Source organism: Diabrotica undecimpunctata, chromosome 5 (assembly GCF_040954645.1).
Source record: "Diabrotica undecimpunctata isolate CICGRU chromosome 5, icDiaUnde3, whole genome shotgun sequence".
Taxonomy (NCBI): Eukaryota; Metazoa; Arthropoda; class Insecta; order Coleoptera; family Chrysomelidae; genus Diabrotica; species Diabrotica undecimpunctata.
The window spans coordinates 131845093-131917181 of NC_092807.1; positions in this window are offsets into that span (position 1 = coordinate 131845093).

Here is a 72089-nt window from a genome sequence, read left to right on the forward strand (position 1 = left end):
TCCTGAATGACTTGTGTCCGTTCTGGATCCATTTCGATTCCCTTAGTGTTAAGTTTATAACCTAGATATATGACTTCTTTTTGAAAAAATGTACATTTTTCTTGATTTATTTTTAGTCCAACTTTGTCTAATCTATTTATTATAATTTTTAGGTGTTTCTCATGATCTTCAGCCGTTTTAGAAAAAATTAAGATATCATCAATGTAGTGAATTACAAAATGTTCATATTGATCCAAAATATCATGAAGACATCTACATAGAGCACTGCAAGATGATTGAAGTCCAAATGGTACTACTTTGAATTGATATACTACTCCATCTATCTGAAATCCTGTATACTGTCTACTTTTTCTTTCTAGAGGTATTAACCAGAAACTATGCTGTAAATCGATTTTAGTGAAAAATGACATTCCTGTAATTCTTCCTAATATTCCATCTATACTCATTGGTGCTTCAAATTGCTTTTCAGTAATCTTGTTAATATTCCTTGCATCCAAACATAACCTGATTTCACCTGATCTTTTTCGTACTACTACTATGGGGTTAATAAAACGTGTGTCTGCCTTCTCAATGATCCCATCTTCTATCATATTATTAATTGTTTTGTTTACTTCTTCTCTGTATTTATATGGTATTGGGTATGATTTTGTTTTAAAATCTTTTTCTTCTTTAACTTTTATACTATGGATATAATTTTGTGCAATTCTATTTTCTTTATTGACAAGTCCCTTGTGTTGCTGCAATATGGAAATGACTATTGATTTATATTCTTCAGGGCAATTTAAAACTTTCATTATATCTTCTTCTTTACAAATAAAATTATTCTTCATTATGTACTCATTATTCCTTGCTTCCAATTTTACGCACTCCGCCTCGTAGGCATCCATCTGCTTAAAATTTCCATTCCTTAAATATTCACTACAATAATTATTCTTTACATTCTTTTGGGACATTTCCCTATCATCAAAATACATTTCTTCTTCATAAACATCATTATTTTCTTTTAATAATATCCTATCAACTCTTATTCCTTCTTCCACCTCATCTTTCTGCATAAATTTAATTATTTGCCCTTCCAAAGTTACCATTTTTTTTTTTTAAAATCTATCTTTACTTTCTTCTTTTCCAATTCATCATTTCCCATTAATATATCAACACATAAATCCTTGACAATAAATCCTTGCATATTAATTTCTTTATTAAGAATATTAATTTTAAAATTTGCTAGTTTATCAATTTCACCCAACTTCTTATTATTTGCACCAACAATTTTAATTTTTGGAATCTTTATTATATCTGATAGTTTTAATGTATTAAAAATAAAATTCTCCGAGACTAATGTACTTTCTGAACCAGTATCTATCATAATTTTAATCATTTTATTTTTGGCCAAAGCATTTATATAAATTAAATTAATAGATTCAATAATTTTATCTTCATCTAAAGAAATAAATTCAAAAGGTTTTTCATAATAGCAATGGCCTAACTTGTAATTCAGAAAGTTTACTGCACAAAATTTTGATTATTAGAATTGTCAGATTGTATCTGACCACTTGGATCTGATGTCCTATGTCTTTCCCTACTATGACTTCTACTCACATTTTCTTGCCTTGTACTATTTCGTTCCCTGTCTTCGCAGCTTCTATTCCTTCGAATACAATTTACCTGTCTGTTATAGTTAGGTCGCTCTGTATTTCTTCTATTGTTAAAATCTTGTCTATTATTATTAGTACTGTTATTAAAATGTTGTCTATTATAATTAGTATTATTAAAATTTTGTCTATTATAACTAGTATTATTATTAAAGTTCTGTCTATTTGGATTACTGTTATTATTATTAAAATTTTGTAAACTATCACCATATCTATTATATGATTGTCTATATTGTTGATTATCATTATTATATTGAAAGTTATTATTGTTTTTTCTGTTGTTATTATTACTTGTCATATTGCCTCTTTGTATTCTTTGAATAAAATTAATAAAACTATCTATTGTTTGAATATTTTGTACAGTTACGGTTTGCACAACATCAGCATCAAAATGTCTAGATACATTTAAGACTGTTTCATCCTCTCTAAGTGGTGGTTCTAAATATTTTGCAACTGTTATCAATTTCAATGCATAATCTACCATATTTGATTTTAAATTTTGATTATACTTTCCAAAATATAGAATTTCTCTAAACTTGGCTTGCTCTAATTCACCCCAATAATAATTTAAAAATTTATTTTCAAATGTTTGAAAATTATCTAAATCATTCTCAATACTAGCAAACCAAGTTGCTGCATTGTCATTTAATGTCATTCTAATATAATCTTTAATATCATTAATATTATTCACAAATCTTAATTTATGTTTTAAACTATTTATGTATACTCTAGGATGCAAATTTTTTATATTACCAGAGAATTTAATCCCAGTCTCATTTGTTAAATTTAAGTAAGGTCTCCCTATGTCTCTCATTTGTGAAATATCATCTATTCTCTGTTCCACATTTCTTATTTGATTACAATTTATTTGGATATTTTGTTGTATATCGTCTAATTTTTCTTCTGTGTTTCTCCTGTCTTCGTTAATTTTTACTTCTAAGTTACATTTCTGTAACTCTATTTTCTGTTCTATATCTATCTTATTATCTTGAATAATCCTCTTTACTTCTGTCCTCTCATTGTCTATCCTTTTCTTGTAGTCATTCCGTATACTTTTTATTTCATTTGCTACTTTTTTCTCTGCAGCTTCAAGTTTTTTATCCATTTGTTTTACAATTTTATTATTATTATCTTCTATTTTCTTTTCTAATTTTCTATAATTCTCTTCCAATTTCTGTTCCAATTTTTTTATGTCTTCTTTGATTTCTTTTGAATTCTCTTCCATTTTTTTCGTATTCTCTTCCATTTTCTGTTCCATTTTTTTCATGTCTTCTTTGATTTCTTTTGAATTCTCTTCCATTGTCTTGTTCATCTGCATCATTAATGACATCAAAGCTGCCATATTGACATTTTCCTCTCTTTCTGGATTCATTTCTGCAGTATCTTGTGGAACTTGAACTAAACTCTCCTCTTGTATAGGTTGTGTTTCTACTTCCACATCTTCTTCATTCTTTTTGCTTCTTGTACCTTTCTTTCCTTGAGACATTTTGAGACTTTACTTGTTCAAATATAATTAAAATCTATACTTTTTTCTTTCTACTGATAATTAATTTAATTATATGAGAGCACTTATCTTCCCAAACTAATTCTTTTAAATAGAGAGCCACCGCGTTGGGTGCCAAATTTGTTATGATGTGTTTTTTGTTTGAATGATGAGCAATGAGTATTTTTAATAATATAGGGTTTTTATCGCGGTTCTCAAAGAATTAGCTTGTAAGTACTTTTTTAAATTATCTTTATTATAACTATTATGAAACACACATATATATCTAACCTAGTCAATGTAAATTTAAAATAAACTATCTTTAAACTGATATTCTTATAAAACTAATTAAATTCTATAGACAATCTAAAATTTAAACAAACTATCTTCAAAATTGAAATTGTTATGACACTAACTAAATTATATTAACAAAATTTTGTACCTTTCTTTCACTGAATGCCTAAATGAACTATTTTCCACTAAGTATATAGATTCTAATCACCACTGAATGTCTTCGTACTTCAGTTATCCTTGTTTTTTTTGTGAAATTACTTTTTTCAATTATCAGCTTCTACCAATTTAAGATATATTTTTCTTCACCAGCATCTATACACCACCAACCAAACCAGCAAACAGCATTTATATTTATTCTTCTTTTCAATATACCAATATCCAATTATTATAAGTTGATTTATACTAATCTCCAACCATAATATAATTTAATTTCTTCCAATATACCTTTTTTATCTTCAATAATTATTTGTGTATAATTATAAATGTGCATTAAATATATGCATAATTTTTAATCTTCATTTAACTCACTATATTAAACAATTTGACTATTTGTAACTGATTCACTGACTGTCTTGAAAATTCTGAACAATTTACTTCACTCTACTAACTTTCATAATAAACTGGCCTGACTTCTGACTAAAAACTTCCAAAAAACTCTGAACAATTGACTTCACTAAGTAAATGTATCTATCTTCTAACTAACTTTCATGATAAAACTGCTAAAAACTGCCATCTTGAATCCAAATCACGGGTATTTATATGTTTTGGATTTCTAGAACCATCTGGTAATAGATCATGTTCCAATTTGTTCTATCAAATACTTGTCTGAATTTTCTGGAACAAACCATTTCGCAAACATGGCCATCTCCGGAGATCCAGAGAATTCCATTCTTTTCTATTAATAATTTTGTTTACATTTAGGCTTTTCAGATCAGAATATATAATTAAATTAGTAACTAACACTCTAATTTAATAAAATACACATTTCAAACAATATATTATTATAATAACCCCACTTATATTCGTATTATGATTCTTAATTTGACACTTGGAGTATGTATAGTTGGTTGCCTAGGCACATGGCTCACTTAAATCTATTTACAAAATTAAAATTACTAAATAAAACTTTTTACAATTATTATATGCTAATTTATTAAAAATGCCCTCACATAAATATATTTTTATTAAATTCTCTAGTATATAACTTATTTAAAACAACCAAATATCTAATATTATGTAGTATATAACTTATAAATTATTTTCTATAAACCGTAATCGTATCAATACCCCAAAATAATATTTAAAATAAATAATTTACTTATTATTCTTTTAAATATTAATTTTCTCATACCTTATTAAATTTAATAAATCAATTTTTTTTTTTATTTAAAATGTGTTAAATACATCCCTGTTCGCTGTCTATGTCAAAACAGAGAACAACGGAGCACAGTTCGGCTATTCTATGGTCAAACTGTCATGTCAAATGGAGCAATGGATGCGATATCAGAGAATAAAATATAACCTTAATTAAAATATAATCGATATGGTGTTCTGTTTGTTTATAGACAAAATCTAGGAATTATTTCCATTCAAAATAACTTTCATCGGACTCCAGAACAACGGTTAATATATATATATATATATATATATATATATATATATATATATATATATATATATATATATATATATATATATCCCATTGCTCGTTAGCTATTAAATTCTCATCTATTGTGTTTTCATTTTCTATTTATTTCATTCTCTTCATTTATGGATTTTTGATAATTTTGATAATAAGTAAGAAACTTTATAACTTAGACACCCCTTATTTTAAGAAAATACCATTCAACCCTAAGTGGATTAAGAATTTATCTAATACTGAAGTTCCTCAGGACATTCTCAAGTTGTTATCCTTGGGTCCGAAATTGGCCTACAACCAACTCTCAAAGATTATTCTATTAGTAGAACATTGGCAGCTGTTGAGAATATTTTGTCTCATGCAGACAACTCTGACCTTCTATCTCTTAGGTCTTCTTCCAACAATATTCTGTTGAATTTTACTAATCGCCCTAGACAACCCATATCGGAGTTAGATAAGATTTACAGGGAGACGGTATCTGCTTCCTTTGCCCTATCCGTTTCGGACGTTGGCTATTAACAAGGCTATTTTGACTTTGTTTACGGCACCTCTGAACAGTTCGGTCGATGTTAGTCCGAACCATTGTCGCAGGTTATGCATCCGTGAGTGTCGTCTTCTTCCCGGTCCCCCCTCCTGTCGATTCTTCCTTGGACTATTAACTGTAGCAGCCGGTACTTAGTATGCCTCATGACATGTCCGAAGTACTCAAGCTTCCGTTTCTTTACGGTGAATATTATTTATTTGCTTTTGCCTATTCTCTGCATTACTTCCACGTTAGTGATGTGGTCTGTCCAGGATATCCGAAGAATACGGAGGTATATCCACAGCTCAAAGGATTCTAGTTTCTTCAGGGTGGCTTCCGTTGTGGTCCATGCCTCTGCTCCATAGAACAAGACCGGGAAGACATAACACTTGACCAGTCTTAATTTTAGTTCCATTGAGATTTTGCTTGTGAACCACTTTTTCATATTGTTGAACGCGTTTCGCGCTTTTTCAATTCGTGATCTTATTTCTGTTGACTGGTCCCATTTTGTGTTGACTGTGGTTCCAAGGTATGTGTATGTCTCCACTTGTTTTTATTTTTCGGTTGTTTAATGTCAATTGCATCGGAGGTTGTTGTGTTCTGCTGATGAGCATGCATTTAGTTTTGGTTGTATTGAGTTCTAAACCATAGTAGTAGGAGACGGTATAGTTTTTAAAAACTCACCCTAATCTTCTCGTTCTTACCAGTGACAAAGGTAATTCCACTGTACTTATAGATAGAGATCAATATCTCAGTCTTAGTCAATCGTTGTTAGATGATGATAGGTATTATCAACCTCTCTCTACCAACCCTTTTTCTAAATTCACTAATAAAATCAAAAAATTCATTATTTACCTGAAAAACTTAAAGATCGTAGATCAACCTCTTGCTAAATCTATATAATTATGATGGGTATGCTCCTAGATTTTATTTTCTACCGAAAATACATAAGCCTTCATTCAGCATGAGGCTCATGGTTTCTTCAATCAATTCACCTAATATAAATATTGCAACATTTTTGAGTGACATCTTGTCAAAATCTTACAACTATAATAATGATTATACTATTATAGATTCTTTTCATTTTAGTGAATTTATTAATAAGTTCAAACTTCCACAAGGTTACATTTTAGTGAGCTTTCATGTGGTATCTCTTTTCACCAATTTACCTCTATCTAGTGTCGTTACCTCCCTAAGAAATCACTGGAACTCCATCTCCAACCTAACTATCCTGTATCCTGGGATGTATTTGCAGAACTGTTGCAATTATTATTTGACACCAATTTCTTAGTCTTTGATGACAAATATTATTTACAAATATTTGGGACACCTATGGGTTCCTCAATCTCTCCCATCCTAGTTAATTATGTACTGGATGATAAACGTTTGAGTCTTTTGGATTTCCAAATCCCTTTTATTAAGCGGTATGTTGATGACCCATTAGTTCACTGTTGAACTTGAGGACCCAACCACTAATAGCATTCCCTCCTTAGACATGCGTGTCATCAGAATAGGAGACAATACTTTAACCACAAGTTGGTATAGGAAACTAATGGTCTCCAATAGGTTTCTCAACTACCGCTCCTGTCATCCTTTTAAATATAAATTAAACCTTATCAAAGCTTTAAGCTGTAGGCTGGATAGGCTGACACATCCGGTTAATCGAAGGGAATCTCTTCTACTGCTCAGAAACATATTGATTGAGAATTCCTACCCATCTTCCCTTATTAACAAATGCCTATATTCGCAGAGTTAGGGTTCCTCTTTAAATGACATACCTAATGGTGACCAACTCAGAGAAATATCAAACAATACCATCAATAACACTGTTTTGCCTACTACTGTACTTGGGACTCCAACTACCCATTACTCCTCTTTACCCTATTTTCCTCATGTTACTGAAAAACTTATTAATTAATCTGTATAAACACAATAACGTTCTTGTTAAAATTGCTGTTAAGAATGCCAAGACGGTCAAAAATTTGTTTTCTAAAACCAAAACACCCTTGTCCCTTTTGGAACAAGTTAATGTCATCTATCACATACCTTGTGCTGAGTGTGACTCGTGCTACATCGGTCAGACAGGGAGATCACTGAGGGGGCGTCTTACGTCTCACCGCAGTGATATTAACCTATCCAAGCATACTTGTGCTCTTGCTCAGCATGCTATTAATACAAATCACAAAGTGGACTTTAACGAAGTTAAGATTCTTGGCAACGAACGCAATCTCGTGAAAAGGCACTTTTTGGAAATGTGTTCGATACTGAAACACCCCAACGCTTTGAATAAGAGAACGGAAATTAGTAACCTGACCCAAATTTATCATGCATTAATATTGCAGAACTAGGTTTTATCAGTTCTTTACTTTAATATTGTCTCCTATGGTGTGTTTTTGTATACATTTTCACTTTTAAATAAATTCAAATAAATTTTTCTTTTTTTTTTTTAAATCATGATTACTATTCAACTAATAATTTATTGACTCATTTATCAATGTTATAAAATATAAAAAAAAATTAATGAAATAGTTTAATAAAATTTTTAAATTAATTTGATTCATGTAATTACTCAGTTCTAAAATATTATGAACCTTGGACTGTGGAAGTTGAATTAAATCTGTACCTGGGGCTGGTTAACCAGCTACAACTTAGTCACTTGTATTATGATATGGAAGGATCGACCTCGCTTGTTTGTTTTTCTTCGAACCATTCCTTGAAAGTAAAATGGTGTTTCCAAGCATATGTTGCTTTCTTTTTAATGGTTCGTACAGGCAGGAATTTCTCCTTACTATATCATATCTTTAAATTTACCGCTCTAATGCATTAGCGGTTGGTAATTTGCCTTGTGTTGAAGTCATGTTTGGACTTCAGGTACACTGTCTCTCATGGGATGGTTCGTTGACTATAAAATAGGTCCCATTTGCCGAGTGTTTTCGAGAAGTGTAGAAGCTCTTTGTGGTAACTTTCATTACATTTTTTACAAGCAACTTTTGCAATCATTTTAATAATGTTACCTAAAGTAAAAATTAAACTAAATTAATTTTCTACTATTCGAAGGGTGATCTTGTGATCTTGTTAGTTTCTCCGCGAATACTAGTTCTTTACATCAGCTTTTTAGATATTTTTTTACATTACATGTATAATAACCACATTATTCTTTTGATGTTCTAAGTCTATGTTAAATTGTAAACTGTACTTAGTTTCAATTGATTATTTATACAACTTAGCTATTCAATGGTTTAATGTCTCAAGCTTTTTTACATTTTATACCTTTGACTGCTACATGTCTTTTTGAGGTAACACTTTTGTATTAACCTCTCTATGAATGTTTGGTTTTTTCATATTATTCTTTTTAGATGAACTGATGATGCTTTCTGATTAGAGAGCGAAACGTCTTCGAATAAATAGATGAAGTAGCCACCTACTTTGTCTTTTTTTCTTCACCTTTTTACCGAAAAACCCACCACTCTTCGAGTGATCCTTAATTTATTAATGTTATTGTATTAATATTAATAAATTTGTCATTGGAGGAGGCAGTGCGAGCATCGACTCTCCTAGATGAAGGATATTCAATGCACTACGTTGCAGGTTTGTTAGGAAGACATCATTCCGGCATCAGTCCCAAGGTAAGGCGATATAATGAAACAGGGTCGTACCATCGAAGACCAGAGCAAGTACGAAAACGTTGCACTAATCAAATTGATGATCGTTTTTTGAGACAACGTGCTCTCAGAGATAGGCGAGTCACCAGCAATTTGCTAAAAAATGAACTAGCAGATGTTCGAAATGTCGCGATATCGTCTCAAACAGTTAGAAGACGTTTACATCAAGCAGAATTGAGCAACAGGAAACCGGACAAAAAACCCTTGCTTACCAGAGAACATAGGATTGAGAGATTGAATTTTGCAAGATTGCATCAAAATTGGACCATCGATGTTTGGAAACGAGTTCTTTTCTCCGATGAGACTAGAGTAATCCTAAAACCTCCAGGTGGTCGTGAGCGTGTCTGGCGAAGGTGAGGAGAAAGGTTTGCCAGCTGCAATATCTCTCCTAAAGTACCTTTTGGTGGTGGCTCTAAAATATTTTGGGGGGGGGGGGGGGCGAATTATTACTTAGACAACATTATTGTCGAACATGTAATGCCTTTTGCTCCGTTTCTTGGACCAAATTTTTTATTCATGCAAGACAACGCTCGTCCTCATGTGGCTCGACAGGTTATTAGCTACCTAAATGATGTTGATATTTCATTATTAGAGTGGCCACCTAACAGTCCGGACATGAATCCTATAGAGCATCTATGGGACTATCTCAAAAAAAAAGATTCGAAGTCATAGACCCCATATTGCTAATCACAACCAACTCATTGAGGCCGTTATTGAAGAATGGGAGAATATTCCGCAAGCTTTTGTTGAACATTTGATATTAAGAATGCCTCGACCATAAATGCAGTCATAAGAAGCAGAGGAGGGCCTACACGGTATTAGTGTTGACCCAGATGCATTTTATTGTGTTACTTTACTGATTTTTTTATTTTTGCAATTTGGAGTTATTATGCTTATTTACGCATTTCCGGCAAAAACCAATTTTTAAAGCAACAATAAGGCAAATTAAGGTCAAGATAAAGTCATGTTGGACTTATTTGTAGGTGTTTATTCTTATTTCAATGTAACTTAGTTTATGTTTATATTGTAAATATTTAGATTAATTAAAGTGATGCATTAATTTTGTCCAGGAGTTTACATTTGTTTAAAATCGAAGAAAACATATTAATTTTACATCACAGTTTGTAGAACTACATTTCATAAATGTCGACGAGGTAAGCGACTGACGTTCTAAGTGGTTTTATTTGCTACAAAATGCACTCTCAGACACACCTGCTAATCCATCGAAATTCCTTTAATAACATTGTGCACAGTAGACCATAGAAGAAAATAAGTATTCGACGTACACGAGTTGATATCGCTTCTTCTTTTTCCATGTCCCCTACACAACGTTTATTACACATTCTATGTTCCGTAATATACAGACGAGACTAGGACCGTAAAACCAAAATCGTTTCTGACCGTCTCAAGTTCTACTATTCTGGGACGTAAGCAGGAATTTTTTATGAGGGATACAAGATTATTTTAGGTATCAGTCGGCAGAGATACATTTTATTAACAAACGACGGAACAAAAAAAGCACTACGATCTTAATGATGTAATTTCTTATTTATTAGAAACAGGAGAAATCTTGGACGTTTTGTTAGCACGGTAAATATTTTCACTATTGTATCTCGTTTTTAGATGGAAGACATGTTTTACAAACGTAAAAACTAGACCAAGAGCTGAATGTGGATCCGATCATAAACTATTATGGGCTTGCTGCAAGATGAAGTTAACAAGAACAATGCCACACCAAAATCAAAACAGGGCGGAGATTTCAAATCCGAAAACATTAAGAGATGTATTAAAGGAAACTAGTATGTTGAATACACAAGACAGCCTAGAAGAAATGTGAAAAGGTTTTAGAAATGCCATAGAAACCTCTGTAGAAAGAACAAGAAGAAAAAGACAGAAAATCCATGTAAGTATTAAATAAAACGTAGATTGAGACTAGTATGATAATAGTTATGATAAAATTTCAGCTCTTAAAGAACACATCATAAACAGTCAACCAGAAATGTATGTTGCTAAAGATAAAACTCAGTGGTTATCACAACCTTTCCCGACTGGACGGACACGAGTTTAAAATTTAGTAAAAGAACCACTACACAGAGTTAAACTTTCACCTGAAACACGCATTGAAGAACCAATAGATACATTTCGCTTATATTTGTTTGAAAATATTTTGGATGATATTATGCGTTGCACCAATCTAGAGACTCATCGTGTATTGCAAACTAAACCATGAAAGTCCTGTGATAGAATTAAAATGTATGCTTTCTTTGGTCTCTCCTTCACCTCCGGGCATCTAAAATTAAACTATGCAAGTTATAAAGCTTTGTGGAATTCAGTTTATGGACCACAGATGTTTCAAGCCACTATGGGTATAAATCGGTTCAAAGAGCTTTTGCGTTTTATTCGTTTTGACGAAAAAACGACAAGATCCGAGAGACGTAAAAAGGATAAACTGGCTGCTATACGGATATATGGGATCATGTACTAGGAAATTTAAAAAAGTATTATTTGCCACGACGAAATATAACAATCGACGAGCAGTTGATTACTTATCGTGGAAAATGTCCGTTCAAACAATATATTTCCTCAAAACCCGCCAAGTATGGAATGAAAATATGGTGGGCATGTGAGTCAGAAACTTTTTATCCTCTAAATGCGATTCCATATCTCGGCAAAGAAGGTAACCGAGTAGCTACTGGTTTGGGACGTAAAGTGGTAGAATCACTAAGCGAATCTTATTACCGAACCAACAGGAACGTAACATTTGATAAATATTTTACGGACTTAGATATAACTTATAATATACTATCTAATGGTTTAACAATTGTTGGCATAGTTAAAAAAAAATAAAAAGTTTACTCCTCCTGAGTTTCAACCATGTGAGAACAAGGAGTCATTGTCTTCTATATTTGGTTTTATCAAAAAGGCAACATTGGTATCATACGTGCCTAAGCCTATGACAAGTGTCATAGTGTTGTCAACAATGCATTACTCGAATGAGATTAGTGAGGAGATGAACCATAAACCAGAGATTATTTTCGACTATAATAAAACAAAAGGTGGAGTTGACTCGCTTAACCAGATGGTGCATCAATATATGTGCAAACGTAGAACAAATCGTTGGACTTTTGCATATTTTATGAATATGTTAGATGTATACTGTCTAGCATCTTACGTTATTTGGATTAACCTGCATCCAAATTGAAACATAAAAAGACACAAAAAAAGACATTTATTCATAATTGAAATTTCAGAACAACTTATAAAGTCCCATATTATCCGCAGATCGAACGTAATAACGTGTAAATCAACCAGGTCCCTTATGGCTAACTTTGCAGGAGAAGTAACTGCCACAAGTGCCATACCTCAGTCAACACAGAAAAGATGTTACTTATGTCCATCAAAAAAATCAAGACCATAAAAAGAAACTTCTAATAGTTGCAGCAAGAACGTTTACGACGAGTAGAGCAGTGTAAAACGTGAGTGTATAAGTTGTCTAAGAAAGTAATAAAATGCCATATCATTGTAGATACTTTTGAATTTTATAGGTTAAGATTTGCATTATTTTTTAATTTTTATAGACCGAGCACTTACTAATTATTACTTACTATTAGCTAAAAATAAAATTTCAAAAAAATTGATACCTATTTTATTAATTAAAACATGAAATACCATAATAAGCTGAGCAGGAGTTACATGATTAAAACCATGCGACTCTACAATTGTACCTTCTTTTTCAACACTTTTCCTCACCCTTAAAACTTAACTCTTTATAGTATTCTAATAGAGTATCACAAACTCAATCCTTTAAACTAGAGAGATTGATCTAAAAACACTTCTTACTTCCAAGTCATGGTTTCATGGCCATGTGTGGCTGGCTAATTCTGTGTTTAAATGGCCCCAGTCATATATTAACACTTCTACTTCTGATTTATCAAAATTAAAACCTGTTAAAACTTCTTTTGTATCATTTTCCGAAGATTTTGACCTCATCCGGTTTTCGAGTTTTTCCAAACTTCAACGAATTTTTACTTATATACTCAGATTTTACTCTACTACTACTGCCCTCTTACTGTACAAGAATGTACTGAATCGACAAACAACATAATTCGTATTGTGCAACGTCAATACTTTTATGACGAATATAAACTATTACATTTCAAACCTGCAAACAAAGATAGTAAATTATTGGGCTGAAATCCTTTCTTTGATACTTTCACTAAGACCATACGAGTTAAATGTCGTCTAACCAACTCAAATTATGAATTTACTCAGAGATACCCTGTCCGACTTTTGCACGCAGAGCGCTTTGGCGTCTCTCAGAGAGAGAGTATGGCCTTTGTCAGGCCAAACTCTTATCAGAAAAATTATACTTGACTACACACGTAGCATCCAATTCAATTCAAGAAACAAATCTCCTCTCATGCGAAAACTTCCTCTTTCACGGTTAACTTCTTCTAGGCTAGGCCTTTCTCTACTTCTGGCGTTGACTATGCTGGACCTTTCTTTCTTTGTGACAGGACGGGAAGAAATTTCAAAATCGTCATGCATCTAAGGCAATCCATTTCCAAGTTGTAAGCATTAAGTACTAATTGTTTCTTAAGAACCTCACGTCAATTTATGTCTAAGTTTATGTCTTGACACAGTTCATTATTGGAGACACCCTTACGCCAACCTGACCAATAAACTACAACTGCAACATCCAGGAAAACAGACTTTCTCGTTATAAACGAATTCAGAAACTACGCCGATATTTTTAGACCAGGTAGTCCAAAGAGTACATCTCAACAACAACGAATAAAGTGGAAAGAGAACTTTAAACAACACTTGGAGAACGAAACTTTGCTACTGGTCAAAGAAAATGGTCTACCACCTTTGAAATGGAAACTTGTACGTGTTGCCATCTTAAAACCAATCTTAGTGAACATTGATTATGAACATTCCATTTTTACTGACTTCCTTTTTAGCTATTTTATCTTCTTGTTTTACAACTAGTTAACAAGGATTGACTATTTTTGGTAACCTTTCCTGTAACTTACCAATTAAAAGCCGATGGTTTCAAGGGCGGACTTATGATTACACTAATTGTATCTGAAAATGCGAATGCACCAGTGTGGCTCATACGTTTTTTAACTACCACCGCCTTTTTCAGGGACTATATTGAAACAGTTACCAAAAGTAGACATTCGAGTTCAAACTTTCAAACGTAATACACATACATATAATCTTTTTATTTTCTTTCAACCGCTGTTAATTTATAAAAAATACAAAACGTTTAATTTTAAAAACATTTACGAGTGTGTAATACAAAACGTTTAATTTTAAAAACATTTACGAGTGTGTAGTGATTTAGATAAAATCCATCTGTTCTAACAAATCTAGCGCTACACAACACAAACAGTATACTTAGTTAATTTCTACTTTTGCCATTACATTGCATTTGTTAGTAAGTATATATAACATAAATTTATTCTTTTCTGTTCAATTTTCAGTTTTATTTTTCACTCAAAATATTTCTATTAGCCTAAAGATCGTGGCCAAATAAATCAACTGTCAAAGTTGGTTTACAGGTTAAATTTAAATTTTCTTAATTAAAAAAAAACGATTGAAACGTCAAAACGTAAGTAATTTTCATTCCTAATAATAATATAAATACAATATTAAAGTGTATATTTATTTTGACAAATTTATTTTATTTCACTTCAACCTCCCTTTCATCCAGCACTGTAAGATTGTCCTCAATGTATAGCGTACAGACTTCTGCTGGTAAAATGGACTATACGACGAACAATGGGTCTTTTTCGAAACGACGAATTTTATATAAGAAGAGAACGACAAATTCCAGAACACACCGCGAACAAATGGCCTGGTCACTTTTCAAATTGGTCAAGGGATGTGTACCGTATGTTTCTTTTCTATTGGTAATTGAAAAAGTAAGTAAAGCTAAGATGATCATTCAGCGTAAAAAGAAAAGACGACCTTAACATTCTAGATCTTCTATTATTGTTACAATGATTAGTTTGATGCAATGAACATAACCAAACATATTTTTGGCATCTGAATATTATGTTTTCGCGTCACAATGTTGCCATATTTTCTTTTTGTATACAAAAAAATATAAAACAGCATCCTTAAATATTTTTATTTTACTTCAAATACAGCTGAACATTGTAAATTATACGTCGGAATTTAGTTTTGATAAATAAGTACAATGTAGATATGTAGATATATTTGGCAATGGAGCCAGAAACCTTAAAATGGGAGTTGCAAGACTTCTACAGATGGTCCACAGATGACAATTTCTATATTTTTTTCGAACAAATGTACCTGTATTTATTTATATGGGTATATACAGTGTGGCGCACCGAAAACGAAACAGAGGCATTTACTGGCAGATGATTCCTTTTTTGAAAAAACGCTCGGACCCTCGATTTTGTTTTCGAGGGGGACACTAAATTGGCATAAAATCACTTTAATATTTGCAGCCCCTTAAGCGGGGGTGGCATCATCCCTAAAATCTTAACTGAAAAGGGGGGTCGAATGATCCATTATTTGAAAGGTCTTTCAACTCCCTTTATAATGATGTAAAATTCATGTATTCAATTCAGTAGTTTTGGAGATTTATTGATTTAAAGTTTAAAGTAGACTTTAATAGGTACATCAAATTAGTTTGTACTTCTTTCAGAAGAAATTTGAGTAAAAGCATTTTCTTGATAAGTAAATGCTTTTATTTACTACGCCCATGGTTTATTAATAATAAAAATAGCAATTGAAGTGTCCTTTGTGACAAAAAAGTTGTTTCTTGAAGAAAGATAAGTAGAGAATGCCAAGTACTTATTTTAAATAGGAAATAGTACATTAGTTTGCGATTGATTTGACCAATCTTTGTTGTTAAAATATCATTTATTGCTTTATACATAGATTAACCATGGTATATTCCACGGCAGAAAGGGTTGAAATTATTGAAATATTTTTCGAAAATAATCAGTGCGCTAATAGAACAGCACAAATTTTTAATGAGCGACATGAGAACAATAATGAGCACCGAAAATATGTTCTAGAACTTGTAGCTAAATTTCGGGAAACTGGATCGGTCGCCAATAAAAAACGTAATATTGAAAATCCTATAAGGAACGAAGCAACAGAAGTGGGGGTTTTAGGGCAAGTTATTGTAGATCCTACATTAAGTACCCGCAAATTGCAAACTTCGTGTGGTGTTAGTCGACGTACTATCCAACGGATTCTAAAGGCCCATAATTTTCATCCGAATAAAATTCACCTTGTACATGAAGACGATTTTGATAAGCGATTAGAATTTTGTGAAGTTATGAGTGAACGAATTACAAACGATGAACAATTTTTATTTAACATTTGCTTTTCCGACGAATGTTCCTTTTTTTTAAATGGCGAAGTAAATCGTCATAATTGTCGATATTGGTCGGACTCTAATCCCAGAATTTACCATGAGGTACACACACAGCAGCCACAAAAATTAAATGTTTGGGCTGGCATTTTTGGCGATCATTTGGTTGGTCCTTTTTTCTTACCTGGAAATTTGACTTGTGAAATGTATTTGGAATTACTGCAAAATGCCATAGATCCTGCGCTAACAGATATAATTGAAAATCAGAATGATGGTCGATACGTTGAGAATATGTTGATGTTCCAACAGGATGGTGCCCCACCACATTACGCATTAAGAGTTCGGCATTATTTAGATCAGACCTTTCCAGGTCAATGGATTGGTAGAAGAGGTGCCGTTGAATGGCCCCCAAGATCGCCAGATTTATCACCTTTGGATTTCTTTTTGTGGGGTTACTTAAAAAGCAAAATCTATGCTACTCAGCCAACATCCTTAGAAGATTTACGACAAAGAATTGTGAATGGGTGCCATCAAATTACTCCTCAAATATTGCAAAATGTCCGGCAACGTTTTCAGCAAAATCTTTATTATTGCATGGAAAGTAATGGTGGTCATTTTCAACATTTACTCGGCTGACAGGTCAGTTCATTCTTTATTTTTTAACAACTTTGCTGCTATGTATTGATCTCCTCTTACGATGATGTATTTAAAGTTTAAATCAAGAAATCTCCAAAACTAGTTAATTAAAGTACATGAATTTTACATCATTGTAAAGGGAGTTGAAAGACCTTTTAAATGATGGATCATTCGACCTCCCTTTCCATTTAAGATTTTAGGGATGGTGCCACCCCCGCTTAGGGGGCTGCTAATGTTAATGTGATTTTATGACAATTTTGTTTCCCCCTCGATAACAAAATCGACGGGTCCAAGCGTTTTTTTTTTTAAAGGAATCATCTGCCAGTAGATGCATCTGTTTCGTTTTCGGTGCGCCACCCTGTATGTAATATATATGTATTTATTAATCCTTTCAGAGTACTTTATAAGTGCAGCGGAAGTGTGTGATAACAAAATAATTATCATGGCTACTTATATTGTTTTGTCGGGGAGCCAATTATTTTGCAGATATTTGGAGCAGCATCCTGTGGAACTAGGAGGATTTGATGAGAATGGAGAACCCCTTTGCGAGAAGACGAGAAGTAAAGAGACTTTATTGCCATTATATCAAGGTATGTTATTATTACAAATATTTAGTCGTAGAATAAAGTAATATTCTTTGTAGAACAATTCTACCGGGCACGGTAAATGTTACTGATGGATGGGGAGCACATAGAAACATTGCTCTCTTGGGTGGAGAAGTGTATGAGCACCTAACTGTTATTCATCAGAATCAGTTCGTTAATCCAGATGATAAAAAAGCTCATATACAAGCTATAGGAAGTGTTCGGATGCGTGTCAAGAAGAAGCTCCGTCGACAATGTGGAAAATACATAGGTTTATTTCCATCATACCTCCAAGAATTTATGTGGAGAGAGCTTATGAAACATAAGGATCAATTTGTGGAGTTCTTAGTTTGTGTTTCAGAACAATATTAAGGTTAGTTAAATTAAAGTTTGGTTTAATGTATTAATTCATTTTTTATCTTTAATATAATTAAAATCTATTAATTTTTATATAATTTCAATGCATTCCTATTATATATGTCATTTCAATGCATTCCATTTTGAAAAGGCACAACAGAATTGGATAAATTTCTGTAAGAAATGTATCCAGATGTTGCTACGCCACTGGTAGTAATTAACTTACATGTCTTAAATTCCACCTAGGTAAATTCTTCAGCAAATTCTCATGAAAGCCGAAAAAAATATTTTTACCCTTTTTACCCACAGAATAACTTTCTCTGACCAATTCCCAAAATTTCCCTGTCTAAAAGAATTCAAAAGGTAAGTTTTACATACTTTTGTATAGAAATATCGAAGTTGTCCCCCGTCCCCTGCAAATACCTTGCAATAGTCAGGCATTACAATAAGAATTTTAAGTATTTCAGTATAAAATTGTCTCCCAGCTGAGCTGGTCGCTTCTTGTTTAGAGTTTAACTCTCGCATTTTAGTTATTGTCGTCCTTAGTGTCGCGGACTAGTGTATGGATAGTGATCGCCGGTTTCAATAAAAGAACTTGCGCTAAATATTTGGCTAGCTATTAACTTAGTTGTAGTAACATTCAGTTATAAAATTACGTATTATTTGAACTGCTTGTGTTCATATTTCCCACGCAAGTGGGTGGTCCTTCAATTTGGAAGTAATTACATGACTTACATGAGGGTACATTAGTACCCTCTAAATGGTAGGAAGATCGCCATCCTAATTTGTTGGATAAATGTCCGTTTAATTCTACCAAGAATTACGCAAAAATCTAGAAACGTACTAACTAAAACATGTGCTTCCTAATGATATGTTATATACCATATACTGTTACTGTAAATTGGAAATATTTTTAAATTAGTAATAAAAATAAGCTATATTAACTTTTATGTACTTTCGTGTTTCTGAAACTAATATTTATCTTATTTAGCTTATTAAAATTACTTACCATATGGTTCAGTAAAGTTGAACAAAATACTCGGTAAACATACCTGCAACAAAATAGTTATTATTTAATGTATAGTGGATTTTGGAAATATGTTAAAAAATATGTCATGTATAAAATAATACATTAATTGAAGTTATAAATACATTTTTCTACAATAATTATTATTGGTTTTGCAATTATTATCTGTTTCGATTTGCAAAATTTGTTTTGGTATATCTTAATTATACCTTACATAGGCTACCAGACTGTCTACGTTTCGTTCTTCTGCTACGAACTTATCCTCTTATCCTATGACCATTTGTTCAACTGAAGAACCACAACACTAAAGAATATAAATATCATAAAACAGAAAGATTAATGAGCCGTACGGTGACCCTAGCTTCCAAAAGGATACGTTTGGTTTCACAGTCTAACTTCCGCCTGGAGAACAGAGCAATCTAAAATCCACGCTATATACCACGCAACTAACATGTCATTTTGGGCTTTTAGTAGTGAAATAATACGCACACTTTTTTGACAAAACGCCTAAGCGGCAATGGACATGGATAAGCCCAGATGGCAGTGTCAAAAATAAAATAGATTATATCATAACAAACAGAAAAGAAATAATCAAAGACATCGAAGTACTCAACAAATTTTCAATAAGAAGTGACCATAGATTAATCCGAGCTAAGATGCTATTAAATGTCAAATTGAAAAGAACAAAGATAATCATAAAAACAAGAAAAAAGAAATAGATTCCCCAGAAAACAACGACCTGTATGAAGATACACTAACCAGACTTATACAAGACTTCCAAGACGAATTAGAAGATGCAGATCAAGCAAATGATAGCATAATGAAGGCTTTAAAAGAAACGGAAAGGGAGTACTGAACGATCGATCTGCCCTATAAAGAAAAACGAAGCCCAAATACCAAAGAGTTAATAGGTAAAAGAAGACAGCTGACGGAAAAAGCTACACAACAATGAAGAAATTAAATAAAGATATCCACCGGTCAATACGAAAAGACGTAAGAGAAAACAATAAAAGAGAAATAACTAAAATAATTAAACAAAACAAAAGTTTAGAAGTTTTGAGGCGAAATACGAACAACATAGGCAACAAAAATATATACAAAATAAAAAACAAAGATGGAAACATTACTGCTGATAAAACGAAAATCCTTGAGACTGCCGAATGCTTTTATCGCGAAATGTATGAGAGCATCGATGAAAGACAAGATCCTGCCCAAAATTACAAACCAGCGATCAGAATTAATTCCAGAAATAGCTCCATATGAAATCAAAACGGCACTTATGAAAAATAACAAATCCCCTGGTGATGACGAAGTAGTGATCAAAACTAGGTGGAAATAAAATTATCCAGGCTTTGGCCAAGGTTTTCACCGAATACATCTACCAAGGAAAAACTCCTCAATGGAATAATGCAGTCATTACTTTATTATACAAGCAAGGAGACATGACAGATTTAAAAAACTACCGTTCTATCAGTTTGCTTTCACACATATATAAACTTTTCACAAAAATTATCAAAAAAAGACTGGACGCTAAATAAGACTTCTATTAGCTAGTGATAAAGAACCTGACAGAGAGGTCTCAAGAATACAACAAACCATTGACACTGATATTTGTCGACTACGAGAAAGCATTCGATACCATAAGCCATCAGAAAATGTTATCATTGACAGAATGCCGAATAGACCATCGCTACACTAACATAATCAAATATATATACCAAAATGCCACAGCTAGCGTAAGACTATCTGAACAAAAAACAAATAAATTCTGTATACAGCGAGGAGTACGCCAAGGAGACACAGTCTTTATAAAGTTATTCACGACGCTTTTAGAGAACATACTTGGAAGAAGGCACATCTAAACGAGCATGATATGTATCCACATAAATGGGAAGAAGCTCAGTCATTTGAGATTTGCAGATAACATCGTCCATATAGCCGATCGTATGGATGATGCAATAATATTGTTTAAAAATTTATATCACGCTTCTGACTAAAGATTAATTTGAACAAGACGCAAATAATGACTAATCTGGTGCTAAATCGAAATATTGCTGTTGATGGAAGGGATATTCTGCAGACTACCATCGTATAAGTACCTAGGACATGAAATTTGTTTGGGCAGAGATAACCAGACATGTGAGCTCCAGGTCGCATAGGATTAGCCTGGGCAGCGTTTGGTAAATTAAACTATGTATTTAAATCGAATCTACTCATATACCTCAAAAGGAAAATCTTTGACCAATGTGTGTTACCTGTACTCACTTATAGATCGAAAACAACAAAAAATAAGATTCGCGAGAGCTATAGAGCGCCAGATATTGGATGTTTCTCTAAGAGATCGAATCCCAAATGAAGAAATACGTCGTAGAACAAAAACAACAGACGCTATTGAAAAAATCGCGTCGTTTAAATGGAATTGGGCAGGACATGTCGCCAGATTATCAGACAACCGATGGACAAAACGTATGTTAGAGTGGGTACTAAAGCAAGAAGCAATACGGAGCAGAGGACGCCCACTAACTAGATGGACTGACGACCTGAATAGTGTTAGCAATAACTGGATACAAGCCGCACAAGACAGACAGATGAAAAGAGCTGAGGGAGACCTATGTCCAGCAGTGGACGCATACAGGTTGATGATGATGATGATGATGATGATGATGAATACGCACCTTGATACACATCGCCAACTGAATTGGAAATACTTATATCGAGACACGAGAAAATGTATAAATGTGGGCCATTTTCAGGCCAGATGTGGCAGTCTAGCTCAGGCTCCTATATTAGGTCCCCTGTACTTTTCTTCAGCTAAAATTGTGTTTCCATTCCAAGTAACCCAGAGGATACTTCTATTGGGCTGGTCGCAGTCCTCTGCAATGTACGCAGGAGGTATATATGGGTTTAATTAGTAATAAGGCCTTTCTCTCAATAACGTGAGAGGGTACCCAACGCGCCCAAAATTTGCATCATAACGCACGCAATGTAAACGTAATTAATAATAGTCTACCGTTTTATACCGCTTCGCGGCTTTGGGAGTATAGCAGGGTAGTCTGCTATATCTAGGGCCTACGGTATACAAGGAAGGTAACATGGCCAGTGCTACGCTTCAACCGCCTATTATTACCCCTGGTTTTACCCAAAGTACTCATTTTATTCAGGCTGAGTCGACCTGGGGCCTATAGACATTTTTTAAAAATGTCTAGTTGTTCTTGCCGGCGGTAGGATTCGAACTCCAGACCACCAGGCCCGCAATGTAAACGTATCAAAACGTAAAAAAAATTAGGAAAAGAGCTATATATTTATAAAAAATGTGTAATACAAATATTTCGTGCCTCATGGTAGGCAGAGAAATTTTTCGCAAAAGATTAAAATCCAAGGTGGATCTGTGGCTATAAATTGGAATTACAAAATAAGTCAATTCCCATTCATTGATCCCTAGCGAAAAGTGTAAAAAAACACTTTACATACCAACCTTCGAAAGAAGGCAAGGCGGCTACAGACAAACATGCAAGCTTGTCCAGCACGCTTGTTCAATCTTTTTGTACAAGCACGCTTGAGTGTCTGTAGGGAAATGTGGTGCAAGCTTTGTGATTGTACAAGCGGCTTGATGATTGAAAGGATCTTAATTATGCATGCTTAAATTAAGCGCGCTTGCGCAAGCAAAACGGTACGTGTGTACCCAAGATTTTCAAGCTTGAACAAGTTGGCGCCCGTTGTGTTGCTTTGTAAGATAATATTTAAATAAATTTTCGTCATGACTAATGATCGCAAAAAAGTTAACCATTGGAAGAGTTTATTCAAGAATACCAAAATCAGCCATGTCTTTTTCACGTTAAATCCAAAGATTATCATCATAACAAAGCAAAGAGGGATGCAGCGTACAAAATATTATTAAAAAAATATAGGTTAATGCCGACAAGGATGAAGTTAAAAAAATAAACTCCTATAGGTGAATACTTCAGGTCTTCATAACTCCCTTCAGTCACAAGAAATCTTTCAAGTGGTGTTATGGCTTCTTTCATGATCGTATCCTGCTTTTGAATCCTAGGATATACAAGAGACAAAAGGTTTAAATACATCTGTTCATCTATTCTAAGATAATTGTGCCAGTCACGCTGATATATTTTCAGTTTACTTAGTAAGCTAATGTGGGAATAGGTTTTCCTTTTCATCAACCATTCTTTACACCAAACCGCACGCTTTTTTATTTGTGATTTTCTTTTTTTCACAAGAACAAAAGCTGCCAAAGCGAGCGTATCGTCGTTCTAGCTCGACATATTTTATTAAACTACCTCTATTTTTATCAAGCATGCTTGTACGTGTGGTGCCAAAGTCAAATAATTGTGTATACTTGTACAAAAATATTGAACAAGTATGCTGGACAGGCTTGCAGTTTTGTCTGTAGCCGCCTTTACGAAGAAAAACATTCAAATCTGTATAGTTATACAAATGAGAATTGTGAATATGTTGACGATACCACACTGTATAATACTATGTATGTAATTACATATATGTGCAAAAAGTTTTAAAATTGCAGCATAACCACTTGTTTATTTTTGAACTATCAATACAAGATTATTCATAATAGAAAAACATGATCTATCTTTTCATTGAGTAAAAATGCTGTGAAAAGTAGGTAACCACGAACATAATAAATTACATTGACATTTATTTCAATTAATTAAATCACTAGCTTCGTGTTTCAATGACATGTTTTACTGCGAACATTTTGCAACACATAAGATTTATTTACAAGTCTGCGGTCACACTTGATCAGTGACTCAGAAAGAATAATATTTATAAGTAGCAGAAAGCTATACTTAGATATGATGCAAAAAGAATATATTATTCATTTTTTTTTAAATTCAATCATGAGACGAAATATTAAATTTCATAATTTACCATTGGAAGTTATAATTATATATTATTGAATAAAATGCTAACATCACTATTTTCTTTATCTTTATCCCTGTGTGTTATTATACTGTGTCGGCTTCCCTAATTGCTTCTCATATTTCTTCTTCTACTTCTTAGAGATCTTTCAATCTGTTTAATTATGAAGCTGCCTCTCGTTAATTTCATGGGAGGTAGATTGTCAACTATTCCTTCATCTTTTAGGTGGTCTTTAGGTTAGTCAAAACAGTAAAGTTATTAGTGACAAAACACATAATACCTTAATTGTGTAGCAGTATATGATTTTACTATAAAACTTTTAAACAAATATGAAAACTTAAAATTTGGTGGCTGATCATAACAATTTGATCACCTACTGTAGTACCACGAACGCTTAAAAGTTAAAAACAAAAAAGTTACGTGTTAAAATAACCGTTCACCTACCCAAAACGGATGCCTATGGCCGGTACTAGAAATTAGCGGAATCTAATGTTTTTCTAAATAAAAGTGTTATGAAGGTTTTTAAAAAAACTAATTACAAGCAGCCATCTTCAAAGAACTCTACCTCTCTTAAGAAGCATTTTCGGACTAGGTGAATTGGGTTAAATTGTCTTAAAATTATCTGAGGAATCTCTGGTCTTCGTTAGTCGGGAGAGTTTCTGGACACCCTTTATAAAGCAGACAGATCGATGAATTCATCGACAAGGTAAATCTACAATTTGCATTTCACTTGTCGTCCACCACAGCAAATATCCTTCGTAAATTGTTTCTAATACTCCAAAAATTGGTAAATAAAGAAAGCAGACATACTTTTGAAATCTGATTTCAATACAGGCCATTTGAAATCCGCTTATACGTATTACGACCTTCTTAGGTCTCCTCAGAGCGACATATGCAGAAGCTCTGGATTAAAAACAAATCTCTGCCGTCATAAAAGTATAACCATAAAAATATTTATATAGGACGGTTCAACGCTATCTAATAACAAAATTGGTAGAAAGAAATCCAAAGATTTCTTACTTGGCGAAAATAATTCAAATATTTGTCTACTGCGCTTTTTACAATATTTAATGCAGACATACTGAGGAACATTTTCGACATTTTTTCAGAGAATCCATTAATGTAGAATAGGAATATACATATGATAATGTAAGATGTAAACTGCTCATGTATTTTTCGGAAAAAGCATTGTCCTAACATTGTCGTGTTTTCGACAAGATTAGATTCACAGTTTACTTGAATCGTCATCGATGAGAAGTCTCCTGACTTCATATTTATTTATGTAGAGGTCGCTACTAACGCAAAGTGCCATACTGGACATAGATTTTCCTCATAATTTTCCATCTGTTTCAATCTTGTGCATCTTGCATCTAATTCCTATGACAACTTTTTATATTGTCAGTACAACGTGTTTGTGGACGAACTCTGCTTTTGTAGGCATCATCTCTTGGTATCCATTTCAGTATCTGCTTGGTATATCTCATTCGAGCCACGTGACCTGCCTAGTTCCAGTTCAGTGTTGCTACTCTCTCTACAGCATCAGACACTACTGATCTTCGTCGTAGTTACCAGTTTGGAATCTTGTCTCTCGATTAAACGACCGATACAGTACGCTCCATCGCCCTTTGAGCCACACTTTGCACTGTTCTCTTTATCATGATCAACGTTTCAGTTCTGTACGTCAACACTGGCAAAACACACTGATTAAAGGTTTTAGCTTTAAGACATATTGGTATGGCGGACAATTTGAAAAGGTGGTTCAACTTACCGATGGCTGCTCAAGTCAGTCTTATACAACGGAGAAGCTTAACGGTTTGGTTATCTTTTCTTATGCGATTCTCGTGACCTTGGTATGTATAGGCTATTACCGGGTCTATAGATCTTAATCCTACGCATATGTCTTCGCTGACTATAAGATTTGTGGTCTAAGTTTTAGATATATTTATCTTTAATGTTCTTTTCGCGAGAAAAGGAAAAGCTGATTTAAAAGTTATTTGCCTCATCTATCCTATCTATTAGCACAATATCATCTGCAAACTTCAGGTGGCTAAGCGTTTCTCCGTTTATGATCGTTTGTATGATAGTTTGTTTAGTCGCCTTTTTTACAACCTTCCTGTTTTGTGGGCTAATAAAATTCCAGTTTATTTTCTAATATTTTCGTAATTATTTTTGTAAATAGTTTATAAATATGGGAAGGTAGACTTATGGACCTGTACTTGCTGAGGTCGATAGCATTGCCTATTTTATGAAGTAGGATAATTTCTTCGATATACCACTGAGTTGGTGTCACTGCTTCCTGCAGACATCTAGTGAATAGTTTGTCAAGGACATGCCATAATCATTTTTCAGCCACTTTAAAGGCATCTGTCACTATTTCATCGCCTCTGGGGGACTTTATTTTTCATTTCTTGCACTGATCTTCGAACTTCATTGGGTGGTATGTCCGGTAAAATTTCAGATTTCTGAATAATTATCTTTATCAATGATTCACTCCAAATACATTGCTGTTCTTTGTATAATTGGCTATAAAAACTCTATAGTGTTTATAATTTGAAATCGATCCTTAATGATTTGCCCCTTTTCATTTTTTAATTTGTGGATGTTTTTTCTTCCAATGTTCTGTCTAACTTTAAGTACTTTCAAGCTTTTGTTTTCTTCTATTACTCTATTTTCATCGTATCTTCTTAGATCATTTCTAACCTCATTTTTAATTTTTTTATTCAAGATTCTTAGTTTATTTTTGTTATGATCCTGATTTTCTCAGTGTTCTTCTTTCCTCTAGAAGATTTTTTGTGCTGTGGTTTAATTTTTTTTGGTTTTTGGGACGAGGACAGTTTTTCTTTTTAGCATTGTTTATTTCATTCATGCTGATATTCTCTAAGTCATGTGTAGCCAAACTAGTCTTAATGTTTTCGTCATAAAGTATTACATCTCCTGGGAGCATCCATCTTCCACTCTTCCTTTTGAGGATCATTTTTGTATTTTCGACTTCAATGTTAAAAGTAGTTTTTGATCTAATTAATCTATGGTCACTTCTTGTAGAAAATTTATTCAATACTGTTACGTTCTGAACTATATCTTTCCGATTTGATATTATAAAATCACTTTCATTTTTTGGTTAGTGGGTTCGGACTTTTCCATGTTTACTTACGTTGGGGTTTCTTTCTGAATAAGTTCATCAGAAAGAAATTTCCCCGATTTAAGAAGTCAAGAAGCCTGTTGCCTCTCTCATTTTTTCACCAAATCCAAAGTTTCCCATAGCGGATTCTGCCCCTCTTACCATGTTCTCTTATTTTGGTTTCAATTGGTAGTTCCCCTAGAATTTCACATAGTTATATACTTTTATAATTTTATCCGTTTTTTTTACTTTACTCATCCAACTAAGCTTTCTTTTCTACATGTATTAGTTGTTTTTACTTAGGTTTAACTAATTTTATAGATATTACCTAGATAGAATAGGATTAAGTTAAATAACTTGATTTATAAGCAACAAATCAGGTAGTAATCTTACCAGACGGATATTATATTTTTACGATCTTACCTAGAAGCAAAGTAAAGAGGGAAACCCTGTATTATTGTATGTAAACATTGTCATGAAATACGAGACTTAATGTCACTTTTACGATGTTGATTCGTTTATCGGATAGTTTACTTAGCTGAGTGAAATTATAGGAAAAACAGGGCAAGGCAGTCAGCCAATTGTATGTACAAAATTAACTAATTTATGTACGACGACACATCACCGGCATCGTTACTTGAACCACTATTGTGGAGTTGTTTATTTTAAGCGACCGGTGGGTAATTTGCGAACATAAACCACCGCTAAGTTTACAGAGTAATTTTCTTCAAGGCGGGACCCCGATAGACCAGTTCCGGCAAATTCAAACATAGCCGCTACCAACACATTCACCTTGTTGACTTACATTTATTTGGTTGGTACGTTACAGTTTAGTTGGAACAGTTTACCACCATCCATCCTTTAAAGTTTACTCACAAAACATACCTCAAACACTCCTTATATAAGCTAGAAAGAGAATTTTTAAAATTCTTTTGGGACTGTCCCAGGATATTAGTAAGTAAAAAAATATAAAATATGTGTATTTTACAACGCTACTTGGAAAAATAATAGTACTTACAAGTAAAAAATGCATACAAACTTTGTAAGATCCACAAAAATTACATTAATTATTTTAAAACTGTTGCATCTTACGTATAATAAATTTTACCATCTTTAATCTTTACTATTGAGTTGTACGTCAATTAAATCTCTTTTAAAAATTACCAGTAGCAGCCCAATCTAGACAGGTTTCAGCATACTGTAACTTCACAATTTCCTAGTGTAAGCTTCATATAAAAAGGTGAAAGAAGCATCTCGTGGGAGACGCAAGGGGGCAAATTTTATGTTCGAATTACCATGTTACGTAAATTTACATTTAATTTACAAAACAGATGCTTTAAAAACATATAAAAGTAATTCTAGTTTCGCTAATTATAAACGATGTCAGGAAGTATTGGTTAAAAAAAAAGTTGAGTGTGTGTGCGTGCGCGCGCGCGTGTGTGTGTAGAGAGAGAGTGAGATGGTATTAGACGTAGAATCTTGTAGCCACATAAAATACCAACAAAAATTCTAAATCCAAAACTCAAAGAAAGTTGAAAAATCTGTGTTCCCCCCTGAATAAAAATATGAAAAATATGCCTAATAAAAAATGTTTGAAATGAAGCAAGCAAAATGCAAAGACAGTATACTCAAAGTATTAATCATCTTCTAACTAATAGGTCTAATACCGTTCCGGTTATGATGCTATTAAATATCCTATGATATTCTTTTTAAAGATGTAGAAATTGATATATTAAAAACTTTTATTGTCATAACAATCCTTAAACCAAATAAAAATCCCAACTTGGTACAATTATATAGGCTAATCTATTTGATGCCGTGTGTTTTGAAGACTTTAGAAGACTAGAATGGTGAATAACCCATAATAAGTTAGACTGTCAAAATCAATTCTCTTTTAAATAAGAGGTTGGTTCTCTAGATGCTTCTAGTACTGTTGTAGTAGACTTAAACAATAATTTTGCCAGAAACAATTACCTTTCTGTGCTTTTTGTAGACGTAGTAAGTGCGTATGATAAGCATATTTATAAGCCACCTCATTTTTAGAGAAAAGATGATAAAATTAGTTCATATTCCAAATCAGGTAGTTAACATGATTATTAATTATATGATGCTCCCCATGTTGTATTACGTAGCTTTTGTATGATGCTGTTATCCGTAGGATTTCCGTTATTTTCCTCAGGTGTTCTTTGAAGGATAGGGTTTTGTGGACAGTTATCCCTAGGTACTTTTGACATTTTATTGTAGGCTAGTGTTGTGTTTTCGAATTCTATAGTAATTATTCTGCATACAATATTATTTATTTAGAAACTGGAAACCTCTGTTTCCGTGGCGTTTGGTTGGAGCATTCATTTACTCAAGTACTTTTTTACTCTAAAAGTCCATTGTAAGAATTTCCTCTGTTTCTTTAAATGACCTACTACTTTTTGTAAGAACATAGTCATAAAGGTAGGCAATCCTGAGTCCTCTGGTTCCTGGCATATCCACGATATACAGGCTAAAGAGCAAACGAGCTGGGACAAATCAATGAGGCAAGTCATTCTTCGGTTTTCTTAGTGTGCTTTAGCATACTATCGAGCTAACATTCGAGTGTTGGATTTACACAAATTTACTTGGAGGAGCTTGCATATACTTTCTCTACAAACTGTATCATAAACCGCTTTTAGATCTATGAGTGCAGCTAAAGTTTTAAGTTTTCTCTAAAACCTTATGTCAATATCTCTTAGTGCATTTTATTTGATTTGAATTGTTTGCTTTTGTATTACCAGTCAATCTTCTCTATCTAGGGCAACGAAAGACAAAGGGTAATTTGTACAAGACAGACTAAAAATTGTAAAACATGGACTTTCCCACGTTTAGAACATAATGTAAAAAAAGAGAAAAAGAGAAAAGTAGAAAAAATAATATAAACCGAGGAAACATAAGGAAATATAATAGTTAGAATATATAACAAAAATGATGTGAAGGAAAAGATCCGATAATATATACATACTGCGCAGTTTTTGCACACACTCGGGGTAACAGATTTTAATTTTTACATTGTCTCAAACAGACAGGACAGACTACTTCAGGGCTTGACAACCCTGCCCCTAAGCCAGCTACTGTTTCTCTCCTATATCCTAGGAGAAAACAGAACCCAATCCTGTATTTAATCTAACCTCCATATATCGTTCCCTTCCCACACCTTGACGGAAAGGTCATTAATATTCCTGACGGAGGGCAGCAGCGACCAGCAGTATCAAGATAAGGCACATAGGAACTTATTCTGGACCGGCTTATCATTGGATTTTTACAAGCGGATCATCACAATGGTTGTGATAATGCGATACAATATGACAGGGAAATCCATTGCATTATCATTCCCAAGAAAGTTATGCGTGATGTCTAAGAGTATTACTTAGATGTTGTCACGCAGTCCGGATGACGACCGGAGCTCCCTTGAGTCCGGGTCAAGAAGTGCAAAATTGGCCACCGGCAAATAGGAGGTAGTTAAGAACATCTTCTGAACATAAGAAATAATAAAAAAATCTAGGGAATTCAATCTCCCACTGTACATTTGTTTTCTCACAAAGCGTTCGACAGGGTCAAATGGCAACATTTATGGCAGATACTCAAAGAAGTAGGTACCACAGCACTTAATTTCGCTTATAGCTGAACGATACAAACTAGAACACTACTGGAACACTATTGGAACAGATAAAGTGCTTGACACACTCTCAAATAAATTTCATCCAGAACAAGTTGTCAGACAAAGATGTATATTGTCACCACAATTATTTAATATATATGGGAAGCATATTATGTATAAGAAGAGCGCTTGATGGGAAAAGGGAATCTCAAAAAATAGCCGAAAATTAAAAAAAACCTGCGTTTTGCAGACGACATAGCCCTTCTTGCAAATAGCCTAGAAGAGTTAATTGTTCTCATAAGACTGGTTGAAAACGAAAGTCAAATATTTGGTCTACAGTTAAATATATCAAAGACAAAGATCATGATAGTGAATAGACTACATAACAATCCACACATAACAACGATTGACTGGTTTGAGGTTGTGAGCTCATATTTTTATCTACAATCATCGATCATAAACATAAAGTCATGAGTCACATGCAGAAAGAAATAAAACGTAGATGCGATCTAGCAAAAGTTGACGTAGGAAAGATACCCAAAATGTGGAAGGACTCTCAAATTTTACGAACTCTAAAAATGAGGTTGATCAACTACTTAATACTCCCAATATTAACATACGGATGTGAATCTTGGACCCTACAACAAGTTGAAAGAAAAAAGATAGACACCACTAAAATGTTCTATTGGCGAAGAATATTCAGAATTACGTGAACCGACCACAGGACAAATATTTCAATTTTAAATGAGTTAAAAGTTAGCGGCTATCCAGCAAAGTGCATCTCTAACAGTTCAAATACTTTGGACATGTTATGAGAGCAGACACAGAAATATGGATCCACTACACTCGCTCCGGGTGTCAGAAGTGAACAGAGAACACAGTTTTTTAAATAAAACAAAAAATATGATTACATTGACCAACATAAAGGATTCTTTAGCTTTAATAACTAGCTTTACTAATAATGAAACTTTATGGAACCTACAGTTTGTTTATCTATTAAAAACAGTACAAAAGTGTGGCTTAATCTTTTAACGCCCACTAATTATCAGAATCCCTTTGTTGCTAGGCAAGTGCACATAAAATCTCTTTAATGCTGCAGTGTCCTACTAAACGATTATAAACGATAACCATCAGATAATTTTTATTATAACAATTTGAGATAATGCCGACCGTAAACAACTGCTCAAATTTAATAAAATCTTATTTATAGGCAAGGAATTTTAAGGGTAATTATGTTTACAACTGCTTTATCCTCTACCGATGAAAATCCGGGATGGAAAATTATATTGGAGGTGTACGTTTGCGCGAAAACCCAATTTGCCTCGATTTAATTTGATTCCTTTCGCCGGCGGCATGCAAAATGTTGTTACGATGGAAAAACAAAATTCCTGTTTAAAATAACGAGTGTGATATTATAGCTTAGACAACACCTTTGAATTAACGCTTTTTAGACTATATATGATAAAAGGAATAAAAATAATGTTAATATACACAAGAAAACTTTTAAGAGTTTTGTATTATATCAAACACAATATTGTTATATTAATTAGTATATTAATATAAATCTATATTTATGTACATAAATAAGTTATCTAAGTTATGTACACAAATAAAAGTGATCACAACTTGACCAATAACTTGATAACATAGCTTAAAAAAAATTGATAGAATTAAATTTATGAAAAAATATGTAGAAATTCATAATAAGAATAAACATATTGTTACCGGAGCACACCCTCCTAATTACATACCAGTTCACTCCGAAAACCATAACCTAGTTCGCCCCCGTGGTCAAGCGGATTATATCAAATATTGGTACATAGTTACATATTTATATAAATACAGTGATAAGCGCGGTAATAACCGGCAAAATAACGCAAACGATGGAAAACATTATGAAGTTGTAAGATAGCAGAGATGAGAAATTTACCTATAAATTCACTGTTTCCCACCTTTAGACGTATCAGAGGAGGATGTCAACTAAAACTGTCACTGTCACAGCGGTAGTTTCCAAACTACCGCTGTCTAAAGGTGGGAAACAATAAATGAAATGAATATTTATAGGTTCTATCGCTAAATTTCCCATCTCCACTAGTTTCATTTCTATTTATCCCACAACTTGTTTTCCAAACAACAAAATGTTTTCCATCTTTTACGTTATTTTGCCGGTTATTAGCGCGCTCATTACTGTTATGTATTTTGAAAAATGTTAGTGATTGATTTAGAAATTATATTAGAAATTTTGAATTGTTTTTAAAAATTACTGAAATAATTTTTGTGCCTATTCTAAAATATAGGTATAATAAGAAAGCAATACAAGTGTAAAAACTAACATAATATGGGATATTCCCAACCATTACAAAATTAAACAAATATTAATTAAAACGAGGCATTTATTTCGCTAGAAATCTAAATGAAATACATTTGACAAAATCAAATCTACTAATTTTATTTTGGTTTAATTCCGCTATTTTGTGATCAACAAATTTTTGACGCTCTAGAAGTACTTTTCGGTCCACTTTTTTTGGTTTCACAGAACTTTGTATTTCTATATAAGTGTCAATTTGAATATCTTTTAAAACTTCTAAAAATTAAAATATATTAGGGTGAAGATTGTGAAATAACGAATTGAATTTAGAATGGAAACTTTTACAGGCATTGGTTGTACGCTCAAGTCATTAACTGTTTTCCGCCCACATCTCAGGAGGAAAATCTGCCTCTTCAAAAATTGTGCTGTGTAGCAAGTGTTGTGCTGGTAATATCTCACTAAAGTCTAAAGCAAAACACTCACCTACTTCTAATGGATCTAGGAAAGGTAGACCAAACATATATCTAAGGTATTGTCCAACTTCATTGTCGTTTAAATACTCAGTAACCAGACCAACTTTTTGAATTTTTCTCCACCATGATTATCCGAGATGAAACACTTTCACTTACAGCTGCATGTAGTGCAGTATTTAAAAGTTCCATCAACATAAATTGTTTCTAATTTACTTCAAAATATTAAGTTAAATACACAAGAAAGAGCAACAAATTTTTTTACCGGATCATTTTTCAATAAAAATTGTTCTTTTTGATTGGTTGTCACTTCCACGAAGTTTAACGAGTCATGTACTTCCTGCGCGCACTTCGGAATTTTAGGAATAACTTGTTTTCTGCCATTATAAATATTTTTTCTAATCATGTATATATAATATGTATATCTTCCAGAGTAAGACTTTTAGTGCCCGTTTGTTTAATTTCGCTGTGTATCAACTTCAATGGTTTTTCACACAAATCGTCCATTACCTTCCGCTTAACACTATTACTTAATTTTTGCCAGTTTAACACTGTTTTTGATAAACTTTCATGGGTATGGTTGTGACTACATTCGACTACACTGTTACAAATATTTAAAGTTTTAACAAATGCTTTGCAACTTCTTTCCACACACTGCCAACGTTTGATATTATTGCAAGCATTTTATGGAAGTTATACTTGTAATTGTCAATAACTAACATTTACTTTTTCACTTAACATTTCACTTACTTCAGATTTCTCTATCATGAACTAGGTATAACGACATTCAAACTGGAACTAAAGTAATAATGTTAAGATTCGCACCTCCCCTATATCTTATAATAAAATTTAAGGTAGACTACTAATTACCTACCAATATTTTCAAAGAAATATATCAATTGCAATTTCTGATACGGAAAAACCCAATCAAATATTGAACAAAGGAATATGAGCTCTAACATCATAATACTTTGGTGATATTATCGTTATAATTTTAATATTTTTTTAAGTAAGAAATAGTGTTATATAGTAGCATTGTTTAAAAAAGACTCATTCTTTTTTAAACAATAATGGTAGTGTTGTATTAATAAATACAAAGTTTGAGAAGACATTATTCAAATATCTTTTCTAAGAAATATATGGCCGGAGCGAATTTACCTATGCCCCTTTTCTGTGGGGTATTAAAATCTGACCGCGAGAGCGAACTAGTATACACCCATTGTTACGATAAATATGACTCAAATTTAAGCTGTAAATATATTTTTTTAACAAGTATTTTGTAGTAGATAAATATCTACGGTCCCCCTCCGATAAAAACCTATCTGGGTTCCTTGGCATTCGAGAACGTTCAAGGGCCACCGGCCGAATTCTAGGGGACTCCAGAACAACGGTTAATATATATATATATATATATATATATATATATATATATATATATATATACTGATTTTATTTGATAAAATATTATACAAACTGACCGATTGCTGATACTATAAATCAATCTTTAAAACAGTACGGTCGAAAAAAAAAATAATTTGAAATATATATATATATATATATATATATATATTTATATAGAGGAATTTTCTTTGTAAACGGCAGTCTGAAAAGATTATTTGTATCGAGTCGGCTATTTAAATTGTAACGTACAATTGTTGTATTTAAATTTTTTTTTTTTTTTTTTTTACCGCATCAACCCCTAGGGTTATTAGCGGGTGGTATATCTTTATTTTAGAAAAGTTACATTTAGTATATTATTAAAATTTACATAACAGTTTTGTAAAATACAAACATTTTATGTTATGTTACTGTCCAATATCAAATCTTCATAATTCATATCCGAAATTGGACAGTATAATTTTATCACCCAGTAGACCGAATGAATCTATTTGTTATTAAATACACACACGTAGTTAATTAGGTTACATACACATTTGGTCAATTATAAATAATAATTTGGACATCAGTCAAAAGTACTGACAAAGTTAAACAATTTACATAAATTAAATACACATATCACGCTAGGTACGCGAAAAATATTGACCCAAATAGAATTTATATAAAACTAATATCTCTTGACTAGAGAAGCATTCAATCAATATTCACTCAACGAACATATAGTCTTCAACGATCAACTTCATCAGTCTCTACTCAAAGTAATCCCGGGTCTACGCCCATAGTGTACGTCTTAACAATAAACTCTGCTACTATTATTTGGTGTTTCCATTACAACAGAACGAACATCTTCACTGAGCCAACGAAGGGGAATTTGTTCAGTTACAGTTTGTTATACAGTTTACAATTTTTGATAAAATTTATTGTATTGCTGATGTCTTCTTTTAGAGTTTCTTTCAAATTGTGTTTTAGTTTTGCTGTCGATCTTGCTGTTGAGTACACTGGACAGTCTATCATTATATGTTGCACTGAAAATGGTATTTGACAGATGTGGCAAATCGGCTGAGGGTCCTTGGAGATGATGTATCCATGTGTAAATTTTGTATGACCTAGCCGCAGTCTGTTAATAACTACTTGGTCATGTCTTTTAGCTGGGAGCGGTAGTAAAGCAGAAGTAACATCTGGTTTGATACTTTTTAATTTTGCTTCTGTTTGGTTCCATTTTACTTGCCAGATTTTGTTCATGTAAGTTTTTATTAATGTTTTTTGGTCTGAAATTGGTATGTTTTGCATAATAGGAATTGTCATGTTATTGATAGTTTCTGTTGCTGCTTTATCAGCTGCTTCATTACCCTTTATCCCAACATGGGATGGTACCCATAAAAATGTTATGTTTTTACCACATGTTTGGGCATTGTATAGCATATCTTTTATTAATGCTAAATTGGCATGAGTAGGATACATCTGCTTGACACCATTTAAGGCACTTAGAGAATCTGATATAATAAGAAAGTTTGTATCAATGCTGGTACATTGGTTCAGTGCGTTGAAGATTGCCTGCAGTTCTCCAGTATATATGCTACACTCCTTGGCTAGACGGGTGACAGAGGTGTTGTCTTCAAAAATAGCTGCAGCAGCTACACCATTACTGCTTTTAGAGGCATCAGTAAAAATTAGTTTGAAATCAGGGTATCTGGAGATGGTAGACCGGAATTGTTGTTGTATTTCAGAAGGATTGTGTGAATGTTTGGGATAGTTAAGTAAGGTAAAATCTACTTTTGGTATTTGAACTTTCCAGGGAGGAGACTGGCATCTGTTTGTAGAAGTGGCTCTCAATTGATGTATATCGAATTCAAATCGATTTATTCGTTCATTGAAAGGTAAGTTTCTAGGGCAATAATTTGAGTACAGATTTGGAGGGTTGCTCCTTATTAGGCTTGTTATAAACGGGTTTTCCTTTGCACTGAGATATTTAGTAGCACAACACATTGAAAAATATTGTCTTCTGAGAGTTAATGGCGGTTCTCCTGCTAGGACTTGAAGGCTGCTAATTGGCGTGGTTCTGAAAGCTCCGAAAACTATGCGTAATGCTGTGGATTGGATGATGTCCAGTTTGTTCATTTGAGTTTTAGTAGCAGTTTCGTAGCATATACATCCATAATCTAGTTTGCTTCTAATTAGAGCTTGATATAATCGCAGAAGAATAGTTGTGTCTGCGCCCCATTTGTGATTGGAAAGAACTTTTAGAAGATTTATTCTCTGTTGGCATGATTTAATTAGTTCATTTATGTGCGATGTCCATTTTAGTTGAGAGTCGAATGTCATTCCCAAAAATTTGATTTCGTTGATTGTTATAAGAGTATTTCCGTTAAGTTTTAAATTTAAGTGGTGTTGTGTTTTTCTTTTGTCAAATATTATTACTTTAGTTTTTTCGGTTGAAAATCTCAAGCCTATATCTAAAGACCACCCTTCTAATTTATTTAGTGTATTTTGTAATATTGATGCAGCTTATTTTAGGTTTTTACTTCTCATATATATTACAAGATCATCGGCGTAAAGGTTTGCTTTTACTGGAAGCATAAAATGGTTAGATACGTTGTTGATTGCTATTAAGAATAGCAGGGGGCTTAATACAGATTTTTGACTGATACCATTTTCCAGTGATTTCTTAGTTGACATGACACCGTTTGTTTTAACTTTTATACTTCTGTTCTCCAGGAAGTTTTTGGCGAAGGCTAGGAATTTACCATCTATTTTCCAACTCTTCATTGTTTTTAAGATGTGATATGTCCACGTGGTGTCAAATGCTTTTGTGATGTCAAAGAAAATTGCTATTAATTTTTGTTTATGTATAAAAGCTTCTTGTATTTCAGATTCTAATGCTATAATGTTATCTATTGTAGACCGTTCTGATCGATACCCACTTTGGATGGATGTAAGGAGATTTTTCTTTTCTAAGTACCATTTTAATCTTTTGCTTAGAACTAGAAGGGTGGTACTGCTGATTGCTTGAATACAACTGATAGTGTTCTACTAAAATTTCTGAGATTTCGTGTTTGTCTGAAGTTGTTAGATCATTTGTAGTGATTGTGTCAATATGGTTAAATGTTTTTGAACCTTTTATTTTCCTTATTTTTTGCCATATATCCCTTATGGGCGTAGACGAGTCAATTGACGACACGTAATTGGTCCAGCTCTCTTTTTTTGCTTGTTTTATTAAAATCTCGATCTGGCCCTTAAAGATCTAAAATTGTTTAAGTTATTAGGTGTGTTAAACTTTTTGTATATATTAAAAGCATGTTTTGTTTGCTTTAAAGCGGATGCGATTTCAGTGTTCCACCAAGGAAGAGGAGCTTTTGTGATATTTTTGGTTTTTCCTATACAATCTCTGGCTGCGTATTTAAATTTAATAGTGTAAATAGTGTTAAATAAATTAAGTGTAATCTTGAATATAAATTAAATAAAAACTCTAATAAACTAATTGTTAGAACATTTTATAATAAATAAAGATACTTAATTAGATTTATAATAATACTTCAATATTTTTTGGACCTACATTGGCGTGATTAAACCGACGATCGTGATCCTTTTAAATCACAGAACAAACATTACCAAGCATAATCAAAATCGTCAAAATATTATGTAAATAAAACAAATTAAAATCAGTTATAAAAGGAAGGCTCTCAACCGTATCGAATTTGGTGCGGAAATATTACGTGATATGACGATTTTTTGACACTATCGTTACTGCGTTAAAACGCGTTGGCGTGAATACTGGATCACGAGCAAGAGCCACATCCTCGTAACACGATACACATACACTGATGACACAAATATACATAACTCCACGACTGTGGTCATGCCTCGCTTAGGCCTTATTTAAAAAAATGTTATTTAAAAACATAAACGATGTATCCTCGATATGTTACTAACTTACTATTAGTGGTATTTTCTTTTTATTAACTTCCTCTTTTAATATAGGTAACTAGATCCTACTGCATTCTGAAAAGGAATTTGCAAAAAAATTGATCTCATTTAGCATAATTAGAGCCGCTTCTTTGATTTTTCTCTTTTTGTCATCTGTTTCTTTTAGGACTATATTTGAATCGTACCATTTAACCCTATGTTTATGTTCCCATGCGTGTTTACATATTTGAGATCTACCACATTCTTTAAATCTTTAAAGAATTGATGTTCACTTATTCTAACATTTAATGGTCTTGATGTTTCACCTAAATAAAAATGATTATATTCACAAGGTAATTTATAATACAATTCTTTACTCTTTCTTGTTCACTGTTAGGTTTAGTTTTAGATAAAATAGATTTCAATGTGTTTGTTGTTTTGAATGTTGTTGAAATGTTGAATTTATTTTCTATCTTTTTAGTTTTTCTGACAATCCTTTTATGTATGGTATTGTTGTTTTAGTCGTATTATTCCTTGTGTATGCTGTAGGATCTGTAGGATTGTTGAAAATTCCTTATTTATAAACGATAAAGGATAATCATTTTTTATCAAACATATGTTAACAAATCTTTCTCATCTAAGAACGAATTTTCGTTAGAACAAGTAATTTTTGCTCTATCGTATAAGGATTTAATAATTCCCTTTTTAATAGTGATGCTGTGATTTGATTTGTAATTTAGATATCTGTTGGTGTGTGTTGGTTTTCTATACACCTGCGTCTCACATCCAGTATCGTTCTTAGAGATTAAAACATCCAGAAAAGTTAATATGTTATTATATTCCTTTTGCATGGTAAATTGTCTCTCATGTAAAATGTCTTTCCATTGTTTCTTCTTTATCGTTTATACCATTCAGGATACACTGATCCATGAGACCATATTAAGAATCCATCATCTACATATCTCCACCATACTCTGGGTTTTTAAATTTTGTTTAGAAATGATATTTGTTTTAAAACGCTCCATAAATATATCAGCTAAATTGTTTATAGAATTCATTATTTAGTTGAAAATCGGTATTATCAGTACATAACATCAATAACTCCATTATAGCCGATATATTTAGTTTTGTTCTCATTTGAATTAAATTCAATATTCGATAATTTTGACAGTTCACTACAAGGAAAATTCATGATACTACAAAGAGGTATATTCGTTTTATGCACTTTCGGTGCCCCATAAAAATGAAATGTCTTACTATAATGAGGTGTACTTAATCTTCTTTGATGATTTATTAAACAATCTTTAAAGTTGAATAAAGTTCTATATATTCTGTTTTCCAAAGGCTTCGTAGAATCCTAAGGTAATTTTGTATAAGTTCCGTTTGTTATTAGATCTTTAATTTTGTTTTCATGTTGAATTTTATCCATTATTACAGAATGGATGCATGGAACGTATTCCTCTAAAACGATTTCCGAAGTAAAAATAGAAACGTCAGTAAACTTAGTTTTGTGGCTTACTCCCAATTCAAATAGTAATTGCTTTAAAATGCACTTGATGTTTAAAAACATTGGGGAAGCAATAAACTTCTAACTTAATAACCTCATGTTTAATTTTTTACTCGCCTGTTATACTGTTGTATGGCTTAAAAGCACACAGTAATCATATTTTAAAGTCATTGCGGCATACCTTCATATTAATAAAATGGTTAAAATTGTAAATTAAAAAATTAATTGTAAAATCTTTGGTACGTTCTTTTGAAAAATGTCTCTTTGGTATACGTATATATATATATATATATATATATATATATATATATATATATATATATATGAAAATTACTGAGTTCTCGGGAAGAACCGCGTTGAGAATTTAAAACTCGACGTTTCGGCACCCATTTTGGAGCCATTATCATGGGTGCCGAAACGTCGAGTTTTAAATTCTCAACGCGGTTCTTCCCGAGAACTCAGTAATTTTCATTTATCTGACCGCGGAAACTTATCCGAACATATATATATATATATATATATATATATATATATATATATATATATATATATATATATATATATATCCTCTAAAATAACAGCTGAACTGGTAGATGAAAAAGGGGTTGAGGTTAATTGGGTATACAGCTGATTGAAAGCCAAGTGTACTCTGTTTAACAATTCATTATATTTCGCCAATTTTCATTGGCATCATCAGATGAGAGCTACAATTATTTAAAACATGGTAAAATACAATTTAATAATAACCTCAATTAAGTAAGTATATAAACAACAAACTATTATTAAATTGTATTTTACCATGTTTTAAATAATTGTAGCTCTCATCTGATGATGCCAATGAAAATTGGCGAAATATAATGAATTGTTAAACAGAGTACACTTGGCTTTCAATCAGCTGTATACCCAATTAACCTCAACCCCTTTTATATATATATATATATATATATATATATATATATATATTATATTGATTTATAGTATCAGCAATCGGTCAGGAAATGAAACTCTATTTGTTCAGTCTCAATATTTCGTCACGATTTTGTGACTTCTTCAGGAGAAAACTGTAAATTTATTAGAATAATTAATTATTATATGTAAACAAAGTGAATATTTTAATACTTACAACTATAAGAATAAAAATTTAAATTTTTTTAGCATATCTAAATAAAGGACATATTTGTTTGATGTTATTTAGGAGTTATGGTAACCGCAATATTTTATAGAGTGAATTCCCATTGTACAATTTCTAGTGAATCGGTTAAAATAAACAATTACTATGACAGTATTATCCATATTATAAAGTGGAAAGATAGAATAGTACAGAATTGAGAAAAAATCAGGAACACGATAAATTGATCTATAAAATGTAATTGATGGTATGTAGTCAGTTATTGCAATACTGATATTTAGGAATGTAATAAAATTATAGGTACAGTAACTAAAGAGTTATTAAGTTTGTGTTTAAATGTTAAGATCTATCATATTATATATTGTTTAGTATGTTGCAGTAGATATTTCTTAAATGATTGGTGTCTGTCTTATAATTGATAGATTCAGGAGTTTTATTAATGTGTACCATTTCAAGGAAAAGCCGATTTTTATAATTATCAACTTGTTCCAAGATTTTTACATTATTAAAGTCAAAGTTATGTCCTGTCTTCAAGTGGTGGTCCAATAAGGCACAAGAGTTTTTTCGTATGTTACAGTCACTTTTGTGTTGAGTGACACGTTGTTTAAGCCACTGTTGACTTTGACCAATATAACAACTTTGACATTGACTGCAATTTATTCTATAAATTATATTACACATTAATGAATTTGGAGTTTTAACTTTTATTTTTAAGAATAAACTTGAATTTAGAAGTGGATTGTATTTAATTAATTTAATGTTCGGATAATTAAAAATTCGGTAAATAAAAATTGTTCCAAGGTATTCAGATATACCTCTATATTTCTTTCTAACAATATTCTCCGTTGCGAGGACTTCTGTTTCAACGACCCATAAAGACTACAGTATATTTTGACAGGATCTTTTACATAAACAATTTCGTAATATTTTTAAATTATTTCTTACCATAATTCATTATTGTATCTATACTGGGTAACTTTCTATTTTAAAATAAGTTGCGGTATTTTTTATATGCCTTTTCATAGATTGTTTATTTTTTGCAATTTATGTTGTCATTAAAATTTGTGTTTATTTCTTTGGTAGAAACATTTTTTTTAATATAGGTACGTTTTTATTTTATTTTTGAATTTTATTTATCCATGAGCTTCCTCTAAGTATTGGTTTTGCATTTCTGTGATTGAATGACGTGATACCCTGAGTTTATTTGCCAATTTGAGCTAGCCCACAAAAAAAGTTTTGTTTCATTAATTATTAATTCAAAATAAAAATAAGTGTAATTTTTTATAAACAAATACATAAAGAAAGAAGTAGAAATAAAACAATATATATATATATATATATATATATATATATATATATATATATATATATATATATATATATATATATATATATTATTTCCTGACCGATTGCTGATACTATAAATCAATATATATATATATATATATATATATATATATATATATATATATATATATATATATATATATATATATATACGTAACATATAACAGCAAAGCTGGGATCTGTTAGGGGCTAGTAGGAGAAAGTCAGTCCTTATATTTTGTAGAAATGTCTTCGGAAGTTTTTTAACTAAAATTTAAAGAAGTTATGGAAACCTTAGGAAACGTTTAGGAATGAAAAATCGACATAAATTGTTAGAGATTCCTGTTTTGCAACATTTTATCCTGAATATTTTGGGAAAAAAAAAAGAAAAAACAAGTAATCATAAATTAAAAATAGGTGTTTTGTGTCTTTATGCCCGAACGCGGACCAATGAGGGTGTATGGTGACAATACATTCAATAAAATGTTAAATATTTTTAACAGCTGCCTATTGTTTTCAGTTCAAAAACGTTTTCGTGTATGTGCCGCAAACTCCATTTTATATAACTGAAGTATAAAAGACGAGTCTCGGTGCGATAAACTGTGACCTTTCTGTTAGGAAATTTTCTAATAGCGATTGCTTTCCGTTTCTGAACCGTAACCGGCATGTGAGTAAAGTAAAGGTATTGTTTTCCCGACCTTCCAGTTTATCCGAAAGTATAGAAGAGCCATTTACTGAAGCCGGGACGCAGTAATCAGAGCAAAGCAGAGAAAATTTAAAAAGCAAATACCACCGCACCGGAAAATATCCGTATCCTCCTTTCTAGAATAGAAAAAGATATTTAGGGAAAAGTTGGGGTGTGTAACCTTTTCGCGAAGGTGATGGTAAAGCATTTTAATACGATTTTTTGAACCCGGTGAATTTCCCCAGGGCAGATAACATAAACGCCGGATGGAACTGGACAGGGGCAATGAATAGAATCGTAATTGTAAGACGGATGAAATTACTATTGGAAAATAGTTGTTACAGCAATAGATTTAACTTTTATTGATATGTACATAAGTCGGAAGGCATATTTAACAAAGAAAAAGGAATATATTTATACCAGCTTTTATTAGGTTGAGTTAAATTAGGTGCAATATGAGTGGGCGCTTATGATTTAACATGCTTGTAGTTGGGTCTTATTTAGCTTCTCTTTGGTGGTCTTCTGGTGGCATCTAGACCTCCATATTAATGCGCCATATGTAATCGTAGGTCTGACTACAGTCATATATAGCCAATACATGTTTGGGTTTCATATCTCATGTTTTCCCACATATCCTGTCGAAAGGGAAAACTTTGCTTCGTTACTTATTCTTACCAAATAAGCGTTTCATGTAAGCTGCTTATCTACTATTACTCCTAGATATTTAACCTCATTCGCCTTTTTGACAGTTTCTTCATACAGAGCGGATATCCAAACGTTATATAGATTCTTTCTCCTTTTGAAACTGACTTCTACTGTTTTGATAAAATGCTTTAGGCTTTCACGGCCATCGCCTAACTTGTTAAACTGTTTGTTCGGGCTGTTAGGCCGTCTTCTGAGATTAGTTCTCGACGTTTCGCCAACACTAGGGGTTGGTATCTTCTGGAGATGCCACTTCGCTTCGCTTGTAATATGAAACTGACGCCGCGTTGTACTACTGAGGACATATTTATATTTTCTACTCGCCTCCACTCCACTGATTTCGGCGTGAGGGGGCGTGTCGTCATTTTTAGCTTTTCTTTTTTCATGTTTTGCGAAAAGGGTATTTGTGGATTTTTATATTGGTATACATGTTTTGGTAATTTTTAGTCCTTCTTATATCCGATTAAAATTATTTGGATGCTTATATGTTTCCACCACTTCCCGATATAACCGTGGGTAGTACTGTGATGTTTTATCCGGCATCTGCGTTTCTTCAAACAGTATCCGATGTTCTCCGCTTCCCAAAGTGTGTTCGACAACGACAGATTTCTCGATATGTCCTAAACGATAATGGCTTTTATGTTATGAACTGTGAATACAGAGCGGGTACAACCCCCTTCGCATCACCTTGCTGTGCTGGTAGTAGCGCAAGATGTGCTCGATCTCAAATACAGGTGACGTCGTGAAGAAATGGATGACGCAGCACGGAATGATACTCGCGCAGGAAATGATCGAAGCCATCATTGTGAATAGGAAAAGTAAGAGGCAAAGGGTGGACATACAATGTGTGGGCGCGTGTCTAATATCCAAGAAACATGTAAAGTATCTGGGAGTGACGTTGTACTAGAATAAAAAGTGGAAGGAGCACGTGCGAAAGTGATACGCTAGACTGCGAATAGTGCAACTGCGCTGGGGACGAGAGTATTCAAAATTGGGAGACCCAAAATCGAAAGATCTTACTAGGTGTTGTCCTCTGCACGGGACCAGTCTAGAGTGAGGCTGTGGAGTTACCGGCACACAGGAGGTTCATCACATAAGTGGACAAAACAAGTCAGCTACGAGTGGCATTCGCCTACAAAACTGTGTCTGGGGCGTCCTTGGGTATAACTTACTATGGCCGAGAGAAGACAGGAAAGGCAAAGGTCAATTGAGAGATGACAAAGAATAGATCAACATGGAGGATGTGGCAGAGTGTACAAAGATACTAACCTTGAACTTAAAGTCCAATGTGTGATGGAACCCATATAAAGCGTACTTGCTGCCTCGCGTTATTTAGTAAATGTAATTGTTCTTTTATTAAAACACCTATAGGATAACTTATACATAGCTGTTCTATCGTAAGTAATGCACTGAGAGAGTCGGTTATTATGACATAATTTGGAAATTTTTGGGTACATATATTTGTTCGTATGGTGCTTGTGCTCGTGGTGATATCGACGCGCTTCTATCGTCCATAGGAAATACGTAGCTTTATCTACGCAACGTTTCGTTCTTAACGTAAAACGCTCTATAGGAGCGCTATATGAAAATATACTCTATTATAATAACACTCTTAATTTTGGGGTCAATTGAAATTAATTTCGAAAAATTTGTTTTTTTCGGTTTTATTCGTAATTATAGTTTAACTGTGTAATTATTGACTACTATAACTATAGTATGAATGCTAACTGGTTTTATTTTATAAGAATCAGCCGCGTGTAAGTAATTTGTTTTACATCATCATCATTCTGTCTTTACAACCCTACGTGGGTCCTAGCCTACTCAAGAATTTCTCTCCAGTCGTCCCTATCCATCGTCTTTCTCCTAAAAGCACGTATTCTCATATTTCTCATGTCTCCAAGGAACCTTGTTCAAGTCTTCCTCTTTTTCTTTGACCAATGGGTCTATGAAGGAGCGTTTTTCTAGCTGGGTCATTTTGTTCCATCCGTATTACATCCCCTATCCACGTCAGACGTCCTATCTTAATGTGTTTTACGATATCAGATTCCTGGTATATTCTATAAAGTTCGAAGTTGTATCAGCTTCTCCACACTCCATTACCATTCACTGCTCCATAAATTCGCCTTAGTACTTTTCTTTCGAAACATCCCAACATGTTTTCATTATTTCTTGTTAGAGTCCAGGTCTCTGAACCATATGTTAGTACTGGGCGTATTATTGTTTTGTAGAGTTTTATTTTTTTATTTCTAGATATAATTGTGGATTTAAGGAGGAGGTTGAGCCCAAAATAACATCTGTTGGCCGAGCAAATTCTGCGGTAGTATTATTTTCAGTGTTAAGGAGCGCTTCCAAGTATACAAATTCGTTCACTGCTTCGATGACGTCGTTTTCTATAACAAGTGGTTGTAGGGTTTTACTATTTGTGATTGCGTGCTTATTTTCATATACTTTGTTTTGTTGGTGTTTATTATTTAACCCATTTTTGCAGCTGATTCTTTTAATGCTACATACGCCTCTCGTACAGCGTTTTCCGTTCTCCCAACAATATTGATATTATCAGCATAGGCCAGGATTTGCACAAAATTATTATATATTGAACCAGTGGCTGCAATTTGTGCCATATATTACTTTTTCCATAGCAAAATTGAACAGTATACAAAAGAGAGGGTCTCTCTGGCGCAGCCCGTTATTTGTTTCAAAAGGTTCGGATAGTTCCCCCTGAATTCGTACTTTACATGTTTTAAGAGTTAGTTTTGTTAAATTTACCAACTGATTTGGCATTCCTAGCTCTTTTATTTCTTTGAATATTTCTCTTCTATTCACAGAGTCGTAGGCTGCTTTGTAGTCTATAAATATGTGATGAGTATCAATTCCATATTCCAGTGTTTTTTCCAAAATTTGTTTCAGGGTTGCAATCTGATGAATTGTCGATTTACCACCTCTGATACCAGCCTGGTATTTTCCTACTGTCCGTTCTGCATATGGTGCCATACAATGACATAGTACTGTGGAAAATATTTTATACGCTGCATTTAGAAGCGTAATTCCTCTGTGGTTAGAACATTCAAAGATATCTCCAATATCTTTGAATTTTTTGTGTATGGTGCAAAGTATTCCAATATTACAATTATTGTGGAGGGATTTGTGTCCATATTTCTTTTATAATGCCATTATGGTATCATGGCAACCTGGGATATATCGCGTCTCCACGCATCACACAATTAAAAAATTTGTGTCCAACAAATTTCTCGACAGTTTATATACCTATGTTTAAAACTCTCGATTAAAATAAATGACCATTGCGGTTAAAATTATTTTTTCACCAATAAAATTCGTGAGTATTTGATAGCTTGAAAACCATAATTCGCTAAGATTAAAATTAATCCGACTCCGCCCAAAAAACAAATACATTAAACAAAATACAAGTTTCAACAGTGGAGTTAAAAATTCTTTTAGACATGAGCTCAAGCATTATTAGAGGAAACTCGCGTAATATGGGGATAGTGCCTAATATGGGGTAGGTCGCTTTCGCGCAAGTACTGATTCCGACATACTCACCACCTTGAGAGGAGATAATCGTTCTCTTTTTTTTTTGCCAAATTGTCCAGTTGTCAGAGAATTGACCTCTAAAAACCGTACGAACAATTTTGAACTTGAAAACTAAATTTTGCTGAGAATATCAATTTTCAATGACCTTAAAAAAGATGCAAGACGGTTTACTACTTTAACCTCAAGGATTCCCCTTAAAACTCCTCATCGCAGGGGGGGAAACAGGAAAAACTCGATTTACCAAGAATCTGTATGCCGTAGAAAAAAATATTTCAAATAAAAAATGTAGCTGAGATAATTATAAACAGAAATGTTTATAAGTACTTTTTCCGTAGAATGATCCGTTCTCCCAGAAATAACGCTTGAAATTACTGGTGAAATTTCAATGTCAGGTACGCGCGCGAAATCAATTTCAAATAAAATTTGTATCAACTCGATGGTAAAAATTCGATATCTTTTGATAATATTGTCCTATCGACAAAAATCAAAATGCTTTTTAAAGGTAAAAAGTGCAGCTTCCTTACAAAATTTTTGTGTATTGCCGCAAATGAAGTGAGTTTCTATAAAGGTGTTAAATAAATAAACGTTTAGCGATTTTCACGATTTTTTACGATCCCTATGAGATTAATAAAATTTATTACTTCCATTAATAGGTTGGTATCGAATTTTCATTATAAGAGCCGAAATGCTCAAAATGTATAGCCTAAAATTTCAATTTTGAGATTTGGCGAGAAATGTGAGGCATTTAAAATATGTCCAAAAATAGCTGAATATTCACATCACAAACTATCGCACGTCACGGGAAGTGCTTCAACGTATTAGAAGGAATTTGTAGCTAAATTTGTGTCGTTTTGAGAAACCTACTATTATAAGAAAAATAAGCAGTTTTAAACGTTTTAGAACGTTTAGATACGTTCATTTGTAATGTGAAAGTTTGAATTTAGCATTTTTCAGGCATATTTCAAATGCCTCACAATGATTCAAAGGCTTTTTACTACTTCTTTCCAAAGAATATTTATAGTGTAGTCGTTTTAATGCTCCATATAATTTTTTCTTTTTAGGGGTAATTGTACTTTTTGATATCTTACACTGCTGCAATATCTTCATGGTATTTTGAGGTGTGATATTATTAAGAGAAACACCTAAAAGTAAATGTGATGTTAAATTCTTTATTCAATCCTTACAAGGCAAAATCTATTCATTATATTAACCTTCGTGTAGTGGCATTACTGCGTGAGAGACTTAGACTGTTTTTTGATGTGAGTATTAAACAATTTATTGTAAGTACTAGAATGTTTCAGTACCTTCAAATATCTTTGTTAGATTTTAACAATGGGAGATTATAAACATAGGCAAGCTCCTATTATTAGTTTTTAGCCCCAGCTGGTCTATGACAAGAAGTGCGAGTTCCAGATGAGTGACACTCAATTTGGATTTCGAAACGGATTGGGAACACGAGAGGCTCTTTTTGCTTTAAATGTGTTAACGCAACGATGCAGAGACATGAATGTAGATGTATATGCATGTTTTATTGACTATCGAAAAAGATTTGACTGCGTTAACCATCAAAAGATGATCGAAATTCTGAGAACAACCGGAGTTGTGGACAAGACTTGCGAATTATCTCAGAACTATACTGGCACCAAACGGCAACAATTGAAATAGAGCACACAACATCCGAAGACATACAAATCCGACGAGGAGTGAGACAGGGTTGCGTCTTATCACCGCTACTCTTTAATTTGCATTCGGAGTCTATATTCCCAGAAGCATTAGACGAGGTCCAAGGTGGAATTAAGATTAACGGAATCAGCATAGACAACATCAGATATGCTGATGATACCGTCTTAATAGCAAGCAACGTACAAGAACTACAAAATATAATAAATGCGGTAGTTCACCACAGCGAAATGTTCAGTTGACATCTAACCGTTTCCAAAACTAAAACTTTAGTATTTTCAAAGACACCAATAAACGTACAGGTGTATGCCAAGGGTCAAATAATAGAACAGGTAAATTCCATAAAATATTTGGGAACAAATATCAATGGTCAGTGTAATCCAAAAAAAGAAATCCTATCAAGAATCGAACAAGCAAGGAAAACATTCATGAGCACGAAAAAGTTCAGACCTTAGTCTACAGCTTAGAATCCGAATGATCAGATGTTACGTTTTTTCTGTCTTACTGTATGGCTGTAAAAGTTGGACAATGGACTCTGAAATAGAAAAAAGAATAGATGCCTTTGAGATGTATATATACAAACGAATGTTGAGGATTCCATGGGTACAAAGAGTTACTAATGCTGAGGTACTTCGTCGCATTTGTAAACAAAAAGAATTACTAAGAATAATCAAAGAGAGGAAAATGCAATACTTTTGTCATGTGTTGAGAGGCGAAAGATATGAATTACTTCAAGTTATACTGGAAGGAAAAGTACAGGACAAAAGATCAGTAGGAAGACGCCAGAACTCGTGGCTGAAAGACTTGAGGAGATGGTTCGACCGCTCATCCACAGAGATCTATCGCGCAGCAGTTTCCAAAACTACAATTGCCATTTGGATCGCCAACCTTCGAAACAAGACGGCGCAATGAGAAGAAGAAGGTCTATGACAAGGAGGCAACTAAACTTATAAAAACTCTAGTATCACTATCCGAAGGTTAAGCAAACTGTTAATTTTATAATTAGTCATATTAGAAAATATTTGCAAATCTGCTGATGACACTACAAAATATAAAATTTTAACTACAATTACCTTTTAAATCTTATAAAAGTTTCATAAAATAGTAACCAATTAGAAAATTATTAATTGTTATCTTCCCAATACTTACTACAATGGGGTAGCTCAAATAATTAAAACATGTGTGTAGATTGTGCGTCTTTACTTGTTGAAGGACTTTCAACTGAAATAAAAAATTAATAGAATAATTTTATACCATCATTAACTTCAAGTAAAATAATTTTTATTAATTACATATCAGGGTTACTTACTTTCTGTTACATTTGCTTCCGCACACAACATTGAAATACTTCTGGGATGTACGTTAGAATAGGAATCTAAAATCAATCAGTTATTTGTTCTTTAATATCAAATACTTATTGAACTCATCATGCAAATGTTAGCTAGGAATTGTATTTGGATACAATCTATGACTCAATGAAGAAACAAACCTATCTTCAAAGTGCCTGTGGCATATTCGTTTTGTTTTAAAAACTGTAGTGGAATTCATCATATCTAAATTAGGATTTTTTATAACACTAAGCCGCTTCCTAAATCGTACAATGTCTTTATCAGGATTTGGAAAGGCATGTCTAACTGATTGGTACATTGTACGATACAACATTGTGAAAAACCATATTTAACTAATTATTATTAATCTGTAAAATACCATTTGAACACCAGGAACATCTAAAACACAGACCACTAAGGTAGGTGATTTGTAATTTACAAACTAATTTGAGGTTAATACTAACAATAACCTAGAGATATTTAACTAAGATTAGTTTGATTTCTTTGCAATTTGCAATAATAATCATCAAATCAAACAATAATTATAGACGCATAATAACCATGCTAATCAATTACTGAGAATTGACAATTGTGCAATTGACAATTATATTTTTTTTAGTTTTGTTCTAAACCTAAACTGCAGAGTAGTGACATCAAAAGATTTGTATCAGTACTACAAAAATAACATTTAGTTTAGTTTGTCCTTGAGCTACCTGCGTGAAACGAATAGTTATTAGTGGTCTGTGGGACGATATTAGGTATTTTTAACTATATAATTTATAATATAAAAATCGCCGGTTTTTTTTAATTGCATATTCAAACAAAACCCAAAAAACATTTTTCTTTATTCAACATAGTACGAATCATTTTTATTTCATAACTTGTTGCTTGCCTGTTCCAAAAAAAGCTGCGGATCTTTATCAAAAAGCATCGATAAAAATCATCAACAAAAGCCTCCTCAATTAATGCTTCTAGTTGAACTCTCCCCTCCACTCTTCCGTTCTCAACGCTCGGAAACGTTGAAGCTACGTGGATATTAACTTCTCGGTGGCAATATTGTCTTTGAAACTAACGCCGAGGCTTCCATTCGTTTTCATTAGAGAACGATTCTTCGTTTCTTTTTCGTTTTCTTTGTTGCCCGGGGAGTAGAAACCCCCTACGTACTCACCTTGGCCGTACACCGAAAGCCGATATCCGCCATAGGCGCACCCTTAACCGAATCGATGGATAGGCAATATTAGAAAATAACAACATCTTATATACGAATTTTAGTTTTTAGTGTAGGAACTATTTATTATTTTCTCATAAATTAAGTTTTTTTTAAAAATAGACCGATTCATAATGCTGTTCAGAAAACATTGACATCTATAAAGATTAAGACCTTTTAGAGCCGTTTGCAGTTTTGATTGATGTTTATCCTTCTATATTTATGTTCATTTAATGTTTTGGTAAACTGATTTCTGCGATTCTGCTATATATCTAGATTCTAATGATTTGGGCTAATTGGTCGCGATTATAGATATGACATAGTAGTCCAATAAACAAAAAATAAAATGTAAAGTAATTCGTTTTAGAACAAATCCTTAAAAAAATTAAAGTTTTGGTATGAAAATATGGATTTATGTCAAAACTATCAGTTGAAAATAATTGTTTAAATATTGATTTTATGGCAAAAATCGCCGATAATCCCTATTTTTTCATTTTTTTCACTACTTTCCTAATTAGTTTTCATTTTCATTTTTTTAAAGTTATTGAAAAACGCTTTATTTGAGATCTTCTAAATTAAATTTGGTTGATAATTTATTTAAAAAATTGCAATAACTTGTAGGAACAATACAGATAAAAAGGCATAAATAATAAAAACGGGTGTGGCAGTCCAGTGGGACTGCCGGTAGAAGTTATACTTCTATACACGCATTCGTCTTTACAAATTTATATGGGAGTCAATCTGCACAATTATTACATATGTAATGCTATAGGTAAGAGAGAGCAGAAAGAGAAAAAGAATTAGGTATACAGGTATATGGTGCATCGTTTGCTGTATATAAACATTTGACCTGTAATGGGAGTACAGTAAGTAAATGAAGGATTGAATCAATATTTTAATGAAAATATATATTTTTATTTTCATATATGTATAAAAGGAGTTGAATGCAAAAAAAATTTTACACATACTCTTCAGTAAAATTCATTGTTAATTTTGTTATTAATATAAAAATACAGTACAATACACTGCCACATAATTCAATATTATAATACAATACAAATTAAAATGCAATATTCATAAGTATTTAAAAATGACAATATACATAACTTACGCATATGTTTAATTTACCATGATAATAATATTAATAAATATTAAATATGTTTACAAAAGGAACATTTTTATTCCCGAGAGAGAAAGAGAGAGAAAATATATCTTCTGTCTCTCCCTTACCTATATCTTACATATGTAATTATGTTGCCGATTCACTCAATATATACGAATACACACAAATTTCCCACGTCGAACGCGCGTATAGAAGTATAACTTCAAAAAACGTTTGTGGAAGATAAAAATAAAAAACCAACAACTCGGATTATGTTGTAAATTTTTATTTTATTTTAAAATTTAGCATTTTTGCGTATATTACGTATATTTAATAAAACTAACTTAGGGTTTTTAAATATTTCAAAAATAAAAAGGGAAATTCATATTGGGATTCGAACTCACATATACCAGCGTCTGAACCAAACACGTAACATATTTGCCAATTAGACATGACACACACGTATTTTAAAATTGACAGTTCTCGGTCATACAGTGATTTATTGAGATTATTATTTTGAAATACAAAAGACTAAAATAATTATGAACATTTAATAAATAATACATAAATAATAATATTAATTAATATTATATATTATATTTAATATTATATATATAATATATATAATATTAAATCTATATACAAAAGGAACATTTTTATTCTCGAGAGAGGAAGAGAGAGAAAATATATCTTCTATCTCTCTCTTACTCATTATCTTACATATGTAATGATTTCACCGATTCACTCCCGTACAAATTTACAACGTGGAGCGCGCGTATAGAAGTATAACTTCAATAACAAAAATTACATAAAAAACAGTTACACAAAAGATACAGATTTAAGATACACCTAAATTTTTGCTAAAAATATTTATTTATTTAAAAGTTATTCTGTATCTTTATTAGAAAGTTGTTTATTTGTTAATGAAAAATCTCATTTTGTAACGTTATAAACGCCACATCTTTATTAATTTATATTAAAATAATTATTTTATTTTAATTTCTTTATTAATTTATTAATTCCTTTGCCTTCAGATTCGTTTTTACTATCTTTTCTTCAAAAAGTAGTTGGCGCCATCTGTCTTTCTTTTCTCTCTCTTTCTGTCCCGTACAATAAATATTCGCCCTCTCTCTTTCTGTCCGGTAGACTAAATATTCTGTTTTATCTTGAGAGAAGAGCTAATTCCATCATAGGCATACGTCCTATGTCATCTGTGCAAATTTCATTTTAGTCTCCCTACTTTCTGTCAATCAACTTTTCTAACGTAGTGGGAATATAATTTTTTGCCTGTTTTTGAAATTTATAAAAGAAGGCAAAAATTATTATAAGCTTCATTTTATGGTCTGCAGAATTCTCTTGGGGTGAGTACTTTCATTGTAATCTATATTTTATAATTCTGACAGCATTTTCAACATTCATAACCTTACTTCTTTCGAAAGCACGTTTTCAGTTATATTCTTGTATAAATTTTACAAATAATTTAACTAAGTTTAATAATAATTATATTTTGTTTTATCTTTGCCATCTGCTATTTGTTTAATTGTAATTTGGTAAAATGGCAAGGAAGTTAAATCCCTTTTAATGTGTCTCTAATACAAGCTGTTTCTTATATTTTAGTTTATTGGCCGTATTCAAGAAGTTATTGGCTGTATTACCAGTTTACTAGTTTTATGGGATATTATTGGAGAATTTATTGACTTTATTGGAGGACCTAACCATCTAATTCGGAGGCCACACAAATATGGAACAACTGCAGCTCAGGAGGACCTAACCATCTAATTGGGAGGCCACACAGTCACTCATCGATGCCATAAGTATCGCCAAATTTATTTATTGTAAAGCATTGGCAGGGTTGATTGTTTTTTTTTTATTTTTTTTATTTTTTTTTTAATAAATATGATTGGTTAAATAATTGCTTTATTTGCTATCAGCTAAGAGTTCATGGTTTAATTCCTAGTTTATGACAAGACGAACTAACACTTGAGATACTGAGCTAGGCGAAGCATAGAGGATAAGCTCATATGGTTGATTGAGGTATTATTTTAATAATAGTATTTCAGTTTTCTTTGGTAGTCTTATCTCTACAATTTTGTTCATTTTTATCTATATTTTTCAAGACCTGTCAGTTGAAATACTATTTTCAATAATACAACCCCATAAACTTAAGTTTAATTAGGGGCCTAATTTGTTTATAAAGTTTTTCGTTAATAAATTTGCGAGATATGTATATCAAATAATGGCATTTCGATATTCGTTTAAATGGCAATTTTTTTTGCAAATTTAAAGAATAAAAAGAAAGTTTTTTTAAAACTTTTTTTAAACTATCTCGTACGGTTCTTATATTTTTATTCGATTAATAACGAGCTTTTTTAATTCGTTGTACATTATTATAATTAGCAAAATAACTATTATAAATTTTAAAAGTTTTAAGTTTATTCATCATTTTATACTAAAAACCAATTCTTCGTTTATCTCCATTATTAGCCGATATATTTATGGAGATTTTGAATATTATTTCTAAACAAAATTTAAAACCCACAGTATGGTGGAGATTTGAAGATGATGGACCTATAGGACCTTATGGATCAGAGTTGTTGGATACATTCCTGAATAATATAAACGATACAAATGAAACAATAACATTAACCATGGAAAAGGAATATAATAATACACTTCCTTTCCTGGATGTTCTAATCTCTAAGAACCATACTGGATATGAGATTGAGTGTATAGAAAACCATCACACACCAACAGATACCTAAATGACGTATCAAATTACAACATCAATATTAAAAAAAGAATCATTAAATCCTTATAATGGATTTTTTTTTTGGCTTAGACTATCGTCATACAGCCAGACACAAAAGGACCGAACGACTTGTTTTAACGAAAATTCTGTTAAAAACTGTTTTATTAAAAACAGAATCTCAAGTTTAAGTTGATTTCATGTAATTGAATGAACTCTTACAATATAGTCGTCCCAGAAACGCAACTCAACTATATTCACAATATCCTTTTAAAGTCGTCTACTATAAAATATTAATATAAATGAGCCAGATAAAATTATTAGAGGAATTTGTCACTAAGTAACGAAAACAAAAATTTTTTAATTTATTAGGTTGTGTTTTGAGAACGATTTCCGAAGTGGAAGCTGACAAGAGCAATGAACATACACATTGACAAAACAATATTCCGTATTCAGTATCATCGTAATTAATTTAAAGTTTATAATATAAAAGTATAGTACAAATAAATTCAACATCCTGGCCTATACGAACTCGGGTACTCCGTCAAGACTGCGTTGATGTTTAAAGGATTCGGCACTAACAGGTATATTAATAGAGCAATCCGAACTATTTGAGTAAATATTTGTTTTGCAGCTTTGAATAACTTTCGAGATTAAGATCCTCTCAATTCCTAATTGGCTCGAAAGCAATAAGTCGACTGTTAACAGAAAGGGAGGCAAGTGAAGGTTATGAACTAAGAACCTTATGTTTACTCTTAGTATTAGTGAATTTATTTTTATGGTTACTATACATATATATATATATATATATATATATATATATATATATATATATATATATATATATATGTATATATATATATATATATATATATATATATATATATATATATATATATATATATATATATATACTCAAAATTCGGAATTAGACAGCACCATAACTGCTCTGAACAATAGTAGAATAGACTACTGGCTTACAAAGTTACTACAAACATTGTACCAAAACGCCACAATGCATGTAAAACTACACGATACCACCAGATAAATTCATATAAAGCGAGGTGTGAGACAGGGCGACACTCTCTCATCTAAATTATTTATAACGGTCCTCGAATACGCCTTTAAAATGCTAACGTGGGAAAAGAGAGGAATAAAAACAGACGGGGAAATGGTCATGCTCAATCATCTGCGTTTTGCCGACGATATCGTACTTATTACCGAAGATCTGCGTGAACAACACAGATTTGCACAACAAATGCTACAAGAATTAGAAAACGTATCTTCACAATAGGTCGAAAAATGAACATCAGTAAGACCAAATTGATGACAAATTTGGTTCCCAGCGAACACCTAACCATCCAAAATCAAGTGGTAGAATTGACAGAAAAGTACATATATATCCGTCATGGAATCAGAATAAGCAAGAATAATCAGACCTGTGAATCTCAACGACGAATAACACTGGCTTCGGCGGCGTATGTATGCGTATACGAGGTTAATAATAATTCCGAAAATGGAAAAGTGTCTTTATGTCAAAAATCATTTTTAGCTATATACGGGATTTTTAAATATAGATTAGTTAAAAAAGTTAAAAACTGCAGCTCATCCAGCAAACAATAGAGGACGTCATGCCACTAGGCCCAACAGAACACCACCAGAATCTCTTAAAAAGGTCAGAAAATTTATTGCTGAATTACCAGCTCGAGAATCGTACTATAGAAGTTCTGACAGCCGTAATAGAAAATACCTGAACACGAATCTATTAATCACTAAACTACATGAAAACTTCAACACACATTCTGATAATAAATTTTTGCGAAGGTATTTAATGAAAAATTTAACATTTCAGTTAAATGTCCAACAAAGGATATATGCAACACCTGTACAAAATTTCTAACTACTATAAGGCAAGCGGAACTGGAATCTAATGAGGAAAACTTAAAAACACTTAAAAGGGATAAGGAGATTTATCTTAGAAAGGCAGATGTGTTTAAAACACAAGTAGCTGAAGTTCAAAAATCAACTGATTCTTCTGAAATGATTATATGTTTGGATTATGAAAAGAACCAGCCTTTGCCTGCAACTAAAGCACAATATGAATATTACATTAGTCAGTTATGGTTGTACGTTTTTGGAATTCACAATCTAAAAACACATAAAACAACAATGTATACTGTTACGATAAATATCATGGCCTAAAAATAACCGTAAATATATTATGACTAATTCACTAATATGTTGTAGATTGTACGAGAGAATTCTACCAGCTGGCAGAAAGAAAACCGGTCAGACGATGACCTTCTAGTATAAATCAGAGGGGTTCTCCTGAATTCTAGGCCAGTTGTGGTTTCATATATAATAATGGATTTTTCATTGAAGGAGTTAGTTAAATCTGAAGACTCGCGCCCGCGATTTAATTGTCACGTTCGCGTTTAAATAAATTATGTATTATTGAGTAGTTAAATAAATTAATATAAGTTATCGTGCTTTTTAATAAATTAAAATAAGAACCTTTTAATAAAGACAAAATACAACAGTTAAATAAATATCATTTCAATACTTACATGGAAAATGTTGCCCAGAAAGGGCCAAATGAGGTTATAACTTGCTGGAATGATTATATTGAAAAACACAAAGATTCGCTGCATACAAAGTTAAAAAATTTTTCTGACAACGCATTAAGCCAAAACAAAAATCGAATTCTTTTTACTTTCCTATATCAGTTATGCAAAAGAAATATTTTTAAAAATATTGAAATATGGTATTCCATTCCAGGACACTCTATGCCAGTGGATAGAGACTTTGGCACCATTGAGAAGAAAAGACTAATAATGGTGATCGACAAACCTGAGACTTACGTTGAGCTGATTAAAACATGTAGAAAAAAGACTTCCTTTGATGTTGTATTCATTCAACACAGTCTGAAATGAAGCGGAGATCTAGCTCCAGGTGACAGAACTAGATTCGTCAAATTAAAAAGCGGTAAACGCATTCAAACGAGAGAGTCTATGACAGGAATATGTAGCAACATGACCCTTTATAAAGTAAGTATGAATAGAAAAATTTCCAGCACTCCTTCATTGGAATATGGCAAAAGATACTTAAAAATAAAACCCAAAAAGTTTGAAGCTGTTACAAAACTTGTCAAACTAGTTATTTCAGGTGTTATTGAATTCTATACAAGGACTCTTTTTGATGTCGATAATGCGACTACCGCTAGCCGTCATGACACTGGGAATAAAAAAGAAGATATCGAAAGTGATGTTGTTTTCAGAAGATTTTCAGAAATATATGTTTGTCATAATTCCAGTTTTTAATTTTTAGATGTTTTTTTTCACAAAAAGTAGTTAAGTCCATATTTAAAAAATCGGTTGCCTGTAAAGTCGGTTTTACGGGCGAAGATTTTACGTGACAACGTCTTTTTCTCGGTAGAATATTTATTGATATGAATATTATTAAATTGCACAATAGGAACAAGGAATTGAATGAACATAAGAATTGCACAAATTTTAACTATAGAAATATATTTTGTTTACTAAAACATTGTACATGTAAACTTAAACTTAACTAATTTCTATTTGAGTGATTTTGATGAGGATAGGACGATAATTTGTTATTTTAAATGTTTGACTAGCAATACGCGCTGTTTCTTCTCAATCGACTGAATTACGATTGATTGCAGAGTGATTTAAACTAATAATTTACTTAACACTATCAACATTTGTCAATAGTATGACATAACCTATAAACTCAGTTTCTCAACTTTTGTGTCAATCTAACAATTAATCAATCAATCATAGTTTACGATAATGAAATATTAGTGTACAATTATTTACCTTTATTGTTGTAGTTGTTGTAAATGACGAATCTAAGCACTCCACATTTTCACTACAGACACAGCTGACGATACTTTAACCACACGTGTGAACTTGTATTATGACGCTTTCTCGGTTTTCCAACGCCAAGAACGCTCGAGAAAGACAGAGACACAAACACGCACCGATTCAACGCGCCTAATTCTCTAGTGCTGCGCGCGCAGCGGACCGATCATGTTTGAGTGGGAGAGAGACGCAAGGCATTCGCCGGTCCGGCGGGCCTCTCTCTCGTTCGGTGACTCATCGTAACAGACGTGAGCGGGCGTTACACTTTTTCATGAGTGACTCCGAGCCACAACCTAATTTAAGACGTTGTCACGTCAAAATATTTTTTTTCTCATAAATAAATTTATTGTTGTCTCGTTGTATATCGCTTAAAGGTGTACGTTTTTTATAAAAAAATCACACGTGTTAGTTTTTAAAAATCTAGATGTGGAAACCATTTAAACGTATCTAGACCTGGAATTCTTCGCTCAATTTAGACTCCAATACGCAACTTCCCCTTTGGTAAATTTTTATATTACCCACAGCAGTACTCAACTTTAGGAAACATTTTCCTCTCATTTAGGTTCAATTTACGTTACATCGTTAAACACCTTTACTTTATTTTTATTTCTTTAATACCTTGTACCAGTGTGCCATCCAGTTTAATGTGTTGTCTCCATTTCTAATTTTTCTTCAGCATCCAATCTCCAACACCAAAGCGGCTCTGGAGTGTTCATACATTCCTCACTTTTTATTGTTTACAAAATCTAAACTGGTATTTCGTTTATTTAAAAAGTCCATGTCTATCATCAAGTCAGACGCTTACTCTAGTAAATATAAAAATAATGCCTCGAAAAGGCTTTCCTACAACTTGTCCTTTACTACAATATATCTACGATTTATAATAGTACGAGATATCACTGCAAGATCACTACGTTGATAACGTAATTAATCAAACTCATGTTTTTACATACATGTAAGAATAGGAGAATACATTGATAACCGGTTGCCAGCCAAAAAGTATCCGCAAATCGTTTTATTTAAATTCATGATTAATAATGTTTAAACAAAAATTACGCTCATTTATCTTTTAAATAAAATGCGCTGCTTATGACGTATATACATGTTTTTTTATATCAAATTAAAGCTAATTTTTTATGATATAAGGATGTCTGAGAGAAAATCATCGCAAATTAGGGCTGCCAGCTGTTAAAAACACGAGGTATCAAAGATAAAGTAAAAGGGAACTAACACGCAACGCCACTGGTTTGACATGACTGGTGTCATTGTGTGAGCTTTGAAAGCATGCGTCAATAGATAGTGTTAATAATATACATATTATCACTTGTTATTTATTATCAATTAGCCTATATATGTCCACTGCTGAACGTAGGCCTCCCGTAAAATTTTCCACCTATTCCTATCGTGTATGCTTCTTGCATCCAGTTTGTGGTGATGAGCTTGATATCATCCGTCCATCTAGTCGGTGGTCGTCCTCTACTTCGATATGCCTCTTGCCTTGGTCGCCATTCCAGAATCTTTCTGGTCCATCTGTCATCCGTTAATCTGGCAACATGTCTGGCCCAAGCCCATTTAGCCATGGTTATTTTTTCCACTGTATCTGTGACTCCTGTTCTTCTTCTTATTTCTGGGTTTGGTACTTTATCTCTGATAGTAATACCTAATATTGATCTTTTCATAGCGCGTTGTGTAACTTTTATTTTATCTATTGTTCTTTTTGTCAGAGTCAGTGTTTTTGCACCATAGAACCTGTAAAATGCACTGGTTAAAAACCTTTCTTTTTAAACAAACTGGGATAACAGACTTGAAAATATTATTCAATCTACCAAAGGCAGCCCATGTGAGACCTATCCTTCTTTGTATTTCAGTTGTCTGATTATCTCGGCCTAAGCGAATCTCATGCCCTAGATACTTGTAAGCTATTGCTTGATCGATGCTATGGCTCTCAATCAGAATTTTACCGCTGACTACAAGGTTGGTCATAAATGTTGTCTTTGAGGTGTTAATTTTAAGACCAATTGTTTTTGACACTTTATAGAGCGTGTGTAGCATTTTTGTAGCTTTATCAACTCTATTAGATATTAAAACGATGTCATCGGCAAATCTTAGGTGGTTCAGATCTTCCCCATTTATATTAATTCCCATATTATCCTCTCGTTCCATTTGCTTGAACATACATTCAAGAACAGCTGTAAACAATTTAGGGGAGATAGTATCACCCTGTCTAATTCCACGTTCTATTCGAAACTTCTTGGTATCTTCATGAAGGCGGACACAAGCTGTACCAGTTTCGTAAATACTTTAAATCAATGCGATATATCGGTAGTCAATGCCGCAGTCAGCCAATAATCGAAGCATTTTATGATGATCTATAATATCAAACGCCTTTTCATAATCTACGAATATAAGAAAGATAGGCTTGTTATACTCTGTACACTTTTCTATTAGCGTTTTTATAACTTGTAGATGATCATTTGTTCCGTATCTGGAGCGGAACCCAGCCTGTTCACAAGGTTGGTAACTATCCAGTTTGTTCACAAGCCGTTTTGTTACTATCTTCATGAATAGTTTGTATGCATGGGAGAGCAAACTAATAGGTCTGTAGTTCTTTAGGTCTGAAATGTCACCTTTTTTGTGCATTATGGTTATTATTTATTGCATTATGCCACTGGGACACTCTTGTCAAACAAGTATTGAACATCTTTTTCAACACATTTACTAACGTTTCTCCTCCTTCTTTGATTTATTAATGACTATCCCATCTTCTCCAGGTGATTTATTGTTTTTCAACTCCGAGAGAGCTGATTTTAATTCCTCTGTTGTGATATATCGGATGTCTTCTAAGCCTACATTTTGAACTTTTGGTATTCGATTTTGATCACGATCTGGAAGTTCTTCTTGCTTATACAATTCTGAGTAAAAATCTTGAGCAATTTTTAAAATATCTTCTTTATTTGTTGTAATTTCTCCTTTTTTATTTACAAGTTTACAAATTTTTTCGATCCTTCAGTCATTTGTCGGCGCAGAACTTTTAAACTTTTACTTTTATCAATGGCGTGAGTTATGTAATCAGTGTTGTAAGTTCTGACATATTTTAGAATGGATTTTCTGATATCTTTGTTTAACTGTCTAAGTGTTATAAAATTATCTGTGTTTCTTTAACATTAAAGCTTGATTCCCAAAATTCAATTTCACTTGACTTTCAATTCATTCTAAAATTTTGGAGTTTTGAAAAAAATTTCAAAAGCTTTTGTTTTAAACATTTGAAGCTAAATTAAACGAAATATACGCCACATATGATTGATGTAAACTACACAAAAAATTCGTTCAACAGGCAAACACACTTTATATCGCATCGATATTCCCGACAAATGATGAACAATTCAACAGACTAAAACACCGATTTAAAATTATAACATCATATTTATCGTATGAATGGAATAATCACGATAAATCTGCCATAACTATTCAAAACGTTTGTACGACTGATGTAAATCTAAAAGTTTTCAATAAAGGGAATATTTTTGCATAATTTAGCTGGTATTTGCTAATAAAATATCTATGTGTGCAGTTACCGCATTTTTGATCTATACAAATCAGACAATTTTGCATTTTGTTACTACATTATGTTACTGGGAAATTAATCGACATCGAAATAAATAGAATAGAGACACCAGTTTATTAGTTGATTTAAACAAAACAACAAAATTCAGTGTTTTCAAAATGTTTATACTTTTTATTTTACTCCAGATAGATGGTTTTCAAATGGGGTCACGACTACCATAAGCAATTGGCGAATATATTGAGGAAGATATGATATTCGTCTTACTTTCTTCTTATTTTTTAAAATATGAAATTCATACGTGACCTTTTGTGGTTGACTTTTGCCTAAGATCACCTGGTTTGCACCATTCCCATGTTTCTCTTGCAACTCGTCTTTTTCCTTTAACTCCAAAAGATTTTACCATCTTCTCTAAGTTGTCCAGGTACCTAAGTTTCGAACTTCCTCTAGTTCTTCGTCCCAGTGGTTCCCTTCCAACATTAAATTTTTTGACAGTCATATCTTCCTCTCATCTGATCGCATGCCCTATCCATCTGAGGCATGTTACCTGAGTTAGGTTCATATTAGGCTTTTCAACTATACAACTCAAAGTTGCAAAACCGTGCCGAAATATTTGCTCTTGCACTTCTCCATATATTCTGAGAATTTTTCGAACGATACTCTTAAGCGGTTCCCGATGTTTAAGTGTCCACGCTTCTACTCTAACATTTTCCAATTTCATACCGCCGATTACAAGTACATATAATTCATTTTTTTATTAATTTTAATTTTTTTATTAATTTAAATAGATTTATTAAACACGGTACTATTTATATTAATATAAGACTCTTGAATTACTTTTTACAGGGCATCGTTTAATAGTAGTTACAATAGTTCATTTTCCTGTCGTGGTCCATTCTTAAAAGAATGAAGCTGAAATGTTATTCTACATTCGAATTAATATATGTATCTTTTAGTGCTGGTTTTGTTAGTTAAACAAGCTTCAGCGGTATTTGAAATTTCATTATAGACTGCAACAGGTTTTGTTTATTTAATAAGTACCGACTTTTAAGTATAGGGTTTTCTCACTAATATGCCTTACCGAAGGATTTGGTAGATTGCTGATTTATTAGATCCAAAGCCACAGTGCAGGGTAGGTTCTAGAGTTTTGAGCGCTTCTTGTTATATACACCCTGTATACCATGTATAAAATCGGACAGGATGCTTGTGCTTAGGATCAGGAATAGCTTCACCCCCTGGATCTTTTGCTTCTTCGATAGCTCGTGAACTGTATCTTTATTTCTTCTATAATATTAGTTAAAGATTAGTTAACTGCAGGCTCAATCGTCTAAGTGGCTTACCTTCAAGCGTTGCTAAGTACCTATTGTTTGTTTAATAAAACTCACCACATCCCAAAGACCACAATATATTGACATTACCCAGACTACAACCCGTTCAAAGTTAGTTACCATTACATGATTTATTTACAACCATTATAAATCATAATAAATCATTCATTAATTGTTTTATTATCTCATATACCAGGGGGGGGGTTTAATATAAAACTAGCCTTTGAAAGAAAAAACCAGTTTTTAGTTATTATTGACTATTATTATTATTATGTAAACTACAGTTATATTTTGAGGTTGCAGTCATTATTATTGCAGGATAAGTAAAACTCTTTGTTCTTTTTGATCAAGCTTTCGCAAAATTTATTCGCTTCTTCAGGATATGCTAAAATATGGTTACAATTATTTTATCAGTAAACACAATAAAATTAGAATTAAAAACATTGTATAAAACTAGCACAAAAACTTACAACATGAGGTTAATCCATTAAATTTTGAAATTCACAAAACATTAAACTTAACTTATTTAAAGTATATACACACATGTCCAAAAGTTTGGAATACGTACAAATAATATACCTACGCCTATGGTGGTTTTAAAACTGTTGTTGATATTCATTCTAGAGCGTTTTTAAACGAAAATGAGAAAAAATTTGAATCGTTTTGTATGATTTTGGTCACATTCAACTGATTAGCGTATTTACACATTATTTCAGTCTTTCTTTAAATTTGAATTGAGCCTTTAAAAATGCCTAGAAACGTGATATCTCATTTTGAGAGATCTAGAGTAATTGCTTTGTTACAACAGGGCTTTAGTCAAAGTTATATCACGAATATTGTTGATGTTACTCAGAGTGCTGTATGGAAAATTAAAAAAAATTCCAAGATACAAATGACGTCAAGGATCGTCCCAGAAGTGATAGAAGTCGATGTACAACAGCAGCATAAGACTGTCAAATAACATTGATAGCTCGTAGAAATCGTCTGGAATCTACAAGTGGTATATCCAGAGAAATTTTTAGGCTTCCAGCCGTAAATATTCCGTGAATATTTCACGGCAAACAATAACACGCAGACTAAATGCGGTAAATTTGTATCGTAGAAGACCCTACGTGTTCCTAAACCAACCTACCAACACAAAATAGTAAGGTTGCAATGGGCTAGAGAAATGGTGCATAATGGTCCTAACTGGAATATCGTGATGTTCTCTGATGAGTCAAAAATTGGCTTGGTATCTGATTCGCGAAGAACACTGGTTTGGAGGGCCCCAGGACGAAAAGCCCCACTAGAAACAGCTAAACCGCGTGTCCCATTTGAAGGTGGCAGTATTATGATTTGGGGTGGTATTATGAGTGGTACACAGACGCCACTGCTGGTTCTGGAGAGAAGAGTCACTGATGTTGTGTACATCGAGGAAGTTTTAAATCCTGTCCTACGTCTATTCCGAGGAGCGGTAGGTGATGAATTTGTGTTTATGCATGACAACGCACCTCCTCATCGAACAGCAGCACAACAAAATTCTCTGGAAGAAGAAGGAATATGTACGTTACAGTGGCCCTCGAATTCTCCTGACATGAACGTTATTGAATATGCTTGGGACATTCTCAAAATATGCATCAAGAAGCGGAACAATCCCCTTATTACACTTCGAGAACTAGAAGATGCTGCTCGTGAAGAATGGGAAAGAATTCCGCAAGGACAGCTCGACCAGTTAATCGGCAGGATGCTAAACCGCCTACAGGCATGCACATAAGCCAATGGAGGAAATACTAATATTATAAGTTTTATTAAAAATTATTTTTTTCTACACTAATTTATTTTTAAATGTAAGTTGTACATTGTAAGTTTTTCACTCCAAAAGAATAAGTAATTTTTTTGCATATCGTTTATCTGGTTTTGAGATTTATTTAGTATTGTTGAGAATTGAAACAAAATGATGTTTAACTATTCAGAAGAGTTGATATATAAAAATCAATAAAAAGATGAAATATTCCAATATTCCAAACTTTTGGACATATGTATATATATATATATATATATATATATATATATATATATATATATATATACGCCGGTATATTAGGCGTCACGCCCTTCCGGTAGGGATCTATGGAGGAGTATCACCGAGACGCAAGCCCTTATCCCTTGCCGTACTGCTCCACCATAGGCCGATCAGACACCAGCATATTCTAGTCTAAGCCGCAGATTTGTTTTAGAATTCTAAACTGCTGCGTTAGCCTTTTTTTTATTTTTCTGTACACCGAGCCAGGGTTTGAACGCACATCCACTTAACCATTAGACAGTGAAGCTAATGAGAGTCGGCCGCCTGACCCGCTTGTCTATCTGACCGACTTATATACCTATACCTGGATAACGGAATCTAAATAAAAATTATACATTTTTCAATGTATAATTTAATAATCCATTTTTTCAAATGTTAATTATATAAAAAATTAGAGAGTTCGCGAGCGAGAACAAAAATCCCAATATAAAAACAAAACAAATATCTGAAATCTAGCCACCTGGCTGAACTATTAAAGATGAAGAAGTGATAAGCTTTAGAAACGCTAAGCAAACTTTTTCATGGAACATATTTGCCAAAGAAACGGAATTCTATATACATCTTATAATATATCAGAGACCACCGCTGTTGTAATACTTGGTGGATAGAGACATCAAACAAAGTGGCGTGAAGGATAATATCTGAGGAGAGCGCATAAACCTTTGCCGACAGAATCGGAAAATATAAAACGTTTGTAGCTGACATACTAGCAGCATAATTCTAACGTTCTCAACTTCCATCTTCGCGCTTTTACCTTTGCACAAATCCACAAACAAAATATGTAAATGAAAAAGTCCTCAGTTCAAAATCGAAAAAAGGAAGCCGCTCCCTGATACATAGCCAGCCCCGCGGTAGCTTTTATGTGTGTTTAATGAATCGCAACCGAGTAGTGAAGTAGACTCAGAAAAAAATAAATTCAAACGGTGAATCAGCTATCCAAGCTCTGATGGCAGAATAATGGACTTCAATATCTATTCAAATTAGATGAAAAACTAACGTAAACATTAAAGCAAAACCTTTATCTTTCTCCCTGTTTCTGTCTTTATAAAATTCATATTCATTTTACGGCCGAAGATTATTTATCGAAAACATTTATATGCCCTTATAGATTTTTTTCTGTTTATTGCGTAGGAGAAAGTATTGTATACTGGGACTTTTTGTTAAATAAGTACAAAATTATTGCTTTTTATCGTATAAAATTATGATCTATTGTTTTATTGCTCACACTTTTACTTGGTATTGCTACAACGTTAAAAGTGCTTGAATTTAATATAATTATAATAAACGTAACTAAAAGCGTATCAGGAAAAAAGGAAGAGAAGCCCATAATCAAGCACTATATATCACCTTGTTTCATAAAGGGACTAGAGTATATGTCTTCTTGTTTCTCAAGTTTTAACCTTGTTTAGGCTGTTGCCCCTTCAAGGCGGGTTGCTCCTTTTTTTGGAGCTAGGGGGTGTAATAAACGTCACAATGATTTTGCGTATTGGTTTTTGATGGTGGAGCGCTAAAGAACTGGGGTTCAGAAGGTGGCATTTGTATTAAGAAGCGCACTAGAGGAATTTTTGTTCAGCCAGACAAGCCAACGTGTTACCACCCATACTAGGAACGGCTTTGATAAGCGTTTTTGGCTTGCAGTTGATAACTGCGCTATTTTAGGGAAATTGCTTCTAGGACGTCGAAATACTTATCAGGTCATACTTATCAAGTTTGTTTCCAGTGTTGTGTAGAAGCTTTTCTAGAAGGAATGGAACTTTTCTTCGGGACATCCTGGTGAGTATTCGGCGGTGACAAGGAGTTTGCTTGGCTCGGTTGTTTAAGCTAGCTATAGTGCGGAGGACATATATCTTGGTGAGGGTTCGGATTCTGTCCTTATTCGGTTTTATGTTTGCTATTTGGTGGATAAGTGCTGACGGGTACTCTCTGCGCTTCCTCGTGCAGAATTTAAGTATTTTCCTTTCGATAACCATAATGGTATTAATTTGACGGATTTAGCAACGCATAGACACATTCATTGTATTCGATTATTGGTCTTATGTAAGTTTTGTAGATGTGCAATAGTGTTTTATTTGACGTGTTTCCCAGTTTACCAGACAACGCTGCTAGGAGTCTTACACTTTTTCTTACCCTGTCTGGGGTGTTTTGTATGTCAGTTTTTCAGTTAAGAGTGCTACTAAAATGAACTCCCAAATAGAACACCGAGTTTCTAAAATCAATGTTTTTTCCTAGGAGGGTTATCTGGCCCCGAGCATTACGGCAGTGGGGAGATTATTTTATTTTATAGGCGTTAATAGTAACTCTCCATCTATTTCACGTCCCAACGATCCTGTTTAAATAATTTTGAGCTCTATCGAATACAGACAGTTGTCCCAGCGTCCTCCTATATGGACCTAAAGTGAGGAGCGCAGTCTCGTCAACAAATAGCAATAGAGATTCCAATCTAGCTTAAGGGGGGGATGTCACTGTTGCAGACTGTATACAATATTGGAGCTAGAATTGAGCCCTGGGCTACTTCAGCTTGTGGAGTGAATGGTGTGGATAGTGTGTTGTCAACTTTGATCCGGATAGTCCGATTAGAGGAATAGATATTTATTAACATACCTGATCGAAGGATTTCTGGACATCTAGGAAGATGCCTATGACGTATCTCTTTTCCTGAATGGATTGTGATATGAAGGTTGCTGCTTCAACCAATGCATTTTGAGTGAAATGTTCAGCCCTGAATCCGAATTGATAGTTTGGAATGGTGAAGTGAGCGTCTAGGAATTCTGAGTCTCTTCTTAAGGATCCTCTCGTAGATTTTACCAAGGGTGTTTAATAGCGAATTTGGTCTGTATGATTCAGGGTTGGTTGCGGGTTTTCCCGGTTTGGGAATCATGACTCTACTGGCCATCTTCTTTGGCATTAGAAAGTAGCTCAGCATGAGACATGCATTGATTATGTTGATAAGCAGCGGGATTATATTCTCTAGAAGATTTTTGAGGCATTTTCTATGGATGCCATCTGGGTCAGGAGTAACTATGTTACACAACTGCCTGACGCATTATATCTTCCCCTATCCGTTCGGCTACCCCTTTGTAACTTTCGTTGAAGTTGGGGTTATTTGGGGAAAATAGTGTGGCCAGGATTATATTTCTAAAGGTTTCGGCTTTATCTTGATGATTGTTTAAAATGATGTTGACTTTGAGATGTGAGTGTGGTTGACTTTTTTGTTTAGTTAGAATTTTGAATTAGTTCCAGAATTTTCAAACGTCTCGGTAGTTTAGGCTGGCCGTAACTCGCATCCACTGTTTTTGTTTCAGCTTGTTTAATTCCAACTTTATTGACGCCGAGAAGTGGTTATATTCTGTTTTGATAAGAAGATCTCGGAATATTTTATATTCTCTGGTTATTTTGCGTTTCGTTTGGATTTTTTATATGATTTTTTGTGTGAGTATTAGAATATATAGATTAAATAGAGTTATTGGAATTGATAGGGTTAATGCTTCCTGTAGAAGCTTTTTAATTTTGGAAATCCCTGTGTCACCTTGATTATCTGTTGACATGTTACATAACTCAGGGAGGTTTTGGTTGATGTGTTCTTGGAATATTTCCTAATTAGCCTTACGATAATATTGCCTATAGATAGCAGTTCTAATGTGTGGAGGAGAATTGAAGTCAGTTTTGACCAGTAGTGGGAGGTGGTCAGAGGTTATTGAATCTCCAATGAAACTTTCATCGTCGAATTTATTCAGCATTCTGTTCGTATATAGGATGTGATCGACTATGGATATTCCATGATGATTAAAGCACCTGACTTCATCGTTGGTGATTCTAGAAATGGGTTGCTCTAGAAGAAGGTCTGAGAGCATTCTGCCGGGAATATTTATGAAGGTATCACCAAATTAAGTATGTCTGCTATTAAGATCGCCCATTAGGACCGCCTTGTCGAGTGAGGAAAAGTATTCGACAAGAGGTATGGAAAGGGGTATATCTGGAGGCTTGTAGTAGGAGATTAACGTAATGTAGTTGCTATTTGATAGGTGGCTGTCAACTGCCAGGTAGTCGATATCATGGAGCTGGTTAAGGATGTCCGGAGGAGGGATGTGAGTTGGGATAGATATGTTTTTGTTGATGAGTAGACAATTTCCATGACAGTCCTGGCTTCTCGGTTTATGGTAGGTTGTGTATCGTGTAAAATGGGGGGCGGGTCTTTTAGACGGATATCGGTAATGCTCTTTTCCTACCGACTCTCGCGCAGTTGACAGTACCTATTACAAAGTCGAATGTGACGTTTAATGGTTGAGGATAAAGATAATTTCAACCTTATTGTTCCCAGCATAGAGTATACTGCTGCACAGTTGGTCTGTGTCGTTTTAACTGACAAGTACCACTTGTTAAAAATCGAGCAGGGACACATGTAGTCCCTAAAGTAATTAAAATTTATCCATTGTCATCGACCTAGAGTCACAACATAATCAAAATGTAACATTTGGAATGATGTAAACCCATATAGGAGGTCTCACATATAACTTTATTGTTAGCTACAATTACACAAGGCACTGAGGATGATCTGTTCAGATCGAAAACGTTATGCTAGTACTTAAATTTTGACGACACTATTTATAAAGTTTTAACTATGTTTTTTATACCACAATACAAGTGTGAAGTGTTTGAACTTCTGTGTTTTTTTATCATATTTTTATTAGAATGAGCCCATATCTTTGTAACGCTACATAGCTATTTAATACGTATATGAATTGCCTTTTTATATAGTTTGTCTTTAATTGAATTTAAATTTTTAATTTAATTAAATCTAATTTTTTAAATAGTTGTTATGCCTGTTGTTCTTAAAACCCTGCATTTTAATCTATTTTATTACATTTATTTAGAACAAAATAAACGTAATTTTCATTTGTATGAATTTTAATTACGATGAAATAATAAATGTATTGATCAGAAATGTGTAAAACAAATTAACTTACGAGCACGAATAACAAGACTTGTTATAACTACAAAAATGAAGTGGAAAATAAAAGCTACCCAAACATATATTAAATCTCTTAATGTAATATTTCAAAAGGGTACCGAACATCGAAAATTCTAGAAAACAACAAATGAATAATACACTTGCTGCGAAAACAATCGCATACCGAGAGCAGGGAAGATTTATAGTCTTTATTATTTGTTCAGGATGAAGTAATATAATACTCCAGCGAAAAGGACATTTTTTATAGCCATTGTAACGTTACTAGACGTTTTGTGTTACGGAATTTTTCTTCATTATCCGAATGAAGTTGGATACGAACAAGGGCATTTTGTAACTTGACGTTATGGGAGCGATATGACGGTTTCCTTTTTGAAGGTAATCCGCCGAT